We start from the raw sequence: 72,089 nt of genomic DNA on the forward strand, positions 1-72,089 counted from the left end.
GCTATTTCAAGCTTCTCAGATCCAGTTTCCTATTATAAATGTACTTAATTTCATGCTCAGATTAAAGCCAGAGGACCTCTCTCAAGTGCAGCACATAAACCCAGCATCGCCTTGCTATCTAGTTGAAATATGTTGCCTGCCCCGCGCATGAACGCCAGCCACAGATGAGAGCTCTGTGTTACTGCGCTTCCTCCCTCCACTGTTAATTGTCTTCATAGGTAGTTTCCATTCCAAGTTCTATGATACCCTGTGGTGCTTCTAATTTTTTCATACGAAATAGAGAATTCTTAGAACATTAGTTCCAACCCAATTCAGTTTTAAAAAAACAAATGTTCGGCATAAGAAGGTAAAGTTTGTGGATTTTTTTTTTTTCCAATTTAGGGGGTTGTAATTCCAAAAATGTCAAGAATTATAAAGTTGCTCATTAAGACAAATAGGAGAAATGATTTGTTCTTAACTGGAATTAGAGAACAGAAAAATGCAAGTAGTAAAGTGTCGACTTTGCTGCTGTGAATAGGGGGGAGATTCTGCTCTTGAAAATGCGAGGACTCTTACCCCTGATGGCCAGTGCAGGCCTTGTAGAATTTTTTTTTGTAGTGATACTGTGAGATGGCTTTGTTGGACTCTGGAGCCACTATAATGTCACCTTAACGGACCACCAGTCCCCGCTGTGCGATGTGGTTTCTAAGGCCTTGGCAGAGGCTGAAGCAAAAGAGCAGCTGGGTTCACTGCACACTTGACGAGGCAGCAGAAGAGGGGCTGATGGGCTGTTAGTGTCTCCTGTGGATTTGGTTCTAGCTGCACTCTCACGCTTTCTAGAAACGCAAGGATGCAGGCTGATTGTAGACTGTCTGGGTGGGGGACTTCCAGGGAAGCTGTCAGCTGAAGAAGGCAACAGGTGGCTTCTGAGAGCTCCCCGCTCAGGGCTGGCTACAGAATCTGTGGGGCCCAGGGTGAAGGGAAAAAAGGAGCTCCTTGTTGAAAAATTATTAAGAATTTCAAGAGCGGATGCCTGGGAGGCTCCAAGGGTTAAGCCTCTGCCTTTAACTTTGGTCTTGGTCTCAGGGTCCTGGGATTAAGCCTGCATCGGGCTCTCTGTTTGGCAGGGAGCCTGCTTCCCTCCCTCTCTCTGCCTGCCTCTCTGCATCCTTGTGATCTCTCTCTCTCTGAAATAAATAAATAAAATCTAAAAAAAATTAAAAAAAATAAAAAAAGAATTTCAAGAGCAGAGCACTAATCCAAGCATGGGTCCAAGTGTGGGGCCAGGTCTGACTGCATCTGTCACTCAGCCATAAAGCTGACCCTGTCCCCAGTGTTAGCCTCTCTCTCTCACTTTTGTACCAAATCTGTATAAGGTAGGAGACAGTCCTCTGCCTTAACCTACACCTTCATCCAACCAGAGTAAAATCAAGTGAAAAATGAACAAGACACATTGTTCCAGCTCTTTATATTTCAGAAGGAAGAAATTCCTTGTAGAGTTTCATGGGCTTGTGGGCTACATTTCATTTCAAAGTGAAATTAATATTAATACAAAATGCTGATTAATATTTTCAAGACACCTTTTACAAATTCACCACATCTTATTTTCTTTCACGTGATAAACCTAATTATCCAATTCGGCCTGCATACGTGGCATTGTGTTGACATTTCCCTTGTGTGGTTTAGGTTTTGTAGGTGTTAAGTTTCAAAACAGAATACTATGAAGCTCAGTTATCACTTCTGACTATTGTTTGAACTTGGTGTTTAACTTTCTTAGTTCAAGACATTTTTTTCCTTAGTTCCACTGCCTGGTACAGTGGATGACAGCCGTGATTGGACCTGGATCTTTCTCTCAAGGGGTCCTATTTAACAAGGTATAAAAGCACATAACTATAGTAGTGTTAAGCCATGTGGTGAGGGTGTCTGACATGTTAAGGCTGTGCAGGGAAAGGGTGGGGGGCTTCATTCAGCTGCAGGTGAATGAAGGGAAGGCCTTCCAGAGGACTCCCGGGGTGGAAATTCCCACGTACTGTCCCCTCTGCCCCACTTGGTAATCCACAGTGCACATTGCCATTCCCCAAGTATATGACCCCTTCTCACTGGTCAGTAGTAACATCTCAAGGGACCAAAATCCTGAAAACACTTTGGAAACTGTGGTAGAGGTCAGCAGGAAGTCAATGATGACTTTAAAGCAGGATGAGGCAGATGCGCATTTCCGAAGCTGGTCTGGGGCTTCATGGAGAATGGATGATCGTACCTGGGCAAACGACCATAAGAGATCCCAACCCATGGGGGTCTTGCACCTGTTCAGGTGTACAGATCATGAGACAAAAACCAACCGTGGGCGGAGGAAGGGCGGTGAGAGGATGAATTTGAGCTACGTTTGTGGATGTGAACAATGGAGGGAAGAGAAAAATCAAGAGCTAGTAAGGACCCACTATTTTCTTGAAGGTAGTTCAACAGCCATTCATTATTAGTTAGTTTTTTCTTTTTTTAAAGATTTATATTTACTTATCAGAGAGAGAAAGAGAGAGATCACCAGGCAGAGGGAGAAGCAGGCTCCCCGCTGAGCAGGGAACTCAATGCAGGACTCAATCCCAGGACCCTGGGATCATGACCTGAGCTGAAGGTAGATGCTTAACCGACTGAGTCACCCTGGCGTCCCAGGCATTTATTAGTAATACCCCATGCACAGCACCATGTAACCAGTAGTAATGGTGCTTGTGTTTTTATGTCTCTGTCTGCTTTGCTCTCTTTCCCACCTGACCGTGAATACTTTGGTCACTAGGAAATTCTTTTTGCTCTTGTCACTATGTGTGTTTCACAGGGCATAAACAGCGGGTGCTAAATACATACCATTTTCTGACTGATTAGGATTTCAAGAGAACATCAAAGCTGTTTAAAAGGCTGTGTGGATTTTCTCTGTTGATTTAAACACTTAGACTGGAAGGAGACAGAGCAATTTACAACCACTGCAGCGCACATCTGAGTTAGCACTGATTTCTGATTTCTCTGCGATTAGCAACTTCGCATCATACCCCTCGTGAAGGGTTTCACCACTTGCTAGCACCCTGTTCTAAACCATCAAAAGGGGTCTTTTCATTTTGTTTGGAGCACCCTAAAGGCAGAAATGCAGGTGTTAGTTATGACTGACATGGCAGACTAAATGACTTTTCAAAATACCAGAACACCACGAAACTCATGTGGCTGTAGTTCGTGGCCAAACTGTGACTCCCATCCTCTGTGAGGAAGCCCATGTCTGAGTCTGTCTCTTTTCAGAGCCAGGGATTGGTTAATCCACTGATGGATTGCCCGTGTGGTGCTATTATTCTCAGCATGCAACTTCTGAGGCCAGCAATTCTACAGCAGGAACGTGGGGCCGAGGGTCCTTGTGGCCACAGTTTGCTGAGCTTTAGTGAGACTGATCCTCTGGGAGCCAGTCGGTGACCCTGAAATATCCAGATTGTAATAGACAAAAGAAAGATTCTCAGGGATGCACAGACTGGGGAAAGGAAAGTAGAGCTGTGTTGCGGGGAAAGCAATCACAAGGAGCAAGGTTTATGTCAGTTCATCCCCAGAACTGGCTCTGGTGCCTCTGTAGAAGAAGGAAGAAACATTCTGAACTAGCATGGTCAGTCCTAAAAAGACAGGCTGTAACTCGAAAAATCGCCACTAGAGGGCTCATTTCATCTATAAAGAAGTCTACGTTGAAAAGCCAAGAACTTTTCAAAGAGCTTTTTTGAGCATGTCTCAAGGCTGGCGGGGCAGGCGGGAAGTGCCCCCGAGATAGAGTTGTAATTTTGGATAACTTTGGAAGGAGGTGTGTGCCTAAGTGTGAGCTCCCCACAGCTCAAGATGGCTGTATATTGCTGATTGCTGTGGCCTCAATACCTGCGGCACGTATTTGGAGGGGAAATGAAAACTTTATTCCCATTAACTCTTCTGGGATTGGGATGAATGCCCCATTGAGTTCCAAAGGGCCCACCCACCTAAAACAGGGCGGAGCCCAAAGTAAATATGGGAGTGTGTGGGGGTCAGGTCAGTGATGTTGGGGCACAGAGATAACAGGGCACTGAGTTAGTGTCGGGCCGTCTCAGCATCAGACAGGCCGAGACAGAGAGCTAAGGGATAAAAACAAGAATGAAGAAAGGCGATTTAAAAAAAGAACATTTGACAGACAGCATATAACTGCAATTCCTTTCACAGAAAGCAAAATATTCCCAGAAAGCAGAAAATTCCCAGCGATAGGGGGAGTCAGAACTCAAATAGGAGCTCCGATTTTAGGCATTCTCTGTTGGTAATCCTTCAATTTTTATAACATTTTCCAGATCTGCCACCGCATGAACTACATAACTGACAAATCTTCAATTCACATTATATTTAAGTGGTTTCCCCCATCACTTCTCACAGTTAAAAATACATTACATAAATTACTATCCTGCCTAGTGAAATACGCCACGATTCTGTTGTCTGCCTCTATTTCTAAAACATTTTGGCACTTTCTGGGGAAGGCGTCTCCTCAGTTATGCCAGGGGACTTTTTTTCCCTGAATTTTGCTTTGTTATTAAGTAACAGTATCACGGAGATCCACGGAGAATCAAACAGTGGTGGGGAGGGCCGGGTGCTGGGGCAGAACTCAGGACTACAAGCAGAGAGAAAGAGGATCTAGAATAGAACATAGGATGTCCTCCCTCTCACTTGCCAGTCCCTTGGCGGTCTTGGTGCTTAGGGACCTGGGAAACCAGAATCTGGGCATTAATCCTGGAAGAGCTGCGCTCTCATGTGGGACGCAGCCAGCTCTGCGGATAAGGACGCCTGGCGCCTGGCGAGGAGAGAACCAGCAGCCCATTGCTCCACGCAGTGCACAGCGCCCTCCGCAGCCCCATGGAGCTCTTCTGTGGAGAGACCCCAGCGCTGAGCCATTCTTTCTCCCCAGCAGGTGTCACTGTGGAATTATTAAAATAGGAAAAAGGAAAGGAACTGCGTTTTAATGAGCAGAGACCCAAGTAAAAGACCTTGAACCCAACCGACAGATGCTAACTACACATACCGTGGTGAGCCTTTCATAAGTTATATATAACTGTCGAATCACTATGGGGTACACCCGAAACTAACATTATATTATATATCCACTATACTTCTATTAAGAAAAAATAATACTTTAAAAATAAAAAAGACTTTGAGCAGAAATTGCACACAGGCCGCGGAGCAACGGCAGAGGGATTGAAAGCACTCCCTCCGTGGCAGCTCAGTGACTGTGCCCTGAGCTTTGTAGTTCACGTGGACTTTCAAGTTTTAAGAAGAGCAGTTATCCATGTGGATATTAAAAAGATAGAGATCTACATTTCACAGTGCCAATGACATGAATTTTTGCCCTAATTACTGGTTGTCTGGATAGATAATTTTGTTTGTTTCTTCATTGAGGGGAGGGCTAACTTGATGTCATGGAAAGAACCCAGGAACCCAAAAATCGGGGTCCAGATTCTCGCTTCTCCATCCCCCCGGTATGTTACTTCAAACAATTTACATAATTTAGAGCTTTGAGGCTCAGTTCCATGACAGGGTAATTGTGAAGGTTAAATAAAATAGTATTCATGAGAACACCTAGTACGGTTAGTTAAATAGGAATCCAGTTGCATCACTGAAATGCTGTTTAGATTTCATTATTATCTTAAAATTTTAATTTCATTTTGAATAGATTGCGTTCATACATTATTACCCATGTATGAGTTATAACCTCCAGGAAGATAACCCACTTATCTCATGTGGGCCCCAATGCCTCCCGACTGTGTCTGCTCTGATGTCCTCTAGGACATGAATGCAGAATCATTATCTATTTGGTCCAACGTCCCTATCTGCTTCTTAAATTCTGTTGGATGGTACTGTCCTTTTCCCTGAGTTTTGAATTGTTGGGTTCACCTCAACCTCTCCTTCATTACCATCTTCCAGATTCTGATAGACTCCTGAAGCCACAAAGCCCTTTTTGAATGCCGCCCCGTTTCCTCCGCCTGCTGCTTGTTTTCACAATGCTTGTGGGCAGGATTACTAGCCCTGTTTCTTCCCTCACCAGCTTCCAAGAATGCTCATGAACTTCCCCTTACCCCAAACACCATTTCCAGGGCCCCATCCTCGATCCATGCTGTGAGAATTACGGAGTGTGGGGCCCAGGATGACATGGCTTCGACATACCCTCTGGAGTGTGTTGGGAATCACTGTCCTACACATCTCAGACCTCAAGTCAGCTCTCCTTCTAAATCCAAAGTGAACATCCTTGATAGAATGTTCTTCTCAAAGCCGTATTTTTTTTTTAAGATTTTATTTATTCATTTGACAGAGATCACAAGTAGGCAGAGAGGTAGGCCGAGAGAGAGGAAAGGAAGCAGGCTCCCTGCTGAGCAGAGAGCCCGATGTGGGGCTCGATCCCAGGATCCTGAGATCATGACCTGAGCGGAAGGCAGAGGCTTTAATCCACTGAGCCACCCAGGCGCCCCCGTATTTGTATTTTGTTCCTTCTCTGCTGCGCATCTTCATGATTTCCCAGTTCATAGAAAATGCACTTTATTTCACAGTTAGGTGCTGTCCTTACATAGCAAAGTGCTTGGTACCTAGTACACACTTCCTGATAATCAACTCTTCTCGCTGGTTGCCGGAAGCACGACCTGACCCCTTCTTCAGGAACTGTCCTGATATTTAGAAGGGCCACTGGCACTGCCCCCTTGGTCACAGCTGTTGGCACAAGAATGTGGGCTTCTGACCCAACGTGTGCAGACACATCCCATTTCCAAGGAATCTGAAATCTGAAATGGAGAGACATTGAGTTCAGATGTATGGAAACTGGTCCCATCAAGGGTAAGTCTCGATGCGGAGGTTGCCAGGCAGCCTGGTTCTGCCGGTCCTGAGCCTTGGCTATGCATGTCTACCCCATTGTAAGGAAGCCTGACATTCCCCCAATAAATACTCTGGTTTTCCTTTTTATTCAGGTCACTCAGAATCAATCTCTCTTATTAGCAGATGACAGAGCGTAATCTGACATACTAGTGAAATACGGAAAATCGGAGCTCCTATTTGAGTTCTGACTCCCCCTATCGCTGGGAATTTTCTGCTTTCTGGGAATATTTTGCTTTCTGTGAAAGGAATTGCAGTTATATGCTGCCTGTCAAATGTTCAGTCCTTTTGTGGTATGGTTCCAACCTACCTAATTCACGTTACTTCTCACAATTCCCTGAGAAACTTCTCCTCTAAAACCAGGCGGCTCTCCTAATAAATTTCACTCCTTTCTACATGGAATTTCCTCTTCCCTCAGTCACTCAAGTCTTGCAAAGCCCTGATGTCCCAGCCCCTTCCCGAAACTCCTGTGGTCTTCAGGGACATCCCGTTCCTCCACGCTCTGGTGTAAACCAGTCACTGAACATTCATCACATGTGCGTTAGGATTGCCATTTATCTTTTCGCTTGCACGTAATGCATCTTCCCAGTTAGCTGCAAGCCACTTGGAAGAACGCAAGTCTTGAATTTGTTTTTTAATGTTTTTCTCTTAAATGCTTATGCTTCAATGTTTCTCTACTACTCTTACTCCTAAGTGCTTAAAGTTTAAATGTTTCTCCCCTACTGTACCATGTCTTATAAATATTTATTGAATGAATGGAGGAAATACATACCTGCTTATATTTATAATTAAAGGGAACGGGGGATTATAGTATTTGTTTTTCCAGAAATGCTTCCAATTATCCATTCCCTCATCAGCTCACTTGTAGCAGGGAAATGCGACATTCCCTTTGTAGAACGTCCGCTTTGTAATTGCTCCTGTCAGGGTGATTAATGGATAGTGGTCAGTGACCAGGAACCTCTATGGTGACCTGGTGGTCAGCAGAGGCCACCTTGTCTCAGATATTTCTATCCCTGCATGAGGTTTTTTTAAAAACAAAATTATGGCTTTGGAAAATAACTAAGGTTGCATTGTGGGTACATTTGCATGCAGATTCCAGGAGCGTGTTGATAGCTAATTGCATCCAGGCGGGAGGCCTGCTTTGCTTACCAGGCCCTCCTGACTGGGAGATGGGACAGTCACTCAACGCTGGAGCCAGGCCAGTGCCTTGGGCCAAATGTCTTTTCTTCCTCCTGGCTTCTTCTGCGTGAGCCTGCCTTGCCTTCTGCTGACTGACATCTCAGGCTGAGGATCTCTGCACTGGTCTTGCAGGGCAAAGGTTGGCCGTGGCAGGGGGGTGGGAGAAGGGGGGCAGTGCAGAGGCTGATGGGGAAGTGGGGGGTCCCTGCTCCCCTGACATTTACTTAAGGTCCAGTCGCTAGAAGGCTTTCCAGTCTAATAGTTACATCCTTCTTGCTGCTGCTGTGAGGGTCCTCGTTTCTCTTCTTCGGAAACCCCTCCAGTGTTTCTTGGCTACAAGGGGTCTGGTCACTTGATGGAATGCAGCCCCGCTTCCATGAGGAGGAAAGCAGCAATAGGCGGACCAGGGCGGGGAAAGTGCCAGTGTTCTGAGAACAGAAAAACTGCGGCTGTGAAAGGTGACATTCAAAGTCTGGGCGCGCTAGGAAAGCCAGAGGATTCTTCCTCTTCTTCCCTTGCAGTCCATATCCCAGTCCCTGAGCGACTGATGTGTGAATACTAGGGTTCAATACAGTATCAGTGCATGAGTGATGATGGTACAGAAGTGAGTGATGGCTGGTCAGGGTCACACGTACTCAGTGGATTTTCTCACTTAACCTTCACAGCAACCACACAAAGCGGGTAGTCTTGTTAATCCCATTTCTCAGCAGCAGAAACTGAGACACAGAGAAGTTAAGTAACTTACCCAAAGGTGCATAGCTCCTATTTTTAATAAGTATTCTTGAAGTATAAGAATTCTTAAAAGAGTACTCCTATAAGCATGCTCACTAATGAACTCTTTATATAAATCTGACAGTGATATTTTAGAAACCTGTTCAGCAGCATGTTAGGTAAGAGCCTTCTATTTGATCATTTAACAATTTTTTATCCAGGATCTATTAACATGTAGTCCTATTCTACAAGCTGAAGGAAAAACCCCTCAAAGTAGGTGCTTACATTATAGTTTGGGAGACATGAACTTTTTCTCCATGTGTCTCTTGTAATTTATTTCTCTAGAGGGAAGTGTAGATGGAGGCTGTTGTAGGTATTGGACGGACAGCCAGGCATCATGGTAAGGAGAGCTGTCCCAGATTTGCCACAAATGCCTCCACTGCCCACTAGCAATGTGACCTTGAACCTTCATTTAATTTCCCTGTATTTTAATGATCTCTTCTGGAAACTGGGAATAATTATTAATTCCTAATTTTTGGGGGTTGCTTTGGATTAGAAAAAGCAGCACAAGATGACCAGACACATCTTAAGCAATCAATACATTGCAGTCAGTATTGTCCTTATCTTTCTGCATCTCTATGAGTATCTACAACTGGTTGCTAATTTCACAGAAGTCACTTCTTCCTGGGAACTTCTTCTAACACCCCCCTCCCTCCCAGCATCTTTCCCATAGGATCATTGACTGCCCCTCCTGTAGGTTTCTGTAAAACTGGGTATGTTCTCCAGAGACTGCATATTCCCATTATATATGTTTTTCAGGTTCTACTATGTGCCAAGCACACTGGTGTGGCAGTGAAACCGGGCAGTTTCCTTCCCTGCTGAAACTTATAGTCAATCCCGCACGGTGTTTAGTTTTTAATCAATTACTCTCTTCTGCCAATACATATCAAAAATTCAAGAATTGTCAGATGTTGAAGGCGACTTCACCTTCTCAGGAGGGGTTAATTCCGGGTGGTAGTGGTAGTGGGGAAAAGGGGATGCTTCCCAGGGGTTATGGTGAAGCCAGGAAAAGGAACAGAGCGGGCAGAAATTTTCTAAGCAGAGGGCATAGAAGCTGCAGTGGGAATGGGGCAGGTTGAAGGCTCCTGGCAGGCAGACGGAGCCTCATGGTCACTGCTTTGTATGCTTGCACTCGGGGTGAGGGTGCTGGGGAGAGCAGGTTGTCTGAGCACTCTGCACTGTTATTTTCCTTGAGCACTTTAGCTGTATAGAGTCACCTGGACCTCACCACAGTGGTATGACTTATGTCCATTTTAGAGCAGCAGGAAATGGGAGACAAAAGAAATTTCCCTGCTCACCGAGTTAGTAGATGACCAAGCTGGGATTTGCACCCAGGCTGTGGTGCTGAGTTCCAGCCCTCAGGGTGGGGATAGACCAGCTTCACACTTCTACAAGAAGCAGAGAGAGGGGTTAGTAAGTCCCCCTGCATAAGTCTGTGATCTGAGAAGGAGACTTCCTGACAGCTGGGATGCAGGAAGAAGCCCTCTGTTGGTTTGAGGGAAATGGCAATTTGGGGAACACTGAAATATAACCAATGATTTTTTTTTTTATCACCTTTTAACTACTTGAAGTGTCTTCTTGGTTTAGAAAGAGAAAAGGCATTCTTAACTGGTCATATTCCCTGTGTTTACCTATGACCCACCCCTGTCCATGACCCACTGCCCATGGCCAACCAAAATAAAGCAGGGAGAGAATATTTTTTGCAGGTATTCTTTTTTTTTTTTTTTTTTAGTAGAATTTTTAAAAAAGTTAAGTGTAAAAAAAAAATCTCTATTACCTCCATCTATTTGGAAAATTCTCCTGTCCTTTATATTTACAACATTTTATAAATCAGTGATTGCACTATGGTTGTAGTTCTCATTCTTAGGAAATTCAAATCAGAATTAGTAGGCAGTCTGGTGAGAATGCTTTGGTTGGTTCATTTCCTGACATGTCAGTGAGGGTTTATTGTAAGGGTGTAACAAAAAAGTTGAATACAAAATAACATGTGAATTACAAAATGTTAATTTCACTTTCAGAGTTCAGATACTCTTATATTGTCATCAAAGACAGTTGCTTTCCCCAAGTCATCCAGGAGTATTTGAAGATGTGTTCAAGGAATGAGAATTTTAAAGAGAGAAATAGACCTCATTTGCTTGTTTTCTATCTTCTCATGTCACAGACATGAGTAAAGAGGGGAGACTTATGGAGTTGAAAAGTGTTTCATTGAGAAAAGCCTTTAGCCAGAGAAGACAAAATGGATTCCCAATACTGTTAGATTTTTAAGGTGGAATTGTGGACGCTTTGCTTAAGTTGTTGATTCGAAAGCTAAGTTTCTTTTGTAGGATTTGATGTATAGTATTTAACAACAGCACATGGGACATCGAGTAGCAACTAACATGGGAAATATGTGTATCTGTGTATGTGAAGACAGTGGTGTTAAGTTCAAGAAAATTTGGCACAGGATGGATTAAAAAATGTATATTTTTAGATAGCATTATACTTAATTTAGAATGACCAATAATTTTCTCTATAAATTAGAATGTTTTTGGAAAAAATTTTTATTAAAGATAATTTCAAAAGCACAAGTATAAAAAAATAATATAGCAACCCCCCATGTGTCTGTTCCCTGGATTCCATAGATAATCAACATTCCTCTAATCTCCTTTCATCTGTTCCCAGCCCCACTTTTTTTTTTGGAAATATTTAAAAATAATCCCAATACTACATTATTTCACCAATGGATACTATCTATTGGCTAATGCACCCCTTTAAAAAAATAAACCTCAACACTATTATCAGCAAAATTAACACTAATTCCTTAATATCATCTGACAGGCAGGCTATGTCCACTTATTTTCACTTGGCTTAAAACATGTACAGTTTGTTTGAATAAGGATCCAAATGAGATGCACACACTGAGTGTGTTTTATTGGTGCATCTCACAAGTATCTTTTGCAGTAGTTTCCCCTCTCCTCCTGCCTTCCCAGGACCTCCCTTTCCTTCTTTTTTCCTTCCCATTAATTTGTTGAAGAAAATGGGTTATTTGTCCTAAAGATTCATTCATTCTGGATATGGCCGATTGAATCCCCCAGTGCCATTTGACATGAAAACTGATGTTAGATCTGAGACTTGATTAGATTCTGATCATTAGCAAGAAAACCTCAGAGGAGGTTTTTGTTTTTCTTGTAATAAACCTCTCCCAGGAAAGACCACCTGGTGGCAGTGTTAGGCATCCCATTTCTTTCTCGGTGGAATCTCCACGTTTTCACTGACCTTGCCCCTCCTCTACCTTGAGTTCTTTGCATTTTCCTGATGCCAGCCAGCCACAGCAGCACCTGCACATGAAAATGAATAGCTTCCAGCCAGCTGGCTGCTCATCTTGTCCTCAGCCCCTGTCCCTGGGGTCTGCTCCATGCCTGCAGTCAGGATGGCCAACAAGATCTGACCAATCTGGTTTGCCTGCCACGTCATAGAAATCACCATCTCTCCTCCAAAGTTAGCTCAAAAGTCTAAGAAAGTTTTTTGGTTGGAGACTGAAGTTTGAATTAAAATAAAGAATGAAACATTCAGGGTGTTTCAGCTAATTTGATAGAAAATCATGGCAGCCCAGGATAGCCATAACCACTCCCCCGCCTATCCAGCTCCCCCTTTTGCTTTCCCCAGAAATGAAGACAATTAGCTTTGTTGGTTTCACCTTCAGTTACTAAGACAGTTTCAAGGCAACAAGAAGTGCCCATATTTTCACCCTAATAGCAGGTAACTCCCGGATCAATCAGCTGTATCTTTCCAGAGTTCTTTCATTGGAGTCCTGGAACAGAGACAGGCACAGTACAGGAAATAATAATGTTGACTTGGATGTGAGTTCAACATGAAGGCTTTGGCCCCAGATTGCTGAATCATATTTAACCTCAGTTTATTCATCCGGAGAAGGTGAACAACTATCCCTAAGTGACGCTGTGAGGATTAAATGAGTTAATTGGTGTACCTATCAAATAGTTGCAGTCAATTCATAGTAACATACAAGCAAGCAAACTCAGCTTCATTATACTGGGTCTTCAGAGTTGCGGCTTGGTGACGTTCAGGCCATTTTTAAATTTGAGTGATCACATTGAATAAGACACCTGACATTGGAATGAGAGTAGGGCAGTGTTTGAACTATTGCAAAATTGATAAATGAGGAGGAAGTAATTCACTAATACGTGAAAAGCTCTAAAGCAGCTATCTGCAATTTATTTGTTAGTTACAATTGAGTAAGAGCTATTTTACCTGGAGTATTTCCTTCCTTGTAATTTAAAATTAAACCTTCAGCCAAGGCAAGTAAGTTTAATTTGAAAGAATTTCAGACTCGATTCCTATGATTCTAATTTCTTTCTGTGTCTTTCTGGCTCTGTAATCATTGTACATTAGAACATCCTTGTTGGTGAGGTCAGCTCACTACAGCGATTTATTTTCTTAACAATTTTGCATATATTACATAGAGTATTTAAACTGCTTTTAGTGAAATTACCAACAAGCATATTTAAACCCAGACCCAGGTCACTGTAAAGAAGAGAAAGAAGAAGAAGAAAACGCCCTGTTCGACATCCAAAAACCATAATTATGGTCATAAATAATCATGTGCTCCTCTAATAAATTATTGGATGTTAAGCCAATATAACTTGTACAAAATCAGTTCAGACATTTCCTGAAGTTAAAAAAAAAAATCAATCATATGGTTCTTTCTGTCACATTTTGAGTTTGAACTAATTTATTTGCTGATATACCAATGATGAGAAGAAAACAGGAATATTTAAGGAATTAATGATATAGTGCCATGAGAACTCTGCCAACCACTTTAAAAAAGAAGCCAAAATATTAATGGTATAAAATATGTTTATATACATTCAGAATTTTAATGAGATGCCTTTGATATGTTATATGTTAAATGCCAAATTTATCTGTACTTAAGCAGATCATACAGGTATTAAAGAGAATTTGGGTAATATGTGCAGGTACAGATTTAAAAGTTCCTTTTTAGAGAATTTTAGTAAAAATGGTTGCCTCAGCTGAACAGGTAAAGTCCTTATAGATATTCAATTTGTGTCCAATGAAAAACAAAAGTTAAAAAATTTATGGTTAACTGAAAAAAGCTGTGGTGTTTTTTCCATAGATTTCTCCCCCCATTTAGACTGTTGCTAGATGATTCTCATTTCCACACTGTAATTTCCAGCTTATCCTAAATATAGACGCTGGATTTGAGCCATCCTAATTAAACTATGAAGTTCTTTTGTAGTGAGCGCTGATGCCTCTGAAATCAATTTCAAGGTTTACACAAGCAGTGTATGTCACCTTCCTGGTTTTCTTTCACTTTATGAATTTATCTAGAAATGATAAATTGCAAATAATATTTTAGTGGTGAATTTGTACTTTTTTTTTTTTTGCCCAGTCTGTTTTTTTGTTTTTGTTTTTTAAATATATTATTATAAGCTTCCTTCTGTGCTATAGGGATTTAGTCCTTTCTAAAGTTTCCCTCCCAAAAGTATCTACCCTCTTTCTGCACCAAGTTTGAGTCTTTATATTATAAATGAAGAAAGTGAGATGAAATGGTTTTGCCTAAGGCTACCTGGAAAAACAAGTATGGTATCCTTCTGTTGTTACGAAAAATTCATGTCTTTTCTTGACACACAGATGTTAGAGATAATGGGATTTTCACTAAGGGAATAGAAGGTGAGAATCAGACACAGACATTTCAGCACAAACCCACGGGCAGGAGAATGCTGAAGGCTGGGGTGCAGAATCTGGGGTGTTGGCTGAGGGGTGCCCATGTCTGCAGAACCTTCCCAGGAGCTAGCCCCCAGCCCTCTGAGACTGAACCTGGAGCTTTATGGCTCTGGCTCCATCTGGTTCAGAATGAGCATGTAGACCCCTCCCACAGGGCCATGTGTTTACCTTGGAGAGCACCAGGCTGGGGGGGCGGAGGGGGGGCCCTGGGTTGGGGAATAGGTTTCCTCTGACAATACCGTGGAGCAGGGCAGTAACAATAGATAAGTTTTTATTGTTGTTGTTTTTGTTGTTGTTGTTGTTGTTGTTGTTGTTTTAAGCAAAACCTTCTATCTGGGAGGTACAGTTCGAGAGTAATTTTAAATGGACTCTGATTTGTCCCTTGATGTCAACTTCCAGAATATAATTTTACTAGAACTCCTCCTGATAATTATGAGGTATGGGGGCTGTCCTCTTAAATGTCTTTGAAAGGCAGAAAGAAACACACACAATAGTGGGTTTGCCCCAGGGCTTATGGGGTCAAGAAGCAAAAAGCAAGTACACTGTGAGTTAGAAGAATTGGCCTCAAAGCTTTTTTCCAGCCCTGGCTACCTATTAGAATATCCCCTTGGGGCTTTTGAAAAAGACAACACCTAGGTCCCACCCCTCAACCGACTAGAACAGTTTCTTTGGTCTGGGATCAATGCACAAGTAAGTTTATAAGCTCCCCAGGTGATTCTAACATGTTTCCAGAACAGGGGTTCTCCCTGTTGTCAACAGCCCAGGGATCTCTGTGGATCTCCAGGAATGTTGCAAAAGTCTAAAAATTGGTTTTAATATGCTTTATTTAAAACAAAGTTGTTCTTATTGTAGATATTCTTATTGTCTCAGAGGGGAGAGCAGAAAGGAGTGATGCAATGGGAGGTTAAATAAATAAATTGCACAACTGAAGGGAGGTCCTGTTCTAAAAATGCTGGAGCATTGATCTACAGGGCTAAGTTTTCTTTGTGCTGGTCTAAGTTATGAAGAGACAACATAAAACGAGGTGGGGAATTTAAAAAAAAAATAGAAGTCATGACAGATTTGATAGGCAGAATTTCTTTTATTCCATTGGGCTGGTGTTATGACAGAGATATTACATTTTATTTGCTAGATTATATGCCATTATGATATTGTCAAATTAATATCGTGACTATCACCTAAGAAATGGTCTATCCTTGAGCTAAGCTTCTAGCATACTGTTACATTTGAAAAAGGAAGAAATTTTTCCGGCTTTAACTGCCCATTTAAAGCAATAGTTCTTAAACTCGCATGCAAGAGAATCATCTGGGAGGCTTGCTAAAACAGATCACTGGGCCCCATCCCCAATATCTCTGACTTATTCGTTCTGCAGTAGGACCCAAGAAGTTGGATTTCTAACAGTTTCACAAATGACACTGGTCTGAGGCCCACAATTCGAGAACCATCGGCATAAAGCATTAGAAAAGCATTTCTTGAGTTTAACATAGTGTGTATGTGTTGGCCCAGTTTCCGGAGAAACAGAGCCCGAGACGAAAACTTACATGCTGATACTTTATTGAGGTGTGCACTCCCTAGGAAGCTGGTGTGAGGGGAAAAATAAACACAAAGGAGGGACGGAGGGCAGACAGACGGGAGAATGTGTGCTATTTACTGATGAGCGGGCCCTCACTTTGTAACAAGATCAGCTTATTGCCTGGGGAGGTAAAGGCCAAGAAATTTATCTACCAGCTCTCTCCAGTCTCTCATCTTCAATTTATTACTGCTACCCCAGGGGATGTTCCCCCCACTTGAGGTCAAATCAGCTTCCTGTTCAGGCAGCTGCTGGAGAAACCAGCCTCCGTGGACATCAGGCTGCCCTGTGGCAGGTGGCTCCATGCACAGGCTCCTAGGGCTCTAGGCTTGTAGCCAGAGTGACCAGTCCAAGATTCAGCCACTGCTAGGGTGACTGCGGTCAGAGAGGAAGGCATGGGCACCGACCCAGAGCAGCACATAAACCGACACTAACAAATGATCAGTGCTTCTTGAATTATTTGCTGTGAGAGACACTTTTTAAAAATCTGCCGTGGTTCAGTTCCCCCTGTCCTACTGGGTTAGGCTAGTATGTGCGGTGGCACGTGTGACACCGTGCATGAGCTCAGTGTCTGCCAGAGGAGTGCAGTCCCTGCTCAAGTAGAGGGGGGGTCGGAGACAACTAGTAACCCAGGCTGTGTACAGATCCGTCTTTGAGTAGCAAAAGCAGAGATAATTCCTGACCAGAATCCACAATTATGGCTTTGTCTTTCTCTTTATTATGAACATCATACATCTTAAGAAGCAGAAGTCTGGAACTCTGCAACCCTGGCACAGTATATGATCTAGAGCTATGAAATAAGCAATTTTTAAGGTTGCAAACTCTAAGACGAGTGAGGAGTGTATGTTCTAGCAGAATGGATTTTGTTGCTTATTGTGCTCTTCGCAGCTAAAATATTAAAAATCTCTCTCCTTGCTAACACGAATGGAACCCTAATAAGAGGTCAGTTTAAAGAACATTCACAGTTTTGGCACCCATTTCCAGCATGAGTTTGCGGGTGGCTATTTCCACACCAATAAGCAATTCTCTGGACATCAGCTGGGTATCCTACAGCTCACCTCAATTCTAACACTGCCTGCCTGGAGATAGCATCAGATTCCATGGGCTAAGGGTTCAGTCCCACAAGACAGTCCCCCAGTTCTGATGCCAATGTCAAGTCCATGTTGTTACCCCTGTACTCTGACCAACTGGTTTTAAATTGGACCTTCTTCTTGGGTTTGATTAATTTGCTAGAGCAGCTCACAGAACTCAGCAAACAGACTTACTCACAACATTACTGGTTTATTACAAAGAATATTTTTTAAAAAGATTTTATTTATTTATTTGATGGAGAGAGAGATCACAAGTAGGCAGAGAGGCAGGCTGAGAGAGAGGGGGAAGCAGGCGCCCCACTAAGCAGAGAGCCCGATGTGGGGCTCAATCCCAGGACCCTGAGACCAGGGCCTGAGCCGAAGGCAGAAGCTTGACCCACTGAGCCACCCAGGTGCCCCTACAAACAATATTAAAAAATGCAAATCAACAGCTAGATGAGGAGATGCATAGGATGAGGTCCTAAACAAAGGAGCTTTTGTACTCATGGAGCCTGAGACCCAGCTTCATGACAAGTGGATATTTTCTGACTCCCTAACCTGGAAGTTCTCCAAGCCCCCTCTTTTGAGATTTTTTGGAGATTTCATTACATGGGTATGATTGATTAAATCATTTGCCACTGGTGATCGATTAAACTTTAGCCACTCTCTGTGCCCCTGAAATCAGGAGGTGGGACTGAAAGCTCCAACCTCTACTCATGGTTGGTTCCCCTGGTGACCAGCCCCCATCCTTCAGGCTATTGTAGCTTCAGGTGCTTACCAAGGCACCTTATTAACATAAACCCAGTTATGGTAGAAAGGGGCTGGTTATGACTAACAAGACACCCATTTCACCTTTTTTATTTTTTAAAGATTTTATTTATTTATTTGACACAGAGAGAGGGAGAGGGCAAGCACAAGCACAAGCAGAGAGAGCGGCAGGTAGGTGGGGAAGCACCATGTGGGGCTTGATCCCAAGACCATGGGATCATGACCTGGGCCAAAGGCAGCCACTTAACTGACTAAGCCACTCAGGTGCCCCCTCCCATTTCACCTTTATGGCTCGGAAACAATTTCAGGAACTGAGGACAAGAGACCAATTATTTTAACAAAAGATGCTATCAGGACTCTTACCTCCTATGAAATTCTAAGAGTTTTGGTTGCTGTGAGCCAGGAACCATGGACAAAGACCAAATATATATGAGATATATTTTGGTCATCTGAATGACCAAATACGTATTTCTTTTTCTAAATAAAGGATAAAATTTATCCATCTGAGAGAGAGAGAGCATGAGGAGGGTAAAGCGGGGAGGGCAGAGGGAAAGGGACAAGCAGACTCCCCACTGAGCAGGGAACCTGATGAGGGCCTTGATCCCAGGATCCTGGGACCATGACTTGAGCCAAAGGCAGATGCTTAATGGACTAAGCCACCCAGGCTTTCCAGACCAAATATATATTTCTTATAATTCACAATACCACAGCATAGTAGAAACTGGGTCTTTGAAGTCAAATAAACTTAGTATACAAATTTAGCTTCTGCCATTAATTGACTGTAATTCTAGACCAGTCATTAATCACTGAGTCTCAGCTTTTCATATGTAAAAATAGGGATAAAGAATTACCTTACAGATAACTTTTAAAAGAGATGAATAAATGAGATGTCATATAATAGACATGAGGCATCTAGTAGTTGCTCACAAATGTTAGTTCCTTTCCCCTTGTCTCTGTGATTCAAATGAGCTTCGTATTAGTTTTGGTAAAGATGTAATCATTTATATTGTGATTTGGGATTAAAGAGAGGAAAGAGGCCCAAAAAACTGATACTGGCTTTTGGCCATCTTTTTTCCAAAAGACAAAAACTCATAAGGGGGAGGCTGGAATCAGGAGAGACTGAGCATTGTTTTGACAACCTCTTGGGACGTGTTTGGTATCCAGAACCTGCTAGAAGAGGGAGCACTGTAGTGAACCACCCCAGCTTTGGGTTTGGACCCTCTATTACAACTGAGAGATATCTTTATGGGGATGGCATCCCAACCACTGAAACTTGAATGAATCCCAGGTATCTGGAGAAAGGAAACATTAACCCTCTATGAAAGCCTAGACTTCTTTTATATATGTAATTTGCCCCTACAATACCCAGAAAACAGTAAAAATTTCATTCATTTATCTGATTGGATCTTAGAGATATAAGACAGCCTGGACATGAAGCCAAATTAAAAAACAGACTCTCTAGGTGTCAGGAGTTGTCAGTGGCCAGTGGGCATTCTGGAATTAAAGAATAAAATAATAAAATAATGGAAATTTAAGACTTGGTGGATAGTTTTATGAAGGAACTAGACAATGGCTAAAGAGAGAAAGAATGAATTTGGTCATAATTTACAGAAAATCATGGATATTCAACCACAGAAAGACAAAAGTTCAGAAAAATTAGAGGGTTAGAGGCATAGAATTTACACTGTGAAATTTTAATAAATGTTGGATCTGGAATCCCATAGGAAAGGGAGGAGGAAATGGGTCAGAAGCTTAAAGGCATGGCTGAGAGTTTTTTTTTAATGGGTTCAAAAGCAAGTCAATAATTGCAATGTGTATATGTATCTGTGCTTTAAGCATGCATGTAACATTAATGAAAATTACTGTACTCTAGGTAATAAAACAATATTATCACTTAGCTTGAGTTAGAACTAGGTGTATTAGTTATCTACTCTTCTGTAACAAATTGCACTAAAACTTCAGGACTTAAAATAACAAATATTTATTACTATATGCTTTCTATGGGTTAAGAATCAGGGAATAGCTTAGCTGGGGGCCTCTGGCTCAAGTCTCTTACAAGATTGCAATGGTCAGAAATACCTTACTATAGGGGCCTCTCCATAGTGCCCATACATGGCACTATGTACATTTACATGTACATGCCTCATACATGGTAGCCCTTGTTCTCATAGCAAGCAACCAAGAGAATGAGAGAGCATGCTCAAGACAGAATCCATCATCTTTTCTGGAATGTACTTTCAGAAGTGACATCTCATCACATTCTGTGCAATAGAATCAAGTCACTAACTCCAGCCCAAGCTCAAGGGGAAGGGATTACACAAGGGCATGCTTACCAGGAAGTTTAGTCTTATAGGATGCCTAGTATATCTTCCCTCTCCCCACAATTATTCTTGACCCTCTCACCTATATAATACATCCCCACCATTCTCAAGCCCACAAAATCTCACCCTGTTTTAACCTCAGCTTAAAATTCAGAGTGTCATTATTTGAGTCAGGTCCAGAGGTGGGTGTGATGTCTCAGATTTAGTTCTTTAAATGCAATTTCTCAAGTTGAGAGCTCCTCTCTATTTGCAAATCTGTGAAACCATGCATGTAAGTTATCTGTCCTCCCATATAGTTAACATGTAGTAGTGAGACAGGCAGAGGATAATTGCTACAGATATTCTGGTTCAAAAGTGGGAAAAATTGGTGATTATAAAGAAGTCGTTGGTCCATAGCAGTTTTGAAATCTAGTTGGGAAAAATATGGGAAGCTTCTTCCTTAGGTTTCAAACCTGGAAAAAAGTTTTTCATGGCTCTTGCTTCCATCCTTGAAATCACTCTTCCTTGTCATGAACTGTAGGCCCTTGTTTGCATCTAAGTAGTCTCTCCGCCTGCTTCCTGCCATTAGAATTTGGGGGGTCTTGGGGAGCAATGTCTTTTTATTCTGTACCATTTCTGACTCTACTGTACAAGCCAAGCCAATAACATTTCTCTCTAACATACATCTCTCAAAAAGTTTGTGCGCCCTCTTAGAATCTCTTTGTGAGTCACTCCATTAAGCTAAAGCCATACCTCCAAATCCCTTTCAGATAAGACCTTAAGCTTTTTAGAGGTTCTTTTGTTCAGTTGAGAGGATCTATGAGCTGCCCCTTCAAACTTTTTAAAAGGCCCTTGTGTGACCAAATAGTACTCCGAGGAATCAAATTTGATCTTTCTGAGGTCTTACCAGAAGGTTTTATGATACCACACTCAGCTTCATCTCTAGACCATATTTTGCCAACAGTGCCCTGGATTTGAACTTTACTTGCAAGCCATTTCTTAACTGTAGCATCACTTGCCATCTTGAAGGTCTGAGAATTTTCAAATCCTGGCTCCTTTGTGATTAACAGTCCTTCCCACAATTTATCTCTCTCCGTTTGCATTTAAGCAGCAAAAAGAAGCCATTTGGTACCTTCAACAACTTGCTTGGAAATCTCCTTAGTTCATATGACATATGTTCTACTTTCCATGTTACTGCAGGTGATAATGTTGCAAACCTTTCCACCACTATATAATTAGGATCTCCCTTCCTCTAGTTTCTTAAAATATGTTTGTCATATTTCCTTGTAAGTCCTCACTCATGGTGTCCTCGAAATCTAGGGTGCTACCAACAGTCTGCTCAAGGGAATTTATGCTTTTCTAACATGTTCCTAAAAATCCTTCCAGCTTCCACCAACTGTCTGGTTCCAAAGCTACTCCCACATTTTAAGGTATATATATATATATATTTTTCTTATGGCAGCATCCCATTTCCAGATACCAAAATATGTATTATTTAGCTATTGCTATATAACAAATTACCCCAAAATTTGGTGTCTTAAGTCAATAAACATTTATTATTTCATATTTTCTGTGGGTCAGGGATCCAGGGAGAGCTAAGTAGGATGGTTCTGGCTTAAAGAATCTCAGGAGGCTGTAGTCAAGACATTTCCTGGAGCTGCAATCATCTCAAGTCTCAGCTGGGGCTAGAGAGAGAATCCACTTCCTAGCTCACTTGTGTGCCTACCTCATATCTGCTTCCAGACTCACTTATGGAGTTGCTGGCAGGCCTCAGCTCCTTGCCATGAGGATCTCTGCTTAGGCTGCCTGAGTGTCATCATTATTTGGCAGCTGCTAATGATAGAGAGTAAGAAGGAAAGAGATAATGACAGAAAGAGGCAGAGAGAGGACCAGAGGATAGGAGAAGGTAGCCAAGGTGGAAGCTACTGTCTCTTTGTAACTTAATCTCAGCAGTGACATTCCCCTACCTTTACTGCATTCTGTTCACAGAAAATAAGTCCTTAAATTATCAAGGTGAGGCTTTACCCAAGAGCATGCATTCCAGGAGGCAAGGTCATAGAAGGCTATCCTCACATGGCCTATCACTCTAAGATTATGCTATAGTCACAAATGGCCCCAAACTTCATTGAGAATGTCTCTGGCTCCTCTCATGTCTTCATTTTATGACTCAGGCTGGCACAGCTGCCTCCATCTATCTTTTGGCAGAGGAGAAAGAGATCTCAGAAGAATCTCTCATCGCTTCCACTTACATATGGTTGGACAGATCAGGTTATATGGTTTCAAACTGACGTCAGTTGGAGCAGGCGGATAATTCTACTCCAGAGAGGAGCATCACAGGAAGGAGCAGTACTCATTCTAAGCAACAATTCAGTTTCCACAGCAAGGCTCAGAGATTTCAAGGGATTGAAATTCATGCAGCCTATATTTTTGACCACACAACCATTAAGCTGGAAAGCAGTAATGACAAAATGCCCCACAAAGTTCTTATAAGTTGGAAGTAAAAAACCAAAATAACCTATGTATCAGAAAAAAGAAATCACAATTAAAATTAGTTAATCAGCGAGAGAATTACTGTATATATCAAACTTGTGGGATATAACTAAAGCCACACTGTGAAATTTATAGTCATAAGCATCTATGCTAGAGAAGAAGAAAGTTGAAAAATACACAAAATAAACTTTGAAGCCAAACATTTGAAAAAGAATAACAAATTAAACTCAAAGTGGGAGAATAAAACAAACTAAAAATATAAAGAGAGCAAAAATATGATAATTCATAATTAATTGAAGTAGTAATATATAATAATAGATAGTTAATTGAAAAGGATTTAGAACTTTAAAAACGCCCATGAAGCAGGTCTAGAAACAAAGTGGGAAGACACAATTAACAAACACAGGAATGCCAAAGGGTGCTCCAGTAAAAATATCAGAGCAGAATATCATAAAAAATTTATTTCAATAAATTTGAAAGTTTTTATGAAATAATTAAATTTGTAGGAAAGCACAAGTTACCAAAAAGACTTAAGCAGAAATATAAAACCTGAATAATTCTTTCACTTTTAAAGAATTTGAAGAGTAATTATAAACCTTCTCATAATTAAAACTCCAGGTCCAAATGGCTTAAGAGTGCATTTTACTGAGGCAACTGGGTGAGTCAGTTGGTTAGGCATCAGACTCTTGTCATCAGCTCAGGTCTTGATTTCAGGGATGTGAGTTCAAGTCTCATATTGGGCTCCACACTGGGTCGGTGTGGAGCCTACTTAAATAAAAAAAAATAAAAAAAAAATAAAAAAAGAAAAGAAAAAGAAAAAGAAAAGAAAAAAGAAAGAGTGCATTTTACCAAGCATTTGAGAAATAAATATTTGTCAAACGTTTTTATGTCACACGTCTTTACAGGGAATAGAGGGAAAAAAGAGAATTTACTCCAGGACTAATTTCAAGAAAGCAGTGTAACCTTGATATCAAATTTGGCAAGGACACTATGAAAAAGGAAAATTACAGGTTTTTCTTACTCAGAGATGTAAAACTTCTAAACAGAATAATATCAAATCTAATTCTGAAAATTATAAAAGAGATAATCCATTATGACAAATTGGGTATATTACAGGAATGTGAAGTTGATTTACCATTTTAAAAATCAATCAATGTAATTCATCATATTAACAGCATAAAGGAGAAAAATCATATGATCATCTGCAGAGATGTAGACATTTTAAAATAAAATTTGACATGCATTTATAATTTTAGGAAAACTCAGCAAACTGGCAATAGAATAAAACTTTCTTAACTTGAAAAGGATCTATAAAAAGCCTACAGCAAACACCATATTTAGGATGAAATGTGAAAGCTTTCTTTTTGAGATCAGAAAATGACAAGAATTTTGCTGTCACTATTTCCATTCAGTTTTTACTTGATGTACTCAAATAGTAGATTCTGGGTAAGAAAAATAAATAAGTCTAATAACTGGAAAGGAATCATTAAAAAAAAAGCAAAATGATATGATACAAGTATGATTACATATGTAGGGATTTTAGAAGAAACTGTAGATAAATTATACTTAATAAGTTCACAGAGAAGGCTGACCAGTGTATCTGAGTCAATCCAGGCTGCTCTAACAAAATACCACAGGGTGATATTAAACAACAGACATTTACTTCTCACAGTTCTGGAGGCTAGGATGTTCAAGATCAAAGTGCCAGCAGACTTGGTTTTTGGCAAAGGCTCTCTTCCTGACTTGTATACAGCCGCCTTCTGCCTGCGTGTTCACATGGCCTTTCTTTCTTTGGCTTGTGGGCTCAGAGAGACAGAAGGAGAGAGAGACAGAGAAATAGGGATAGACAGAGAGACACAGAGACATAGAAATAGAGACAGAGAGACAGAGAAGAGAAACAGAGATGGAGATAAAGAGACAAAGAGACAGAGACTGAGAGACAGAGAGAGAGGAGGGGAGAAAAAGATGAGGGAGGGAAGGAGGAAAAGAGAGAGAGAAATCTAATCTCGTCCTTTTAGTCCTCTTCTTGTAAGTGCACTAATTTTATCACGAAGGTCCCACCCTTGTGACTTCATCTAAATCTAATTATCCCCGGAAGTTTTCACCTCTAAATACCAACACATTGCAGGTTAGGGCTTCAACACATGAATTTGAAGGGAACATAGATAGTCTATAAAACATACAAATAGGAGTTCCTGGGTCGCTCAATCTATTAAGCATCTGCCTTCGACATGGGTCATGATCTCAGGGTCCTGGGATCTAGCCTCAGGTCAGGCTTCCTGCCCAGTGGGGAGCCCGCTTGTCCCTCTGTTCCTCTCTCCTTTCCCCCTCCTCCACTTGTGCTCCTTCTCTTTCTCTCTCATTTTCTCTCAAATAAATAAATAAAGTCTTAAAAAAATAAGACATACAAACATATGGAAAATACAGTGTATTTATATAATATACACAATATCCATAAATAAATTGTAATTTTATTTGCCAACAACACATCATAAGAAAATTAAAATATGATGATTATATCCAAGAATACATCTAATGAAAGATGTCCAAGGCCTCTACACACCCACAAAGAAACTCTAAAACCTTACGAAGAGCAATCAAAGAAGACCTGAATGAATGAAGGGTTAGGTCAAGCTTGTGGATTGCAAGGCCCAGTATCATAAATATGTCACTGTTTCCAAACCAATCTAGAATGCCAAGCAATTGTGATAAAAGTCAACTTCTTTTTTTGTGGAACTTCATTGTTTTATTTTACAATTGCTCTTCTTATATATGTATATACAAGAATGCTTTTAACAGCATTATGAATATTGAACATTATCTCAAGCAATAAAATAACTCACATTGCCACCATCACTAAAATGGATAAACAGTGTATATTTACACAGTGGCATAATATACATCATTTGAAATGAGAAAACTTGAAGCTGAAAACAAACCATGGATGAACTTCACAAACATAATGCTGAACAAAAGAAGTTCCAAAGCGGGTGGAACTAACTGAATATTTAGGAATATGCACGCTCATGCGGCACACGTAAAACGAAAAACAAAGTCGTGATTCCCATGCAAGCTGGGGTAGTGGTCTCCTTTGATGGGGGGATGAATGGGGCTTCTGAGGAAATGCAGTGTTTCTGTTTCTTTATGAGATGTATGACATTTATTTGAATTTATTAAATTTGTCATTTTTGTTCATTGAATCCCAAAGCAGGGAGATGACCTCAAATTTCCTTCATTTATTATTTTCATGCCCCATATTAGAGAAAAGAGTAATCCGGAAAAGAGGCGGGCACAATTATCAACATTAGAAGCTGGTTGCAATCCCACTGAGGTCCCAGCCCATTTTGAAAGTGACTTGGGCTTTTGTGCCTTCCTGTGGCTGGTGTCATCTTGGCAGCAACCTCGCCATGGTCATCGCCAGCGCTCGATGGAAGAGCGGATACTTTGCAGCATTTCATCCCTGATTCTGATCATATTTGGGACGTAAGAAGCTAAATATTATGCGTTCAACTGCCTGGTAATATCACGTGGCTGTAAACTAAATTCTTCAAACTCCAGATTGATAACGTCACATCCATTTTTATATTTTGAAGGCCTCATTTAAAATTTTTAATTTAGGGCCTGCATACATCTTTATAAATCATGAATGAGACTATTACCCTGTATTACAAAGACGTGTGCTTTGAAGAATATGACAAAATAATTTGTCCCCATTGAGTGATTCTTTGTTCACTGACTGGTCTCAGTTAAAAAAAAAAAAAAGAAAGATTGTACTAGATCATCAGTCAATAAGAATTATGATTTTGGTATGAAGAAAGCCTGATCCTGGCTGCTGTGATGAAGGAGTCCATACTCTTTCCAGGAGTCCATTGTCAAGGAAACATCAGAAATACAGATGCAGCTAGATGACATTTCTACAGCTCTATCTGAAGGTAACCAAAGTACTATCAATATTCACCCATTTGGCTGGAGAAGCTCAGCTAGTGTTCACGGACAAGGTGACTGGTGAAGTCAACACCAAAAAATGAGGATCTGGCAAGCCACCCAATCAGAGGACCGCCGTGGCATGGCCTCTAAGCTCTTCTCAATGCTTCAGTTGTTGATTCTGTAACTCTGTGACGGGACATTCTCTTTAATGATAGGCTGCATGTGACACCTTCATTTACATAGTACAAATAAATGAACCTACTCTACAGGGACAAGTTGCCACCACTAATGTCACACGAAACTGGTTCAATCCAATATTTCAAATGAGTATTTGCAGCCCTCTGACAGGTGCTGTCATGCTCTAACACCTCTTTTTTTGTTGTTGTTATGGCACTCTAATAGACAAAAATGGTATCACATTAATGTGATAGGAGATGACAGAGAGTTGAGGATGTAATACACTGGTCCCTCAGTCTGAGTGCTGAAAGAGCTGCCAAAAAAAGAGACATGAAGCCTCCCCAGTAGTGCCCACACGTGGTGTCGGGCATGAAAATGCCTTCAGCTATCTTCCCAGAATCCTACCGAGGGGCCAGGAATTCTGTCCCCTATCCACCTGCTGGAACTCATCTGGTGGGAAGGGACTAGGCCCACAGGGAAGCTACTGGGAGACAGAGAGAATGGTCCCCCAATGGGCATTTTTCCCCAGGGTGATTCAAACGGGATTGGTTATTTGTGCCCCAGTGATGGAAAGAGGCCTGGGCTGGAGTCAGCAGACTGGAATGCTAATATTTCTTTTTCTATAATCTCTGGTTACTTTGCTTTTCTTGGTTTCTGCTTCTTCACATGTAAAATAAAGGATTTGGATTAGAATAAATCAGTCATTGCAATTTCAAATATGTGAGAAGCCAGGCAGGTAATGAAATGTGTAAAGCAAGCCTGGTGTTAATGATGGGGGGTTTGAGCCTGAGGCAAGCTGGAGACACGTGAGCTCATAAGAGTGTTTAAACTCAAGTTAAAGCTATGTTGGTTTTAGCAAATGGACACATAGTTTGGAAACCCCTATGTTAAATAAACTGTAAAGTTTCTTTCCACTTTAAAGTATAAATTCTAGGCATTTGATAGTTATCTGACATCTCTCCATCACTCTAGCTAGGTAAATATGGTATATTAATTAGGATGACATTTGGCTGCAAGTAGCAGAAATACCACAAAGAGTAATGATTTCAATGAAATTTATTTCTCACACTCACCTAAGTCAGCGGATAGACTAGGCAGAGGTAGAAACTTCACTCCACAATGCCCTCAGGGACCCTCATTCTTTCCAGCCATTCCCAAGGTGTGACCCTTGTCTCCATAGTCTTTATTCTGGGTTTGAGATGAAGGAAGGATTAAAGGAGCTGGAACAAAGGGCTGTTTCTCAAATTGGTTCCCAGAAATTTTCTCATGATGCTTCCATCTTATTGATGAGAACTTAGAAACCTAGTTTCAAATGTAGTTGGGAAATGTAGTCTTCATACTAAACAGGCATGTATTGTTAGGGACTGAATTGTATCTCCCCTAAGCTCAAATTCATATGTTGAAGCCCTCACCCTAATGTGATGGTATGCAAAACCTTTAGGAAGGTAATTAAGGTTTAATGAGGTCATAACAGTGGGGCCTTAATCAGTAGGGCTGGTGTCTGTATAAGAAAAAGGAGACCACAGCTCTCTCCCTCCAAGTGCACACAGAGGAAAGGCCCCGTGAGGACACAGTGAGAAGAGGGCCATCTGTAGGCCAGAAGAGGCCCCTCAACATACTGAATTTGCTGGCACTTTGATCATAACTGCTAGCTTTAGAACAGTGAGAAAATGAATTATCTGTTGGTTAAGCTACTCAGTCTTTCGTATTTTGTTATGGTCACCTGAGCAGACTAATACATGTAGAAAAAATTAAAAAAAGATGACTAGTGGATTAGTTTGGGTTTGCTAGAGAAATAGGACCAATAGGAAATATAAGGATAGGGATAGACAGATAGATAATAGAGTAGATAGATAGATAGATTGATTGATTATAAGGAATTATGCAGTTTTAGAGGCTGAGACATTCCATGATCTGCCCTCTGTAAGCTGGACACCTATAAAAGTCTGTAGTGTAATTCTTGTCACCAGGCAGCTGATGATGTAAATCTCAGCCCAAGAACAGGAGAAGATAAATGTCTCCCCCTTTTACCCTAGATAAAAATGAAAATATAATTCCATGTAGCATTACACTTAAAAATGAGTGGTAGGGGGGAAAAAGTGTTATTTAAATTTAGAGAAGGAAAGTTCAGGGGACAAGAGTAATACAAGAAACATCAAATGTGTGATCTTAAATGACTGGTTGGATTAGTGATAGAGGAGACACTAGGCAACAGGTATCACTAAGTTTGACTCTGTTCCATCCCCTGAGAACTTTCCTCACTGACACACACTGAAGATCACCATAATGCTCTATTTCAATCCACTTTACCCAACCATGACTTTGTGTGATCTCACTGGCTTCATGTAAAACCACTCAGCATAATATTTTGATAAGTTTTGTGAATATCAGAGACAGCTATATTGAAAACTGAATTGTAATCTTATTAATAGGTCAAACGCCAATCTTCAAAGTGATATGAAATGGGTTTTATCCCATTATCCCCACCGTGATATTAAGGTCTTATCAAGAACTTGCATGTGCACATTTTCAAAAAAGTAGTACAAATATTAAAACAAAAATCTCACCAACTTCTCTTTGTCATCAACGTAATAGAATTACCTAGCATATTTTTTGTGGTGTAGGCATTCTTGAAATGTTTGTTGAATCAAATTGAAGGAAAGAAAAACTAGTGGGTATTAATAATTGTTGTACTCATGCAGATGCAGATAGAGAGTGGTAGATTAATAACTGGTATTATTGTTAATATAATACTTTGAAATGATGGGATTTAAGAGTTAGTTATCTTTATTTGTAAGATACCATATGTTTGCGTCATGATGATTCTTGTTTTTCTCATTAATAACACTATAAAAGCAAAAAAATACCTTGTTTTTATTAAAACACAATTTTTCTTTAGATTTAAGAAAATTTAAATGATAGTATTATCGAAAAAAGGACAGAATAAAAATTAAAAATAGATGTTGATGAGTTTATGATATAAAAACCATTTTAAAAAATTTTGGCCTGTGAAAACTTTTTACCTCTGAGAAATGTATATTAATATAGCAAAATGGAAGTCAATCTGTACATTTTTGGTTGAGAAGAAGGAATGCGTAGTAAGACTAACAATTTCATTTGAATAAGCTTATCTTCTTATGGTCTGGTGTGTGTCTCAGAAAAAAATGGAAAGATACTTAAGAGACAGTGGTCAGGGGTGCCTGGGTAGCTCAGTGGGTTAAGTGTCTCACTCTTGATTTTGGCTCTGGTCATGACCTCAGGGTCCTGGGATTGAGCCCCATGTTGGCTTCCGCATTCAGTGCGGAGTCCACTTGAGGATTCTCTCTTGTTCTCCCTCTGCTCCTCCCCCTGCTTTTTTTCTCTCTCTTTCTCTGAATTAAATAAAATAAATAAATAAATAAATAAATGTCCCCCTACTGAGCCTAGGAGAAGAGACTGTCTCCAGGAGACTGACTGGCTCATTGCCATGAGAAGGGGCAGACCCTGGACTTGGCAGCTACATGCCCAGATATTTCCTCCCCACCCTTGTCTCATTTACTTTTCTTTTAATAAGAGAGCTTAGGTCAAATATCCCTTACTTACAAACAAGCCCACATGCATATTTTACTTAATGCATATAAAAGCCTGTGAGGCCACTACTAACATAATTCTTATTTTAAAGATGAGAAAATTAAGGTTTAAGTGAGGCTAAGTAACTTGGCCTAAAGTTACAGAGCTTCTGCCAGGGTGGGGATTCCAAAAGGCTCTGTGCACTCCAAAAGCCCAGCACTTAGCCACTCCTCCACACTTCCTCCCACTGAGGTTAATTTCTAATGGGCAGCACCACAAGGAAGGAGACGGAGGGTCACAGTTATTTGGCCGAAGGCCATGATGGCCCCAAGGCCAAGGGTGGCTCAAGACTTAGTTTTGAGTGCTATGAACCCATTAACGACCTGGGTTAATTAGAAATTGGAGCAGTTCCCTCTGTGAGAATTTTCATTGGAATTTGGCAAGAAATGAAGCAAGTGTCAAAGCCCCAGACCCATGTGGAGAGCAGGTCAAGAAAAACCTAGTTGAGCCTCTGAAATTGGCATCCTATGCTGTTTGCACACTTCTTAGCTTTTTCATCCTGGTCTTTTCTCCAGGAACTGTTGTTCTAAGCCTACAACAAATCTTCTCTCTTTCCCCTGGGATTTACAACATTATCAGTCCACAAAATTACACACAGTTATAGGACACAGAATCTAATTTCTCTGGGTCTTGGTGGCTACCAGCAGCCTCAGTCCTAAGTGCTATTGATGGGTTCAAAGTGTCCTGAGTCCTGAGTCTGGTCCTATCTCAGTGTAACTTGAGACCATCCAAGTCCCTGGACCCCACCGGAACTCACTGCCTTTACCTCTGAAAAGACAGCGAATTAGGTCAATAGTAAGACTGCTTCCTAACCTAGAATTTTGTGGTTATTCTGTCACACACACAAAATTGTAAATTATAGTGAGTAAATGAAGATTTAATATATGATTTCTGGAAGGTTGCTGACCTCTAGTGTCAGCACAGATCTAGAAGGAAAATTCAATCCTCCATGTTAATTTCACATTCCTATCAAGACTTCCCCCACCCCCGCTTTCCTTTTTCCTTATGGAGGAGAAGAAAATGTAAAATACTTCAAATTAAAGTTCTATTAACTAAAGCTTCATTTACAGAATAAATATTTCTGCTGACATTTGACTGATTATATCAATTTTGAACTTCAAATTTTAATAAGGTATTACCAAGCCCAAGAATAAACAAGCTAATCAGGCCTTTTTCTATTTCCTCCTTTGTATTAAATGATAAGTGAATTTAAAGCTATGCTTTGTCTTATTAATATCTGCTAAATATGGATGAATTACTGAATATATATTTATTCTTAAACTCATTTGGAGGCAAATATTTACAGGGCTTTTCTGTTATAATCTGATTTTAATATCTCAACTGAAACTGATTTATAGCATGTGACTTCAAATGTGGTGTTAGTTAAAGAGGCCAGGAATTAATTAGCTGATTCTATCAGGGGTTTCTTGAAACTGATTTTGAAAGGGGGGAAAAAACTCCTATTTTTTTTTTAAGTCAAATTTTAATTGTAAAAGTTTTCATGACAAATATCAGAGTCCCATGTAAACAAATCTTTAATAATTTTGATGTGCATATATTTGGTTTTACTATATTGTTAACTGAGTTAGAAATTCACTTTAATATTCTGTGCCATCAAGAGAACATGTTTTCTAGCATGCAGGTGGGTTTCTTCATTATGTATTCCAGAATTAGTTACTAAGGAAGTTAGTAAAAATTTGTTTTCTGAAAAATCTTTAAAACTTGCTGGGTATGAAACATGGGTGGGGTGGTTGGTGAAAGCCAATCACACGTCTTCCCTTTTTTGGGTATTAGGTAAGGAATGTTGTCCATCTACCATTTCGCACTTAAACAGAGCTCCCATCGAGTTGGATGCATTGAAGGGTATAGACACCTCTTCACATCACTCTGGGGGTTCTGGTTCTATTGCAGAGATAAGAAAATAGTCTCGTTGTGGTGCAGGAGAATATATGATTAACTGGCAAACTTTAAGTCACCAAGGAAGTGCCTACTGTGTGCCAGGCAATAAACACATCTGGCATTCTTACAGCTTTCTCCTTCCAGAGTTCTGTACTGGGCAATGGTGAGTTTAATGCAACAGTGTGACTTATATCACACAAAATTAAATAAGCATTCATGTATACATTAAAACAATACATAGAAGGATTGTTTAAAGATCAGCACCCTTATTTTGGAAAAGAAGTACTTTTAAAAAAAAGATTTTATGTATTTATTCATGAGATACAGAGAGGCAGAGGCAGAGGGAGTGAGACGGGATCCCAGGACCCTGGGATCATGACCTGAGCAGAAGGCAGACACTTAACTAACTGAGCCACCCAGGCAACTGGAAGAGGTGTATTTTAGGTACTGGACCTATCTATGCCACAAACCCCTTCCTCACTGTTTTGGGGTCCTTTCGAGAAACAAAAGGAACTCATACAATTGTGGGGACTGGTAAGTCTGAGATGTGCAGGGCAGGCGGCCGACTGCAAATCCCAGACCAGTCTGTGCTGAGGTCTTGAGTTTAGGTCTGGTGGCAGAGTCCCCTTCCACAGGGGACCTCAGCCTTTTTCCTGAAGGCCTTCAACTGATTATGTAAGGAGGGCACTCCACCTTATCTAGGATGATCTGTCTTACTCAAAACCCACTGATCTAAGTTTCTATCACATCTAAGAATACCTTTGTGGCATTATCTAGATGGGTGTTTTATCAAACAGCTGGATGCTATCATGTAATTAAGTTAACACATAAAATTAACCAATGTTACACAATTATACATGGGTCAATTTAATATTTTATTTATGTATCTTTTGTTTCTCATCTAGTCATCCACATGGCCCAATTTGAGAAAAGTTGAAACGTTAAAATGATTTTTTATCTGCGAAGAGCTCATTTTTCCTGAATGATCCCACGACAATCTCCTTCTCTTCTTCAGGCCCAGGGACTTGGAGGAGTCATCTTATCTGTAGGCTTATTTAATCTCTTTTATCTTTTCTCCGAGAATGATGTTGTTGTCCTTTGCCCGGGTACTTAGTACCTGGGTCTCAAGCTGATCAGTCCATTTGCAGGTTGTGAGGGCTAATTTTATGTGTCAACTTGGCTAAGCCACCATGCTCAGATATTGGTCAAATATTCTGATTGTTTCTGTGATAGGGTTTTGTTTGTTTGTTTGTTTGTTTGTTTTAAAGGAGATTAACATTGAAACTGGTGCGCTTTTGGGGTGCCTGGATGGCTCAGCTGATTGAACGGGCAACTCTTGATTTCGGCTCAGGTCATGATTTCATGGCTGTGAGATCGAGTGCCCCATCAGGCTCTGTGCTCAGCAGGGAGTCTGGTTAGACTCTCTGCTTCTCCCTCTGCCTGTCCCCCTACCCTGCTCTCTCTCTCTCTCTAAAATAAATACATAAATCTTGAAAAATATAAATTGTTGGGCTTTGAATAAAACAGATTACTCTCCACAAAGTGAGTTTGTCCTAAATAGGACAAAGACTGACCTTCTTTTGCAAGAAAGAATTCTGACAGCTGACAGCCTTTGGACTGGAACTTTGGAATTTCAGGTCTCCCTAGGTCTTCAGTCTCATAGCCTAGCTGCAGATTTTGGACTTGAACCTCCACAATTCTGTGAGCTAATTCCTCAAAACATATATAATACATCTATATGGAGAGAAAGACAGAGAGAGAAAGAGAGAGAAACAGACACATTCGCACACACACTGTTGGGTCTGTTTCTCTGAATTCTGACTAATACGGAGATACAGAATTAGCTGGCACAACAAACAGAGGAAACCTGTGCTTCCTTATTTGGAGTTTCCATTGTCCTGAGCCTTTTAGAGGATAGTTTCTGCTCCACATAAAAAAACTTATTTTGGGGGCACCTGGGTAGCTCAGTGGGTTGAGCCTCTGCCTTTGGCTCAGGTCGTGATCTCGGGGTCCTGGGATTGAGCCCTGCATCAGGCTCTCTGGTTGGCGGGGAGCCTGCTTCCCCCTCTCTCTGTCTGCCTGCCTCTCTGCCTACTTGTGATCTCTCTCTCTCTGTCAGGGAAATAAATAGAATCTTAAAAAAATTATTTTTAAAAATGTCATAAAGCAGTAGTAAACTTTAGGCAAGCTCAACCAAGCCCCAAGGGAGTTTCACTATTTCAGAGAGAATCTGAATCCCACGGGATTTGGTGCTATTCACCTCACAGAGCTGATGTTAGCGTTCCTGCAGGCTAAGGAGAGAGTGCTATTTGCAGCATGGGCCTCTGGAAAGAGTGGCTCCCTGAGGCAGGTCTGCTCAAACTGGGCAGCAGGGGCAGACACCTAGTGCCCAAATCATGAGGGCCATGACTCCCGCCAATGACCACATATAGCAAAAATACTCCTTATCAGATGCAGGTCTTCTCTGATGACTGACTTTGGCTGGAGGACTCCCACTGACCTACCTGAACTTTCTTAGTCACACCAGTCTAAGCCCTCCCTCCCTGTCTTCCACTTTGCTCTCCTACATAAGGTCTGTAAGTGACCCCAGACTCTTCCTGCTCCCTCTGGATTTCTATCTCATGTACTTTCTCCCCAGCATATCTCTTGCAAGTCTAACGCCATCTTGGTGTCAGCTTTCAGAGAACTCAGTGTGCAGGAGGTGTTGGGGTCTCCTGTTTTATAGCTACAGGGAGTGAGGGGGAGACGCCCCAGTCCATGTTCATGATAGAGTCTCAAGTGTCAGGGCACTCTTAGAGGGTAGTTGGTTTTTAGGCATTGGTGAGGGCCAGCTCAGATGTCCCAGCAAACAGAGAACTAAGTTTAAGACTTCCCAATTAAAATTAGTGTGCTGATGGAGCTTCTTGGAGCCATGGGTTTGATGTGTTATTGCATGTTTTCTTCTTTTTTAATCAGCTAATAATCATTTATAGTTTCTATACAGCAGAAGCCTCTTTTCTTTCTTTCTTTCTTCTTTTTTTTTTAAGATTTTTTTATTTGAGAGAGAACATAAGTAGAGAGGGTGGGGCAGAGGGAGAACCAAACTCCCCACTGAGCGGGGAGCCCAATGCAGGACTCAATCCCAGGACCTGGGGATCACGACCTGAGTCTAAGGCAGATGTGTAACCGACTGAGCCACCCAGGCGCCCCAGAAGCCTCCTTTCTTATAGGTGTTGGGGGACCTTTGCTTGCATTTTTGCAAAAGCTTAAAAAATGTTTTTTGAGGAAGAGAATAATGATATAAACATCTTCTACATTTCAATGCAAATAGTAGCAACTACTGTGTGTAGAGTTTTATGTGTGTTTAGGAAGATGGGTAAATGCTGGTCTCTGACTTGATATAAGTGAGAAAATATGAAAATTAAAGCAGAAGTGGTGATTACTACAAAAAAAGACAGCACCTAGCTAGATAGCATGTGGCAAAAAAGGAGGCAAAACACAGCCTGCTTGGAAAATAAGGAAGTTCATGGAGAATAGGTCATTTGAACTGGACCTCACAGGATGAGAAGGTGTCATAGGAGGAACTAGGGAACCCAGCTTTTGGTGGAGACAAAACAATGTGAACTGAGCACAAAAGGTGGGGGACAAGGAGGAAGTGATAATAAATAGAAAGCCAAAAATAAAAAAAAAGTAATTGCCCATGGCAAATTGACCTCTAAAGGGCATATTTGACAAATTTCTGAAGACAAACATTTGGCAAATGTGCCTAAGAGGAATGTTCTCTATTTAAAACAAATAGAAGTTTAAGAAACAACCACTTCAGTCTTTATAAAACAGAGTGTTTTTCTCCTGAAGCAGAAGAAATCTGTAGTGGGTTCACAAATGAAGTTGTCAGCATAGACAGAGCCTTAGTGAACTTGTTCAGGATGAAAGTAAAAACCAAGAAGAGCAAATAAAATATAATTAAGGAAAAGTCTGGTGTTTAAAATAATAATTTCATAATTATGAATTATTTTACTAAGGTTAACATAATACATACTAATTCTATGCAAATTTCAGTTTAATTTACTTTCTTAAAGTAGCTATTTATTGAAGTATAATTGTTTTGAAATTATTTAAAACCACAGAAGAGTCAAAAGGGTAAGACAATGGACAAATTTCTGTCCCTCAGCTAGATTCTCCAACTCTTACCATCTTACCATCACTTTTTTCTCCCTTTTGCCAAACCATCCGAAAGATATCACCCCAATATATCAGAATTCCCATCCCTATACCGTGGCCACACCCAAGAAAATATTGACATAAAAACATGATCTAACATGAAGTCCACCCTCAAGATTCTCAATTGTCCTCAAATGTCTACAGATTTTATTTGTATTGGTTTTTGATTCAGAATCTACTTCAGATTCACCCATTAATATTTGACTGTTGGATTTTCTTTTACTCTTCCCCATCTATTTTTTTTTAAAGATTTTATTTACTTATTTGACAGAGAGAGATCACAAGTAGTCAGAGAGGCAGGCAGAGAGATAGAGGGAAGCAGGCTCCCTGCTGAGCAGAGAGCCCGATGTGGGGCTTGATCCCAGGACCCCAAGATCATGACCTGAGCCGAAGGCTTAACCCACTGAGCCACCCAGGCACTCCTACTCTTCCCCATCTAGAACATATACATACCCCCCACCCAGTGTTCTTCAATACACAGAAGGTTTTAATATGTCCTGTAGGGCATCCCACATTTTGGATCCATTTAACTCTTTCATCATTATTAGAGACCACCATACATGTGCTTTTGGGAAGCATTTACTGCCTCACATCTGTATGTAGATGTAGGATGCTCATGACCTCGTGACATCAGGCTGCCTCAGGACTGACAATGACCTCCAGGCTTGACCTCTTGCCCAGACTTCTCCATCTCTCCATTGTAAAAACACACTCCCCCCTTTTTAATTAATAGATAATTGGAGAGGTGATATTAATTCATATACTAATTCAGAGTTTTTAAAACTCTGAGTCGTACTTGGAGAGTGACATATAAGGGAGATTCTTCTAGTAAAAATTTTACCTAACTTTCCCAATTAGAGAAATGCCCTTTGCCACATGTGGTAAAGACACTAGGGAGTTAGGACTGAAAAAGACACAGGTGATGATCTGGTTCGATTCCATTTTTCTTTTCTTTCTTTCTTTCTTCTTCTTTTTTTTTTTAACAGAAGAGGAGCCAAGCTCATCTCAGTGCAATTTTAAGAACCATACTCCAGAGCCCCTGATTTCTGTCTAATTTTCTTTCTATTATTTCCAAAACATGTTTACTTAGTCCTTCAGGAACAAAAGCAAAATCCTAAACAATCAAAGGAAAATAGGAGAATGACATAGGAGAGGACAGATTGTACTATTCTCAGGGATGGGAATTGGAGATGATAATGCCAGGATGTGTGTCTGCTCTTCAATAAATAAATAAACAAACACAAAGTGAGCCATATATACGTGGCTTTACATTTTTCAGTAACAAGTTAAAGAAACAGAAAGAGTTGATATTAGTAATATATTTTGTTTAACCCATATCTCAAGATCATTTCAGTATTTAATCAATATTTTAAAAAATGATTTGAGATATTTTGCATTTTTTAATAATCTGTGAGTAGTCTATATTTTTAGAACATCTCAATTCAGATTAGCCACACTGCAAGGACTCCAAATAGCCTCTTTGGCTAATGGCTACCATGTTGAACAATAGTACTCTAAAACAGCAAGGAAATGTAAAATAGAATTTCCTACTGACTACTTTCCGTATTTCAAAAGGGTGTTTAGTCATATACAGTTATCCCAAGGTAGGCTATCAGACTAACTGCAATGACAATCATGTCAATAAATGAGTAAGGTTAATATTCAGTGAAGTCTGGCTACAGAGCTGAGAAGGGGTTTAATGCTCTGTGAACACTGCTTTGAATTTCTTAACATTTTGTCTTTGAGTTTGGATCTTGTAAGTGAAGTCTGTTGGGACTATGAGGTATGTTCCCGCTACTTGCCACCTGCCTTGCTAGCAGGTGCTAAGCTGCATTCCCGCTACACTCAGCCTAGGTACACCGGCCTCACCCAGAGTTGCCCATGCTCACCTGGAGAGAATAATCGTACCAGAGGCATCACAACATTAAATAACAATTAAAAAATACCATGACAGCTCCATAGAGACATGGTGGAAGAAAAGAGAAGCTTGTTTCCTGATTTTGAATCAGGGCCCCCTAATTTCACTTGGAACTGGGCCCTCCATATGACGTAGCTGTTAGTAGCTGTTTCTGTCCCTATTGCTTTTAACCATCTTGTAGCACTTTCAAATTGCTGCTGTTTTAAAAAACAAAATTGGGGGGAAATTCTTTCTTAGTAAAGGCAGTTTGGTAGACAAGCTCTAAGAAGAGATGTGATATAGGTGAGTAATGTATAGAGTCGGATATATTTTATTACATGGCTAATGTCATAGATGAGGTCTTCGATGTAGCCCTGATATTGACTCAGGGTGTGTTCTAAAACAGCTAAATCAGGCAATTCAACAAAAGACCAAGTCATTGTGCGGATATTAGGAAAGAAGGGTGACTGACTATCTTTTGATTTCTTTTACATGATGTAACCAGTTAATTTACTACCCTTTTCACTATGTTGGACATTGCAGCAACAGCTTATGATGAAAATAAAGTTCTATGTAATGAAGTTTGACATTTTTCTATATGCAGGGATTTAGTGACCAGAGCTATGGGAGAGTCTTGTAAATTGTGACATGTAGGAATGAAAATAAAACCAAAATGCTGAGATAATCTTAATAATTATAGTCGATTTCACCTAAGAGGGCTGGAGCGGCATTGCAAGGTCTTTGGATGAGAAATGAGGAAACCCTGAGTGCAGGTGGCCTTTGCCCTTCATGGGCACCAGCAGAGGAAGGTGGTTCTGGCTCTGCTTCTGAGCCACACACCTGGAGAAGTAGTTCCTTATGTGCAAGCCTCCACGGGTAAGCCCAGTGACCCTTACCATCTCTTTCACTTGAGAGATCCCACGATTCCTAATGACTACAAACAGAAATATCCTGAGACTTTGGATCATTTTCCCGTACACGAGGACCCATCTTTCCCCAACCAACATCATCCTTGCTGAGACTTGGAGAAAGAAATCCCCTTGGGAAACTACCTACCAGGGATTTCATGAAAGGGAATTCTGGGGTGCTCAGTTTTCTTTTCTATTCTATGTTGTGCTTTTCTTTCTTCCTCCTCCTCCTCCTTTTGCTCCTCCTCCTGCCGCTCCTCCTCCTTCTTTCTTAAGATAACCACCTAAACGCCTCTTTATTTCCAGGCATTCATTCCAGGCCTCAGAAATCTGAGCTCCCAATAGTGTCTTGTTTCCTCGCCTCCAGACCTGCTTTGCTTTGAGCTGCCTCTTCTTTGGCTCTATGGGGTATCTGTTCTCTCTGTCATAGTCTTCACCGCACACACTTTTTGGGAATTCATGCTGTTTAACCAAGCATACTGTACAAAGTTTGCTTCCCAAGAGAACGCCGATAACTCCAGAGATGGCTTTTTATAATCTCAAGCTTCTTTGTCACCAAGGGTCTTCTCAAATACACGGATCTGTTTGAAATATTATGAAAAGCCAGTTTAGAAATTAGAGGGCGCCTGGGTGGCTCAGTGGGTTAAAGCCTCTGCCTTCAGCTCACGTCATGATCTCAGGGTCCTGGGATTGAGCCCGCATCGGGCTCTCTGCTCAGCGGGGAGCCTGTTTCCTCCCTTCTCTATCTCTCTGCCTGCCTCTCTGCCTACTTGTGATTTGTCTGTCAAATAAACAAATAAAATCTTAAAAAAAAAAAAGAAAGAAATTAGAGATCAGCTCTTGTTTGGGGCCATTGGAAAGGACCAGGTAAATGACCGGCTGATCTCAGGGACCTGACTGAGACCATGCGTTCTGCTCTGAGTGCCCTGGCCATCAGGTGTTAGCAAGTGCCACCAGCAAGCACAGAGCAGAGCGCCCAGTGCTCCCGCAGCCGTGATAGACACAATCCATTCTTAATGCCTTGTGTCAGGCATCCCTGCTGCCCTCTCACCATTCTTAATAATAAGACAAAAGTGATATTTTAGGGTAACAGTTAATAAATAATGTGACTTATCCAATCACACCTTTCACTAAAATATTATTATCTTTTGGCAGATTCATTACTGTGGAGACACTGGGATCTGATGAAACATTCTCTAATTCTACCACTAGTACATTTTCCAGAGTTGTCTTTCTTTTAATTTAATTCACCCACTCTGGAAGCATACTGTCCACTGCAATTACTGAATGAGCATTTAATCTTGTGTAACTAAGGCATTTTAATCTTTCTTATGGAAAGACAATTAAAATATCCTGATATTGCTATGATATGGATACATTTCATCCCGACCTAGTGAATCGAAGTTTCCTTTGTTCTCATAACTATACGTTAAGACAGACGGAGTCTCCAGGCACTGCACTGTGATGGTTAAGCCACCTTATCACAAAGTGTGATAAATGTTTCAAAACACAGTCTGTTGAAGAGAAAGCTTTTCAGATCTTCCTTGTGCAAAGGTGAGCCTAGAAGGGGAGAATCGCGAGAGAAGTTTTTCTAGTTGTTATGGTAGCTTGATTTATGGTCTGTTATATTTGTCCCAAAGCAATAAATCTTGGCTCTTTTTAAATGTTATGTTGCTAAGGGAAATATTGGATCACTTTAAAACTGCAAGGGATGATTTTATTATACTACAGCATTTCTACACTGATAATTTCAATTTTTTAGTTATAATATTAGTACTACACCGGTATAAAATAAAATAAAATAAAGTTTATGGACTTTTTAAAAAAAATTTACTTATTTGAGAGAGAGATAGAGTGAGAGTGCGAGAGAGAGACAGCGCAAGTGGGAGGGGAGGGGCCGAGGGAGAGGGAGAAGCAGGCACCCCGCTGAGCAGGGAGCCCAGTATGGGTCTCCATCCCCGGACTCCAGGATCATGACCTGAGCTGAAGGCAGATGCTCAACTGACTGAGCCAACCAGGTGCCTTGAAAGTTGATGAACTTCTAAACTTTTTTCAAAATCAATACCTTTTCCTGGGGTGCTTGGGTGGCTCAGTTGGTTAAGCATCTGACTCTTGGTTGAAGTCTGCTTGGGATTCTTTCTCTCCCTTTCCCTCTGCCTATCCCTTACCTCTAAAATAAATAAATAAATTTTTAAAAATATCAATAACTTTTCCTTAGTTTGACTTTCACATCATTGTTATTTCCTGGGCACACAGCATGTCATGTTAAAAGAATTTTACATATACCCTGAATGTTTGCATTGTACCTTAGCTTATTATCAACTCCAATGAAAACACGTAAATATAAATCTGCAATGTGTTGTTTATCTAAGAAGGTAATTTCCCCACGACTATTTTGCCTGGTCTCTAACACTGACACTGGTGTATATATTTCGCTTGTACCGGTCACTGTTTTATCAGGAAAGAACTCATACAGCATTATGTATTTTCATAATACCTTGGGCTTAGTTGAGAATGTTATATCCTTTTTCTTCAACTTCTTTCTCTCAGCCACATCCATTCATAACCTAATTTGCCTTCAGATTGTAGTGATATATAAATGGGTCACAGGTTAACAAGTTTGCATTTTGGAAATAAGGCAACGCCATTTTGATTTTTATTATGCATTTATTCCTCAAGGATCATTTCATATTTATTGAAAGTTGGTAAAACCACAATTATTTCCAGACTGATAGTGATCTGATAATCAATGTGAAATATATCTGTAAAACAAATAGGGATTTACTCTTTTCCTTGTGAAAATATTCAGATGGCCAAAACAGCCATTCTAATGGTTATATTTGAACATTTAAAAAAATTTTTTTATTTACTTGGCAGAGATCACAAGTAGGCAGAGAGGCAGGCAGAGAGAGAGAGGGGGAAGCAGTCTCCCTGCTGAGCAGAGAGCCTGAAGCAGGGCTCGATCCCAGGACCCTGAGATCATGACCTGAGCAGAAGGCAGAGGCTTTAACCCACTGACCCACACAGGCGCCTCTATATTTGAACTTTTTAAAGATACCCTTTTAAAAGAGAATTTTTAAACTTTTATATCTGCTGCTTTTTTACATTTTCTTGTGAACATTTAAAAAATTGCATAAAAGTTTTATTAATGTAAATGTTTGGATTCTAAGTAAATGACATAATCTGGTATAAGAAATTACTCATGCATATTTTACTTATTTTGTGGAGGGAATGATGACTGAATCAGAAATCCACAGAAAGAATATCTAAGAACTTCTACCGATACATAAATTCATCAAGATATAGATGTACTTTGCATATTTTTTCTTTATTAACCAGGACCTACTTTGGTTATTGGGGTGAGGCATTGCCAACCCAAGGTGTACTCCCTGATTACACATGGAAAGGAATATACATTAAGTTGAATAGAAAGCTGATAGCAATGTAGACTAAGTGCATTTAATTAACTGCTTATTCAAATACCCTATTCATTATTTCTCCCCCTAAGAATGAGGCAGTCGTGTGTGCGTTTGTATGTTTGTATGGTGGAAGCAGGGAGGTGAAGATGTCAGTACAATTTTTTGGAAGGGCTCTGGGGGAGAGAAGAGATAGAGGCTTCATTTAGGAGGACGTAGATAGTTGAATGTGTGCAGGACCTAAAGATTTGGATATACTCGTTTCATGGCATTTCCAACACTGATCACGTGAATTTTCTAGTTAAAAATGCTAGTACCACACCAGCGTAAGCAGAAAGCCATCATAATACCATTGTGCCACTACAAAGCTCTAGTGGTTTAGAAGAGCTTTGGGTGAAAATAGGGGTAGCCACCTTCTTCCTTAATCATCCAGGATTCCTTTGAGGTGAAATGGAATTGGAATAGAAATAGTCATTTGAGGTTTTTGGTTGTGTCTTTTGAAATATAACTTCCTATTTCGTGAGACTCTTGGCAAAAGTAAAGCAAATGACAAGGCAATAAATAGTATAGTGTTATTGACTTATTTATTTATTTAAAAATATTTGTTTATTTTTAGTTTCAGGTGTACAACATAGCAATTTGATATCTATACACATTAGGAAATGGTTACCACAAGAAGTCTAGTTAACCATACAGAGTTGGTATAGTATTACTGACTATATTGCCTATGCTGTACATTACATCTCTGTGTGTTATTTTTTTTTAAATAATTGGAAGATTATATATCTTAATCCCCTTCACCTATTGTGTTCATCCCCTCGTCCCTGCTGGCAACCACCAAGCACCAGTTTATTCTCTATATTTCTGAGTCTGTTTCTATTTGTTTGTTCACTTGTTTTTTATTTTTTTAAGATTCTACATATAAGTGAAATCATATAGTACTTGTCTTTATCTGAGTTATTTCACTTAGCATACCCTTTAGTTCCCTCAATGTTGTTACAAATGGCAAGATCTCATCCTTTCTTATGGCTGAATAATGTTCATATATACCCCCCCACACACATCTTTATTCGTTCATCAAACGATGGACACTTGGGTTGCTTCTGTTTCTTGGCTGTTGTAAATAACATTGCGGTAAACATAGGGGTGTGTATGTCTTTTTGAATTGGTGTTTGCATTTTCTTCAGATAAATACTTAGAAGTGGAATTGCTGGATTTGTATGGTAGTTTTATTTTTTTAATTTTTTGAGGAAATTCCATACTGTTTTCTAAAGTGGCTGCACCAATTAACATTCCTACTAACAGCGCACAGGGTTCCCCTTTCTCCACATCCCTGCCAATGCCTGTTATTTTTTGTCTTTTTGATACTCTCCATTCTGACAGGTGTAAGGTGATAAAGTGTTTTTAAAGTCATCCTTCGACAGAGCATTATAGTTGGGAAGGAAATGCAAATCTCATTTTATCTGAGTCAATCCACCTCAAAAATACCATTCAGGTGCAAAATTACACAATAATTTAGATAAAGACACCTGGAGTTAAGACAGACCTGAATTCAAATCTCAGCTCTGTGTCTTAATAGTTCCATGACCCCTGCAAAGGTTTTGAAGTTTTCTGACTTCCAATATGTCAAATGAGAATGCTAATGAAATGTCTTCTTCATATGGTTATTGTAAACATTAAAGAAAAATAACATATGTAAGGTTTAATAGCATACCTGGCATATTATGATAATGCCAGACATGCAGCTTTAGGAAAAAAGGGAGTTAAAAAAAAAGAATGAAATATTTAAGAAAAGCAAATATTTTTGCCGTTTACGAGATCTTCAAACCAGTTGGTTGGTTTTTCCCTAGAGCTACATAGCTATTTTCCTCTCTCCCTCTGGGGGGGGGGGGGGGGGAAGGAAGAAGTGACCTGTTAAAAGTACAGAAAAGCCATGCCTGACCTTGAGGCAGAGTTTATGAATTCTGAAAGAGTGAAGGAAAACTAATAATTAACTATGTGCCCACTCTCCAAACAATTATTGTGGGACTCCCAGTGGAGCTGTTTCTAGCACACCTCTGCAGGTTTCAACAGGCTCTGCAGTACCATTAGCTCTGTAGCCTTCACAGAGAGGGTGACTGTGCCCAAGGCTAAGTAGCCACGGATGTTTTTTTCCCTCACACTTGGGGATCCAGAGTCTTTTTGAGGAAGGGAAGTGCAAATGAGTTGAATAACTTGCTTCTTTCTGAATGAGAAGTCTTAAAGTCTGGTGGTTCAAGAACGGCTCCTTCAACCCGCCTTTTCAGCTCTGGACATTGTTTGAAGCATTTTATGATTTCAGTCATGCTGATACCAAGTCACTGTGAAGACTGGACCCAACACAACTTTTATTTGAACTGAGTTGCTAAGTTGCTATGTATTTAAGTCAATATCCAACATATAGAAATAATGGAACTTGCTTTGTCCAATTCTATAATTTTGCTTGTGTAGAAATTGTCAAATCAGGAAATGCTTAATAGATATTTCCCCAGTCTCTACCCCATTTAAATAGGCCACTCCCCTCACTCCCTTCACATTAACCTTGTCACAATATACCTTAACCTCCTCATAAAAACAGGGGCCAGACTCTGTTCGGATCAGATGCTTATTCACTGCTTACTGACTTGCATTGGACTGATTTGAAGTAATGTTTCAGTAATCCATATTGGGAAGTGCAAGACTGTAAGGGATCTTCTGTATATGGATATAATGCAATTGACATGTATTTGAAGATGAAAATACTCAAAGAAAGAAAGAAGCAGTGGAGATTTTTCTGTGAAGTGACTTCAGAAGGTTTATTGGTGCTTTGGCGCAGCCTTGAAATTATTGGGGTTTTTCCAATTTGTAAACAAAAATGTGTGCTTTTTCTCTGTAGCCCGTCTTTTGTCTTTGATTTTATTTTTTTATTTAATTTTTTATTTTTTAAAGATTTTATTTATTTACTTGACACAGAGAAAGAGACAGCTAGAGAGGGAACACAAGCAGGGGGAGTGGGAGAGGGAGAAGCAGGCTTCCCGCTGAGCAAGGAGCCTGATGCAGGGCTTGATCCCAGGACCCTGGAATCACTGAGCCGAAGGCAGGTGCTTAATGACTGAGCCATCCATGTGCCTCTTGTCTTTGATTTTAAATGACTAGGAAGAGAATCTAACAGTTTTAAGTCAGAATATTGATACGCTTATTTTAAACAATACTATATTCAGAAGATCCTCTATTTTAATTTGACATTTTTTTTTTCTTAAGGGGTACAAGTAAATGGCAGAGAAATGATTTTGGAAAAAGGAATAGTAACATGTAGAATATAAAATGTCACTTTGACTTTAAAAGAAGATTCTTTCTCTCTTTCTCTTTTCTCCTTTCTCTGTCATGTGAATGCGCGCGCACACACACACACTCACACACACACTAATATGTTTAGTTAACATCAGACCACTATAATTAATTTGTGGTTTTAGAATAATCTCTGATATTTACATAACTTCTTACTATTAGAACCTGATCTGAAAGATAGTAAATGCTGAGGTGCAATATAAAATCTTTCCTAGGCGAAGAGGAACACAAATTCCAATTTCATTTAGGGCCCTAAATTGACAAAGTAGTCTCTCTCCTTCGAATTTTACAATATTAAAACTGCAGGCACAGGGACCTGGTTGAGTCAAGTCCTTCAGTTTTGCAGAAGTAGAGATCATTAGAGCTGCCTTCTGTTTGCTGAGGTGAGTCTGTCCCTAGGTGGCTGGGTGCCAGCTCTGGCTGTGTAGCTGTGGGAGGCAGGTGCCCGGGTGTCTAACTGAGGGTGCTCTGCCTGCTTCATGGTGTTGACCACCCCTTGCAATGGGCACACATTCCCACTGGGCCTTCCCCTTGCTCACCGGCAGCCCCACCTCTCTTGTACCCATTAAAGGGCAATTCCTAGGAATGAGGAAGACACGGAGGGACTGACATCCTCTGTCTCCTTGTATTCTCTTTCCCTCCCCTACTTTTCCTCAACTTCTCCATTCTCTTGCCCCCTTAGAAAAAGAGAGAAACCAAAATGCAGTGAAAGTGTTTTTATTTTTATTTTTTTTTTCCCCTTGAGCTACTGGCCTTTAAGGGGTCTTTATGGGAAAGCTGAAATTCAATCCACTTTCAAGAAAAAGAATATTTCTTTGTACAAACACGATCTGGCTGGCTATAGGTGTTCCAAGAGAGAACAAGTACTCAAAATACTAAAAAAAAAAATCATCTATAAAGGATTGAACAATAACCACTAGGGTTCAGGAGATTTCCTGGGGATTAATGAGTAGCTGGGAAGAATCCGTGGCCTTCAACTGTACTCTGGGCAATTAACCTCAGCTAGTCAGTACTTGCTAAGAAATGCCCTGCACTGTGGCGGTGATTGCCATTGTGAGGTATAAACATATAAGAACACTTTTAGTGTGATTTTATTTCAATGTGCCCTTTGCTTCTGAAAGACTGTGTAGCATCGTGTGGAGCATTTGGTGGCTAATAACATAGCACGCATTACCCGACCATACATGCCTCATCACATTAACCAAGCTGATTGGAATAATTTTTGAGAGAAGAAATTAATATTTTATTGTGGCAAAAAAAAAATTGTGGAGAAAACCTGCTAAAATACTAACCACTCAGCCAAGGTTGTTTGAGTTTAGAGCAAACTAGGTATGATTTTATCAGAATTAAAACATTTCTCTTTGGAGTAAGGGCTTTTTTCCCCTTTTTTTCATCAAGATAAAATCCCCTCAAAAAGTTCAAAAAAAAAAAAAGGTCATCTGTCACCTTCTGGCTAAACTTTATGCTAGCAAAATAGTTTCATTAGTTAAAAAATTCATAACCGAGGTTCTCTTTGGTTTTAATTTTTAAGGGGGAATATGGAAAAATTACTTTTAACCTGATGTACTAAGATAGTTAGATTTTTTTCATTTATCATTGTGATTCTCAGTTCATTTCATCTGTCAAACACTATCCCAACAAATGAAAAACTGGCTTTGTTATTTATGTTGCTTGTATCTGACATGAACCAATTTTGACATTAGAACTAATGTCATTTGAACATTCCAGAGGACCTAGGCTGCTCATGCCTGACCTTCGTCACGGTGGTGTTACCATTCAGGGAACTAGTGAACTAACTAAATCTTCATTCCAGTTCCTGAAACATTGATAGTACCCTTCAGGGGCTTTGTCTGAGGGAGTCTAGAACTCAGTGTTCAATAAATGGATTGGAGGCATGTTTTTTAGTTCTGCTTCTTAGTTGAACATAACTTTAAAATAACTGGTTAAAAATGTAAAGCAATACAGAAGCCAGTGAGGAAATATGTATTCCCAGATACAACCTTCCCCCACAAAGTCAAATACCAGGCAGAGACAGACTGGCACTACAGAAACTGGGGTACAGTTTGTAGGGTCAGACTGGTGTCCAAGGTCATAACAGGTGGAGGTGAGTGCTCCTGTGCCTGGCAGAGTGACTCAGAGTCTGGGGACCTGCACCTTGCTTGAATATTCTTTGGGACCATTCTGTGGATGGGCTTAGCTTCTAAATGGGGCAGGGATTAAATGTTACAGAAGAGACAGTACATTTCTTCTGCCTATCAAGGAAGAGTCTTTTCCAGTCTCATGGCTGATGGAAATGTAATGGCACTTTCCTGGAGTGAAGATATTATCTCATTTTCTAATTCTAATATGTGCAAACTCGCATGTTAAATGGGGGGTAGAACAGCTAGCTACAGCAATAACAAGTTTTGAAATATGTGAAGCCAAAGTGAGAAGTTCAAAGTCGTTCATTTGATACATAAACATGTAAGTAGGAAGAAAGTTAGAGGGCAAATATCACTACTACAAAAAATAGAAATGGCTTAAATTAAGGTGAGTTGAATTCCAGGCTCAAGTTTTTAAACTCATGTTAAAATTGATACCCTGATGTCCATTATCACCACTGCTATTCAACATAGTACTAGAAGTCCTAGCCTCAGCAATCAGACAACAAAAGGAAATTAAAAGCATCCAAATCGGCAAAGAAGAAGTCAGACTATCACTCTTCGCAGATGATATGATACTATATGTGGAAAACCCAAAAGACTCCACTCCAAAACTGCTAGAACTTTTACAGGAATTCAGTAAAGTGTCAGGATATAAAATCAATGCACAGAAATCAGTTGCATTTCTCTACACCAACAACAAGACAGAGAAAGAGAAATTAAGGAGTCAATCCCATTTACAATTTTGCACCCAAAACTATAAGATACCTAGGAAAAAACCTAACCAAAGAGGCTAAGAATCTATACCCAGAAAACTATAAAGTACTCATGAAAGAAATTGAGGAAGACACAAAGAAAGGGAAAAATGTGGGGCGCCTGTGTGGCTCAGTGGGTTAAAGCCTCTGCCTTTGGCTCAGGTCATAATCCCAGGGTCCTGGGATCGAGCCCTGCATCGGGCTCTCTCCTCGGCGGGGAGCCTGCTTCCCCCTCTCTCTCTACCTGCCTCTCTGCCTACTTGTAATCTCTGTCTGTCAAATAAATAAATAAAATCTTAAAAAAAAAAAAAAGAAATGGAAAAATGTTCCATGCTCCTGGATTGGAAGAATAAATATTGTGAAAATGTCTATGCTACCTAAAGTAATCTACACACTTAATGCAATTCCTATCAAAGTACCATCCATTTTTTTCAAAGAAATGGAACAAATAATCCTAAAATTTATATGGAACCAGAAAAGACCACGAATAGCCAAAGGAATATTGAAAAAGAAAGCCAAAGTTGGTGGCATCACAATTCCGGACTTCAAGCTCTATTACAAAGCTGTCATCATCAAGACAGCATGGTACTGGCACAAAAACAGACACATAGATCAATGGAACAGAATAGAGAGCCCAGAAATAGACCCTCAACTCTATGGTCAACTCTTCTTCGACAAAGCAGGAAAAAATGTCCAATGGAAAAAAGACAGCCTCTTCAATAAATGGTGTTGGGAAAATTGGACAGCCACATGCAGAAAAATGAAATTGGATCATTTCCTTATACCACACACGAAAATAGACTTAAAATGGATGAAGGACCTCAATGTGAGAAAGGAATCCATCAAAATCCTTGAGCAGAACACAGGCAGCAACCTCTTCGACCTCAGCCGCAGCAACATCTTCCTAGGAACATTGCCAAAGGCAAGGGAAGCAAGGGCAAAAATGAATTATTGGGATTTTATCAAAATCAAAAGCTTTTGCACAGCAAAGGAAACCGTTAACAAAACCAAACAACAACTGACAGAATGGGAGAAGATATTTGCAAACGACATATCAGATAAAGGGCTAGTGTCCAAAATCTATAAAGAACTTATCAAACTCAACACCTAAAGAACAAAGAATCCAATCAAGAAATGGGCAGAAGACATGAACAGACATTTCTGCAAAGAAGATATCCAGATGGCCAAAAGACAAATGAAAAAGTGCTCCATATCACTCGGCATCAGGGAAATACAAATCAAAACCACAATGAGATATCACCTCACACCAGTCAGAATGGCTAAAATTAACAAGTCAGGAAATGACAGATGCTGGCGAGGATGCGGAGAAAGGGGAACCCTCCTACACTCTTGGTGGGAATGCAAGCTGGTACAACCACTCTGGAAAACAGCATGGAGGTTCCTCAAAATGTTGAAAATAGAACTATCCTATGACCCAGCAATTGCACTACTGGGTATTTACCCTAAAGATACAAATGTAGTGATCCGAAGGGGCACGTGCACCCGAATGTTTATAGCAGCAATGTCTACAATAGCCAAGCTATGGAAAGAACCTACATGTCCATCAACAGATGAATGGATAAAGAAGATGTGGTACATATACACAGTGGAATACAATGCAGCCATCAAACGAAATGAAATGTTGCCATTTGCGACGATGTGGATGGAACTAGAGGGTATCATGCTTAGAGAAATAAGTCAATCGGAGAAAGACAACTATCATATGATCTCCCTGATATGGGGGAAAGGAGATGCAACATGGGGGGTTAAGGGGGTAGGAGAAGAGTAAATGAAACAAGATAGGATTGGGAGGGAGATAAACCATAAGAGACTCTTAATCTCACAAAACAAACTGAGGGTTGATGGGGGGAGGGTGGTTGGGAGGGGGGGTGGGGTTATGGACATTGGGGAGGGTATGTGCTATGGTGAGTGCTGTGAAGTGTGTAAACCTGGCGATTCACAGACCTGTACCCCTGGGGATAAAAATATATTATATTTTTATATAAAAAAAAAAAACCAAAAAACTGATGCCCTGTATGTCACTGATGGTTCCTTGATAGCTGAGGCTCACCAAAAGTGTTGGTTCTACACACAAACAAGGAAGGAACAGTGAGTTGTAGCTGTTAGGTGCAGGATCTCTGGAGTCAAAACTTTATCTGCTACCCATTCAGCCATGTGCTGAGTCATCTGCAACTCTGAGCACATCATTAACCTATTCATGTCTGAGTCCCCAGGCTGCCTCTAGGCCTCAGTGCCCTCCTCTTTAACAGAATCATTGCTTAATTATTTAAATACTTGGGAGAGTATGAATTTTGGTTTGCCCATTGGTTGTGTCAGTAGGATTTGGGTCTTGGTATTATATCTGAATGGGGTAGTAAAATGGGGATACAAATTCTCCGTGGGACTACTGTGAAGATTTAAAGATGATGACAGCCAGCAGTAAAAGAGATTATTGAATTCAATCTTCACTGCAGCAAGACAGGTATGATTGAAATCCCTGTTTTATAGATGTTGACACAGGTATAGAGATACTGATGTGATGTTTTTATCTCATAATAAGTATTCAATAAAGTTAGCCTTAGCAGTTTTAGTTAAAAGAATATTCTTTTATTGGAATTGCTAAAAAATCTTCAGTATATTAGTTTGTGGGGGCTGGCATAACAAACTACCGCAGACTAGATGGTTAAATAATAGGAATGGATTTTCTCATAGTCCTGGAGACTAGGGGTCTGAGTCAAGGTGTCAGGGGGTTGATTTCTTCTGAGACCTCTTTCCTTGGCTTATGGATGGCCATCTTTTTCTGTGTCTTCCCATGTTGATCCCTTCACGTCCATCTGTTTCTTAATCTTCTCTTCTCATAAGGACATCTGTTATCTTGGATTAGACCCCTCCATGACCTCATTTCAATTTAATTATGTGTTTAAAGATAATATTTCCATATAAAGTCACATTTTGCATTATGAAGTAAGGACTTTAATAAATAATTTTTGTGGAGGCTCAATTTAAGGCATTGAGAAGGGCAAGTAAAAACCTTCTAAGGGTAAAGGGTTCAGTCTAGGAGGTCTCAGAAATAAAGTCCTAAAACCAGGAAAATAGAGCTGTCTCCTGCCATGTCCTTAGGCTCAGAACCTTGGCACATATTGAAAAATGTCTGTAACTCTGACCTCCTCAAGTTATGCAGCTCAATCTAAAAATTGCTTTCCCTCAATCCAAGGACTTTGATCCCTTCAAACTCTAAAATGCAGCAGCCTGAACAGCATACACCTTCTATGGCCATCAATCTCTGTTTACATTTTAGTAACAAAGGGGTGCAAATTATCAAAGAATTCCTATAATAAGGTAGTCAAGTCATAGAGGATTATTTCTTCCCTCTACCATCAGTCCCTCAAGACCAAATTCAATTGCCATCCTCTCTGTCTTTTAGACGAGGAAGAGATGGCTTGAAAGTATTCCCCCACTTTGGTATTAGCACAAAGTGATGGGACTATATTGTCAGGAACACATGTTCCTGGCACCTAGAAGATATTTACCTGAGGGGGAAAGAATGGTTTGGAGCAACAGATGGATGGGAAGTCTTGAAAATTTGTGGCAAAACCCATGTGGTCAGAGTGGAGAAGTGTAGGTACTTTGTTCTCTTCTCCATGACTCTTACCTAGAAGTTCCTATTTTGGTTCTGCTTTTGCTAGTTTGACATTCATTGTTTATTTTTATTCCTTTTTTTGGACATTATTCTTTTTGTTTTTGATCCCACTGCCTGTATGTAAATAAATTTGTCTGCTTTTACTTTACTCTTTTGGGACATCACACATTGATAAAGAGGCTAGAAGAGAATAATTAACCATTCATACAAGAAATAGTGCTAAAAGAGGCTTCAAGAACACAGAGTTCCATTTTCCATTGAAAAACTATAAATAGGCAGAATGTTAGTAGTAATTTTTAAATGATTTTTTAAATGGTTGGTTTCAGAATTCTGAAGAAATATTTCTTAATTTTTATCTTTTAGGACAAGGATAAACATTAGCATTGTACTTATTTTTATGGCAATATTCCATTTTTCTGTAATATTATTCTCTAATTTTATATGATATTATAGGACATATGCAATAAAAACAGGTTATTTCATATTATTCCTTTTCTTTGTCCCTCCTTTTAATTCATAGCCATGAAATGTTGGATATATCACAAACTTGACTTGAAAAATCTCAAACTTGATTGAACCACTCTTTCTTGTTTTTTTTTTTTTTTTTTTTTTTTAAGTAAAAGCTTGACTGGAATTTGCTTATAGTGGAAAAGAGGCTGGGATATTGGAGGCAGGGGTTCACATTCTTGCTCTCCCATTCAGTGTTTTGTTGACTGAGGCAAGATTCCTTGCTTCCCTCTGGCTTAGTGTCTTCATCTGTAAGTGAAAAAATGAATAGGAGGACATCTAGAATGTACACACCAGACACTATTGGATATTATTCTGTTGCCTAAGAATGAATATCTCCTGGCTAAGGGTGAAGTGTGTCTCTTCTCCACACTTTCCACAATTGGCTTTCTCTCTGAAACACATTAGGGATAATTATTAGGAATAAATATCAATAAAATAGCAACAACAGTCAAAATACCACAATAATCATAATAAAAGCTAATATTTATTTACGATGTGCTAGGTGCCAGGCTAAGTGCTTTCCACGGGATTCCTTTTTTACTTATCATCACCATTTCACAGGGGAGCTGCTACTAGTCCCATATTACTGATAAGAGAGGCAAATGAGTTAAGCGAATTGATCAAGGTCACACCTGTGTGCTACTAAGTAGGAGTCAGGATTTGTTTAATAGGATGTCTCATATAGATACTAATGAAGACTCTTGGATACATAAAGGAATAAATTATAGTTCATTTCTATTTCAAATTGAAAGGAAATTGAAAGAAAGAAAATTCTAAATTACAGAACTAAATAAATAAAAATAATTTCCTGTCATCTCGGGCCAACTGATTGGAAACTTTCAAGTAAGGCATCAATTCAAATTGGACGTAAATGAAAGATTGTCTATATAGCTATCTGTCAATCTCTCATGAGCAAACTCTGTGAGTTCCATTCTTCTTGGTAGACACATAGCAACATTTCTAAAGTCATACATATTCTGTCCCCTGACCCCAGCCTGAAGGATAAGTAATAAAGTTATTTTAGAAGGGGAAAAAGACCAACAGAAATGTAATTATTCAAATTCTAATTGAATGGTTATTATATAGGCAATTATAATTATAATTTTAATTTATATAAGCAATTATAGTTACAATTTAAATTTCATAAACTTGATGGGTGCCTGGGTGGCTCAGTCTTTAAAGTGCCTGCCTTTGGCTCAGGTCATGATCCCAAAGTCTTGGGATTGAGTCCTGTGTTGGGCTCTCTGCTCACCAGGGAATCTGTTTGTCTCTCTCTCCCTCTGCCTGCTACTTCCCTTGCTTGTGCTCCTCTCTCTGTCAAATAAATAAGTAAAATCTTTCAAAAAATATCATAAACCTTAAATGATATTCTGTTATGGAGATATGATTACAGAGATACATTCTAGATCTATGGGTAAGCTAAATTCCTTTAAAAAACTTTATTTAGAAATGTATGCAATCTTTTTCAGTTTGTGGTTGGGTGTTTTAATAGCTCGGTGTTCTTGAATGTGTGCCTTTAGGATGTGGTGGGTTAGAGAGGATTAAAAGAATAATAGTCACCACTGTCTGAACAGTAGATTCTTACCTCAGGGATAATTATCCCTAAAAGGGGGTTACTATACTTAAAGAGGTTTGCATATACTTAAGTGAAAGTAACATAGCATCTTTATCTTGATAAAATTTAAAAATAATGCAAACAGGTTCTTTGAAATATTGTAGACAAAACACATGTTATTGTAACTGGTGCATATTCCCTTTCTTCTGTATCATTCCCATTTCAGAAAGACTCAAATGTATTGCAGGAAGACTGTGATGGTAGATGAATTTTGAATAGTTTCTGGCTGACTGGAAACATGACAAACTAAGCTAAGGGGACAAAGGATTCTCTTCCAGTATCTGTGCAATTAGCAAATAGCCCTTGGGACAAGGGACAAGTCATCTAATTCTGGGGAAAGTGGAAGGTCAATGACTTCTTTGCTGGTGGAATGCCTCAAATGAAAATCTCTCCCATTTAGCATCTAAAATTAAGGGAGGGAAAACAACTTTGCACAAAGAGCTAATTCCTAATGGGATACTATTAAACAACATAGGAGATTACTCACGAGGAAATATGGAGGATCAACACATTCATTGTGTCTTTAAGAGAAGTTGTTTTAGCATGTCTAAGTAACATTTTGGGGGGGGGGTTTCAATGTGTTCAGTCTATTTTAAGTAGGGATTTGAGAAACAAAGGAGGGAATTGATATCCAAACATAATCTAATCAGAAAATTTCCCCTAGCTTGGTCAAGTGTCCAAACGTAAAGACGTTTGATTCTGGGGCACCTGGGTGGTTCAGTTGGTTAATCTTCCAACTCTTGGTTTTAGCTGAGGGGATGATCTCATGGGTGCTGAGATGGAGGCTCTCGCCCTCCTACCCCGTGCATGCCCTCTCTCTCTCTCAAATAAATAAATCTTAAAAAAAAAAAAAAGTCTGATCCTGTCCACCCCTTCAATTTTTCCACAAGCTACTATAGCCTTTTGGATGGTGACTGTCTTTGCCACAACTCAGATGTTTGTTTGGTTCTCCATGTGACCACCTGATCAGTATTGCTCAAGACTCTGTGGAACTTTCCTTCTGAGATACTGGTTTTTTTTTTTTTTTTAATTTGTTTAACCTCTATTGCCGTTTCAGTGCTCCACACGGCATCATCATTCACTTATCTATGGGTCTGAGTAGTTTGTGCATTTGTGCAAGGCAACTGTCACACTGCATTGGATTGCGAGTTTACACATGTCTCTCCTAGTGAATCAAATATCTTCTCTGCCTATTTCTTCAGAAAAAATTAGGTATCTCTATGTCCTGAGGTAGAGTGTGTATCTCCTCAACCTTGTACTCCCAGCATTTAGATGCTCAATAAAAATCTATGGAATGAATTAGCTTTCAATTTGCCTGCATTGCAACTATAGCACTAAAAATATCTACATCTGATTCCAAGCAGAGAATTGTATATGTTAATAACTGTCATTTCTTGAGCACTCACCGTGTACTGTGCTCAAATCTTTATGGATGTTTTTATTTCATTTACCACTAATGGCATTCCTGTAAGCTCAGCATTAATGTCTCTATTTTACTGATTAAAAAATAAAGTTGAGGATGAGAGAGATTAGGTACTACTTAGAGAATTCATAGTTCTACAGATATTGCTGCCTTTCTTAGTATCTTTGAAAAGATAAATAAAAATAAACTCAGTGGTGGTGACCCATGAATGCATAAGTTAGAGCTCCTATCTCAAATACATCCCAACATTTCTGAATACTGAATGTCTTCCAACCAATATTTTTCAAGAGTTCCATCTTGGAGTCAAGAAAAGACTCTGATATATAAGCATACAAGGCAGTGTAGGGAAGTATGCCAGAATTTCTTTCTTAGAATTATTCAAGTGTTGTGGTACCTCATTTTCCAGAGGACTGTCCCATAAACTAAACATACTATATGCCAATTAAATTTCAAATACAGGATTGAATATATTTATATGAATTTTCATGTTTCATAAAGGAAATAAAATGTAACTGGTTTATCAAATGGAGAGGACTTGGTGAGCAAGCTGGAAACAACTTCATGATTTCTCACCACTACTTCAAATAACTTGTGGTGGATTCCCTTCCCTGACCCAGGATAAGGAATCAGAGAGAGTTCATAACTTCTCTGTTCATATCTCCTTAGTGGATTGGGTGATGCCCACCCAATGGGGAGAACACTTCAGTCTACTGATTTAAATTCTAATATCTTCCAGAAACACCCTCACAAACATACCGACATAAATCTTTAATCTGTGCATTCCAGGAGCCAGTCAAGGGGATATACATAAATTAACCATCACACTATTGTCAACCAACTTGGCCACTATGTTTTCTTTCTTATGTCCTAATGACAACCCATCTTGCCCTCTGGCTTATAGCCTCTTTCTGCTGAGGAGCATCTCTTGATAGGTTTTGGAAAACCATCTGTGATTTGCCCAATATGAGGAGAGCAAGCTCTCCCACTGCAACCTGTCCTCATGGCTCTGTGGTCATTTGTAGCCCCTTGCCTTCAGATATTTCCAGAGGTATGGTCTCTGGCTTCCTCAAACTCTCAGGTTAATTTTTCCCAGAGATTCTTATCATTCCTCAGGACACAAAGCCCCTTCACTTGACTTGAGATGAGTGTCAGCATCCTTGTATCTCATCCCTTGAGACAGTAAAATGGTTCTCTCCCTAGAGACACATGCCAGCATGTGTGTCTTCAGATGAACTTCTCTCTCTCCACATCCCCACTTCCCCAATAAGTTTCTAGTCTTTCCATCTATAGGTTGGTGGATGGTGATTGGTAAAGAGTCCACAAAGTTGGGGTTTGGCTACCCTTTAGCTTAGTGAGACATAGATAATGTTATGGACTAAATGTTTGTGTCTCCCCCAAATTCACATGTTGAAATCTAATCCCTAATAGACTAGTATCTGGAGGTGTGGCCTTGGAGAGGTAATTAGTTCATGAGGATAGAGCCCTCATGGATGGTATTAATACCTTATAAAAAAGAGGCCAGACAGCTAGCTAGCTTTCTTTCCACCAGGTGAGGATACAAGGTAAAGTCAGCCATTTGCACCCTGGAAGATGGCTTTCACCAGATCCCAACTATACCAACACCCTGATTTTAGCCTCCAGAACTGAGTTAAACAAGTTTCTGTTGTTTGTAAGCCACTTGGTTTATGGTGCTTTGTTGTACCAGCCCAAACAAAGACAGATGGTGTGGTACCAATAGGATGGCCCAGCAAAGAGGTCCATGGACCACTTTCTGGAAGCTGTGAATATGTATGGTAGATTTCTAAAAAGACTTTGCAGATATAATTAAGGTTATGTCCCTTAAGAAAAGGACATAATCCTGGATTGTTCCCGTGTGTTCAATCAAGTCACACGCACTGTTAAAGGGAAAGAATCTTTTCTGACAAGAGGCAGGAGAGATGAAGTAGAAAATGAGGTCAACAGAGACTCAAAGTATAAGAAGGATTCAACCCATTGCTGCTGGTTTTGAAGACCAAGGGAGCCTGAAGACAGGGAATGAAGGTGGTCTCTAGAAGTGAGAATGATCCCTACCTGGCAGCCAGCAAAGAAATGGGGACCTCTGTTCAACAAGTGCATACCTACCTCCTCAATGACCAGAGAGCAAACTCTCCCCCAGAGCCTCCAGATAAAAACCCAGTTCTGCCGATACCTTCATTTTACCGTGTGAGACCCTAAGCAGAGAACCCATCAAGCTTTCCTGGACTTATGAATGAAAAAGCAAGGAGATATTAATTTGTGTTGTTTTAAACTGCTAAATTTGTCATGATCTATTATATCAAGAATAAAATACTAATACAGATGGTTTGTCTGCTCTTGAGAATAAAGGAGGCAATTCTTTCCATACTGTCCCTTTCTTTGGGGTCTCAGCCAGGATCACAAGAAAAGTCCCATTTAATTTCATGTTGCACATTTCCTTTTCTCAAGTCAATGCTCAGCCACCTGCTGCTTCTCCAGAGTCTGATAGAGGCCAGCAGGCTCATCACAAGCAACACCCAGGGAAATTCTCAGCCAGAAGCAGAAAAGGGGCAGGCAGTAGATTAATATTTTGCGCATTTCCGTTACAAGAGAGCTAAATGTGAGCTCTAAGACACAATTTCTATTTTATTGAGCTATATATAAACAGTGAAAATGAAGGCTTACATTTATGTTCAGGAATTATGTTCCTAAAACCCATGGATTTTAAAGCCAACCTGCTTAGCTTCACGGAAAGTCTCAGCTGCCTACATTTTTCTTCTGCTAGCATTTTCCCATTTCTCTGCCATAAGATATCAGAAGGGGAGGAGGCAGCATGCAAGATTAACTCTATTATAATTATTTGGTTGCCGTGTGATGTAGAAAGAAATGCTTAAATGTGAATTGCCACAATATTGATGTTATATGGGCAGAGGAATGAGGTGGGATTCGGGAGCACATAGCTGGTGAATTAATGCAAGACATCAAATGAGGTTTCTGAATCAGGACTTTGGGGGCCGCAGAGTCTGTTTGCCATCTCCCACCCTGAACAACCTCTACAGTGGAGGAATAGAGCTGGTGCTGAACTCATCAGAAGACAGGAAGGTTTTTAAGTGTTGGCTCTTGGACTTGCAGGGTGTGTGGCACTTCTGAGCTGTATTCCTCAGGATGGGCTAGGGTGAGCCATCATAACAAATAACCCTCCCATTCTTGTGTCTTAACCCATCTGAGGATTCTGTCTTACTTAGCTTACATTGCCAACCTTGGGCCAGCAAAGGGAAAATGCTCACTGTGGTCAGTTGTAGAATCAGGTGCCATATCTACAGTCACTTCCAGGACCATTGAAGCAGAAGGCTGGGAAGGTGGTCAATCATACCAGGTTCTTCAAGCTTCTACCTGGAAGTAGCATTTCTGTTTCCATTTCATTGGCCAGAGTCAGTGACATGGCTGTAGTTTACTTCCAAGTAGGGGGGGAAGTGAAATCCTACCATGTTCCAGAAGGCGGAGAGCTGGACATTATTTGGTTAATGGCACTAATTGCTACAACAGCCTCAGAGGCTCCTAAAACTCTACTTGGGATAGGAGTGGATTGGGACTGAAAGAATTGGTATGTTTACAGATACATAAAGTAGCTCTTTCTCGTCTTTCTTTTTGCACTAATATCTTGTGGTGAATTGTATTTTATCAATTGAAAACAGTATCAAGAATATGAATTTTAATAAGAATATGGTCAAGATATGAAGTTTATTTTTTGTCTCACTTTATGAGAAGATATTATTGGGATTATAAATTAAATATTTTCCTATTTTGAACCTCATAAGAAATATTAAGTGTTACTATATATGAGAATGTTAGCAGTTCACCATCAGTGATACAAAATAAACACATTCTGGGCCTGACTGGTTGAATATAGCCTAGTGGACCCTCAAATATGTGCTTGGTAAATAAGTCCCCAGATGAATCTGAATCGTGCTCTTTTTGAATCTGCTTTATTAGGTTAAAATAAGTATCAGAGCCTAAAACCTTTAATAAATTTATTTTTTAAAGCCTCTATCAATAATGAAAGGGATAAGGTAAAGTAAATTGCATCTTGTATTTTATTTTATTTTATTTTAATTAAAAAGCTTGGTTGTGTCCATGGTCTTAAGGTGTCTCAAAGGCAAAAAAGCCAGTTATTTCTGTGGCATCCCAGATCTTCTGCACTCTCTTGGGAAGCGCCTGGGAGATGCCAAGGTCTTAGTGGTAACTGGTATTTTTACCTCCTGCTGGTGTTGTCTGGTGTTTTCCTCATGAAGGTCTGGATGATGTTCCTCAGTACCCCATTGATACAATCTTTATCTTAAACAAACCTGTGCACCTCAAAATACTTTCAAGTTCTCTGTAGACCTTGAGCTCTTGGGACTCCACAGACTCAAATACTTAAAAAGAATGATTTCTGAACTTTGGAAGTAGCAACACTACTTTTGGCAGGGATTGTGCAAGAAGCTGGTTGCTGGGAAGTTTGATTTCCAGAGCTCCCTTGGAAGGCCCCAGCCTGCCTGCCAAAGTACCTTACCTCCCTTCTCGAGTTATAAGCCATTCTCTTTAAGCAGGCAGAGGACTTCTAGGAGAGCTATGTGGAAAGTATCTCCTGTCTGTAATAGGTTTGGCAATATTCATCTAGGAAAGAAGAATTGATGTGTCAGATTGCTCCTTTTCTTTATTGTCGGTCTTCCCCACTAGACGGAGCTCTGTGAACACAGGGACTTTTATCAGTTTCATCCACGGCTGGGCCAGGTGTCTAACAGTGAAGAGGCATTCAATAAACATTGGTTAAATGAATTAAGATTGCATTCATCCATGGGAAGATCCTGAGACAGCAGGACATTTCAATGTGTGGGCTTTAGGGGAAAACTATGTTTGAATACCAATCTTCTCCCTTGGTATTTCTGTGCCCTTAGACATTTATTTAGCCTCTAAACTTTAATTTTCCCTTATAAAAGGTATACAGTAGTAACCCTCTCACTTTTGGTAGGGTTATAAGAGATAATGCCTATAAAATATCCAACTTGGTACCTAATGCATGGCAGGTGATGTGTCAATGTTATTACTATTACTATCAAAGAGAGAGAAAAGGGGGGCTCTCATTTTAGGGCTGAGGGTGGGAGAGGTTGGGATAAACCATAATTAATGAGGGAGCACTATATTAGAAGAGGGGGGAAGTTAGGGATACCACAAAACTTCCCCACCAGGTGGCTCTCCAAATTTGATTTTTAAAAGAATTGATGTTGTTGACCTCTGTAAATGTCTTTAAAAATAGACATACATGGGCATATTTGTAAAATCAATATTTACAGTTATACTAACATATATGTAGATATATGTGAAATGTGAATTGAAACCATTTGCATTTGAAGACATTTTAAGAATTTTAAGCAAGTTCTTGAGGTCTTAGAGGAGGGTGGGGCGGTAGAGTGGGGGAGAATCCCAGAATGTCACAAAACCAGAAATAGGAACCTCAGTGCTCTAAACACTTGGCATGTCTTGCAATTGCAGAATATCTAATTATCTTCATTTGCATGCCACAAAAGGAATGAAGTATGATCTCTCCTGCTAAATTAACTGTTTATTGGCTTCATGGCTAGCTAACATATCTGCGACACTGAGTGGGAAAATGCACATGGGATTGGTCACAGAGACAGAGTTCTGTGAAGATGTTTGGCTGCTCTAGCCACATGTCGTGATCTGTGGGAAAGGAGTACTGACTGTATTTTGAGACTTCAAAGACGTAAGCCATCGGATCATTCTTGTTTTCTAAATATGTGAAGACAAGCTGCCTTACGGAAGCAAGCTGAGTGAGGTGACTGGTTATCTTATTTCTTCTAGTGTTTCAGTCTCCCTCCAGGATAAATGAAAATAATACCTTTGGTGCTAAGGTGTCAGTATTTTTGTGACAATGGAATGAGATGACAGGTACAGAAATACATGACCCAAGAAAGTTGGAAGCACTACAGAACTGTTTGTTTTTTTCCCTCTTACTTCATGTTCTTTCTTCTTGCCCTTTTCCTCATCTTCTTGTCTTCTTGTCCTCTTCCTCCCCTCCATCTTCTCCCTCTTGCTTTCTCTGTTGGGACCTTATCCCCTGTGGAGGAGAAGTTGGGGGATGTCACAGTCAGAAAGCAGGGACCTATGGACAGATTGACTTTACTCTTTTTACTGTCCAAATGGACAGGAGGGAAGGTAGACTTGCAACTTGGGACCTTTTAGTCACATTGCTACGTATCTAGAGAGACTGTTTTTTTTTTTTTTTCTTTTTAATCTTAAACAAATCTTATGTAAAATCTGGATATATGAAATAGTTTTGAAGAAAGAAGTGCTTTACTTCAAATGGAATAAAAGGTTGGGAAGTGGACTTAAAGCAACCCCACAAAGCCCTTCCCCAGAACCATCCAGTTCCACAGAGAACGGTGTGAAAACAGGGACTTCTCTGATCTCCTCATTTGATGGACATACAAGACCTGAGAGGAAAAAAAGTTGAAGCTAAAGAAAGAATGCACTGTGAGCATGCCTACTTTGAGGACTGCAGTGACATAGCAATTCAGTGTCTCATGCTTTGGTTAAAGGAATAGTATCCCATACATAATGTAAAGGAATGCATAAGATTGTGAACTCCCATGATGTGGTGGAATCTTCTTCATTCATTAACTTGTTTTGCCAAGAGAACCTCAAGCTTTCTCTGGGCCTCAGTTGATTCCCCATTTTCAAATAAAGGGCTTGATGAAATGAGGTCCAAGATCCTATAATTCAAAAATTCAATTTTTCTTCTTCCTTATTTTAAATGAAGAAATGCTTAAGTAGAAGCAAAATAGAGTGTGGTTAAAGACATTGCTGATGATTATAGCAGGTTTAGTCACCTGCAAATATATTCTTGAGTGACTATGATGTGCCAGCCATATTTGGGGTATTTAGGATGAATCAGTGAACAAAATAAAAACAAATGCACTGGTGTCATGGAGTTGACATTCTATCAAAAGACAGGGTGTGTGTGTGTGTGTGTGTGTGCCACTTTATGCCAATGAGATCCTTTGGGTAGGCGGATGACATCTGGGCTACTGACAGTGATTAACCCCACTAAAAATAATGGCGACTCTTTATGAAATGTCTACTTATACTGGGGATTTTATACATTTTACTTAATCCTCATGACAACTGTACAAGGTGGGTGTTATTATCCCATTTTACGGATAAGAACACTGAAGCACAGGGCATTTGCACATGCTGCCTAAGTCTACCTTTAAAAATATGGAGAAGCTGGGATTTGCCCCAAACCTCTGACACTTCCCCCACGTCCTCATTCTTTGTCCTCAGTGACAGACTCCCTCTGCCAGTGGCAAGGCCAGAGATAATACTTCCACAGAGCAAATAGGCCATTATAAAGAATCACGTTCAAGGAAAATGCATTTAGTAACTCATTTAAGCTAATTCAGGAAGTACTATTTTAGGAAGTCTAGAAAATAGACTGTGGTACATATACTTATTTGCTTTTGGAGCTGGGATGAATAAATGTTATTCTTGGGGTGAAAGGAGCCCGAAGATGTGACATCCCATGGCCTTCCCAAAGTGGCAAAAGCTGACACCAAGTTGATCTGCAGTGATTATTAATGCCAGAGTAATTTTTGGTGTCCCAAGCCAGGACTGCCTTCCAAGTGCCTGACTCTCCTGCCTCATTGTCTCTGAGTTGAGTGTGTCAGTTTGCTCTTGCAGTCCTCTGTGTTTATTGATCAGACCCTGTCATCTCCAGGACGATCCTCCCATGCAATTGAACCTTCCACCCTCCAGACCCTCCTCCCCGCCTCTCCACAACCTCCGGACACCCTTTCACCTGGGCTGTCAGAATAATGAAGGCTTGATTTCAATACTTTCCCTCATTTCTCTGTTCACTGCTCTGCGGGTTAATGCAGATTCCAAACTTCAACAAGCAGCTGTTAAACATGTCATTAACACTGCTTGGGCTGCAAATGAGACTCTGCTACTGGGATTATTCCGTGAGCTATAGTTTTGTGATGAGCTTTGTCAATCACAGCTGACCTGCTGTGTACCGAATGGAACTCAGATTATCTTCTTTCTTCCTCTGACTCTTGTCATTTTTTTCACAAAGAATTACTATTCTACTCCCTGAAAGATTGATTACTTGCACAAATAAGAGAGTCTGAGACATTAATACAAAATTCACAGGCTTTTCTTTATCTCAAACCTGCAACTCCCTCTACATTTCCTCCTAGTAATTATATTAGAATTGTGTACACTAGGAATTGCCATCTGATTATTATGAAACTAGTTTTGTCATGACAAAAATGAGCTTAAGTCTTGTTTTTTTGGAAAATGATCAGTACAGTGCACTGGATGAGAGAGAAGGAGATTAAATCCAACTTGCTTTCATCCATGAATGCTTTCATCTCTTTTTCAAACACAGGAAATGATTACCACTGCTATAAGCTGCAGTTCATATGAGTGAAAAAGGATAAGGAAATATTGAAAATTCTGTAACCAACAGTAGGACATAATATAGGTCCCTGGCACCCACTGAGCGACATGTACTTTATTTTTCCATACCGCCAATGTCAAGAGTTTCATATTTTCAAGGGAGTCTTACCTTGAGGTGTGACATTACAGAGTAAGGAATAAACAAACTGACTTTTTTTTTCCCCATTTGGACCATTTTTTTCATAGGAAATTAGACAGAAGCTAGGTTCACAACGTCTAATAATGATTAGCTACAGCACATCGTCAGTTCATGTTTATAACTTACAAAAGAGAGAAGGCAGAACATTCATTTCACCATTGTATTTTCCAGCATGTCATCAGGTCCATAGACAGAAGGTTCTTCAAGATCAGTGACCATAACCTAGTCACCTTTATGTCCCTGATGTCTAGCATGCTAGAACTACTTGATAATTATTGTTAGTCAATGAATGAATGAATAAATGAATAAGTAGGCAAGCCACCAAGTGTCATCCTCCTGATGATTAAAAGAAATAAGCATGGTCTGTAATCATCTGGGCAGAGATGCATCGATCATGCCCTTTTTCTCTATTTCACACACACACACACACACACACACACACACACAGACATGCCCTCACAATGCTGAGATGTCAGTTCACCTCCCAAATCAGTCTCTGTAATGGGTCTTATTTTTAGTGAGAAGAGACAGTGAAACTCTGCTGCATCCATTACCTACTGCCATTATAAGACTGTGTAACAAAGCCATAGAACCTTCAGTGGCACACAAGAAAAACGCATTTATTGCTTATTTGTCTGGGGTCAGGTAAGAGTAGGCTGAGTGGCTCTGATGCTCTCTGCTGGGTTTGAGCACATGCCGGGAATTGGCTATCATGTGATCTAAGATGGCTTCCACTTGGTCATGGAGGTCAATTCGGCTCTCCTCCATGTGCCTTGCATTCTCCAGCAGGCTAGCCTGGGTGGGTCCCCCACTGATGGCTAGAGTGTGGGAAGGTGGAAGCCTACAGGCTCCTAAGGTCTTGACTTGGAACTGACACTTCCACTCTATTTTATTAACCCGGTGAAAAAAGAAGGGTTAGAGATATAGACTCTGATGTTAGAGAAGGAACTTCAAAAATCACATGATAAAGGGCACGATTAGAGGGAAGGATGAGGAAGGCGGCCAGTTTTGCAACTTGTACAGTTGTTAAATAAATCTCTTGAAAATAAAGGAGTATCAGTTACATTGAATTGACTGCCCCTGTGGTTCGGCTTGCTTCTATATGACTTTGAAACACACATGCATAAAATGAAACTCTTGTGCCTAAATGAGGTCAAAGGAAGGAAGAAGTGTACATATCTTTTCATGTTTGGAATCAAGAGACGTGTTCAGCTCCATGCCGCTTGGAAATACACACTTTCTCTGCCACTCACTGACATTCTTTCTGCTGTGTAGGTAGGAATAAAAGAGCAACAGAGACAGTGAAAAAATGCCAAGAGAGACAGAAGGTGGATAGAAGGGGGGTGAGTGGGGGTACAAGGAAATAACACAGGAAATCCTGCTCCAGAACTGGAGGCTGTCCCACCTCCCAGTTTTCTCAGAGTTAGCAGAAGCGAGGAAAAGAAGAAAGATGGTTTTCAATGGATCAATAGGGTGATCACGAAACAAAGCCCAAGACCCAAGGTTATTTGGGGATTTCATATTTTCACTCATTTACATTTTGTGTGCCCCAAATAGTGCTTCTCAGCATTCAATTTTTTTCTCCATTGATTTTAATTAAGCTCACGATAGGCTAGCAGCCCTGATGAACAGGCGGAGTGCTTTCTCTCAAAAAGCTATCTCACTTCTGAGGCAAAATTCTGGGGCTTGTCCACATCTTATTCAAAATGTTTTTGCTTCCATCCTGTAGCAGGATTCTTAGAATGTGAAATAAAGACACATTCAGCTGTTACACCATAAATATTTTCCACTCTGTAACTGTGAAAATTACCATCTTATTCCCGATTCAGGCACGTCATAAGGAATCTGGGATCAGTGATAAGTGCCGTATATACAGTAGCTCGTGTATAGGAAGTAGCTGCTTGGTGCGGTTCGTGATGGGACATGCTTGCACACCTCCATTTAGGTGTCTAATCATGTGGCTCCTCTCTCGTTTTCCATCATTTCCTCTTCCTCTTTAAGATTCCAATTTTTTGGTGTCTCTGACTAGAACAAGGAACAGATACATTTATTTAGTGTTTGGGGGTTAACCTAATCCCTTAATTGTGTTACTTGTGAAGAAATTGCTGCTCTGTCTTTAGGATGAGGAATCCCAAGGCCAATATCACAGTGCAAGATGCTTGTACGTATTCACTACGAAGATGGTTTCCAGAAGTGAGTTGGGCGTATCATTAGAGCAACACCATTTTGTGGAGTACGGGGTCATTTCTTTACATAGTCCATCTACCTATAAAGTATAAACTGTGCAGGTTTTAACAACAGCTTACAGTGGGAAATGACAGATGTGGGCCCAGTTGAAACCTGAACAAGAGGATAGGGAGTTGGGGCGTGGTGTTAGCGAATGCCCTGAGATTAGGCTCCCAGCAATCTGAGTGATCCTACTTAGCCATACTAGTCTGGAAGAGAAAAGGGGAACAAAAGGAAGGAGACAAAGGAAAGGGAACTTAACTGTCTTTCTGTTATAGAGTTATTATGTTTTTTTAAATGTATTCTTTCTGTTTCTTTCTTTTTTTTTTTTTTGGTCTATTTTTTAGTGGGAAAGCTACATTTTTTGGGTCATCTATTGCTATGTAACAAATTGATCCTACATTTAGTGGCTTAAAACATTTACTATTCAACTGTTTCAGGGGGTCTGGGTACAGCCAAGCTGAGTGTGCCGCCTCCAGCTTTCTCATGAGATTGCAGTCAAGATGACAGCCAGGACTGTGGTCTTATCTGAAGGCTCTAATGGGGATGGGGAGGGAACAGCAGTGCAGACTTGTTTCTACATGCACTCAAGGCAGGCTGGTCCTTCACCACATGAGCCTCTCCTATGGCTGCCTTATAATACAGCAGCTCGCTTCCCCAGGACAAGTGCCCCAAGAAAGAGCAAGAGCACTCAAGATGGAAGCAGTGCCTTTTTTTTTTTTTTTATACCTCATCTTGAGAGTGACATTCCATCACATCGGCTATATTCTGTTTGTTAGAAGCAGGTTAGTAAGTCTCACTCACCTTTCAAGGGAGCGCATTACACAGCAGCCCAACAGCTGGGTATGCGACTCATTGGCAGCAATGGTAGGAGGTGCCTACCATATACATAAAAGAATGGAGGAAAAGAGCTTTAAAAATCATCTGTGATCTTATCACCCAAAGATAGTTGTTCAGTTTTAGGCAAATATACATACAGAATATTTCTAAACATTAAGATACAGTTGTATGATTTTTTTTCCTTATAGAACCAGCTCATACTACATGTAAATTTCTGAAACCCTTCACTTTGTAATAGAATATTTAGGGAAAGGGATAGCTTTTTATTATTCAACTAATGTATATTTATTTTGGAAACAAAATAGAAACAAAAGTCCAAAATGATCTATGATCTCACAATTCTGACATACTCTTATTGGTCTTTTTGGAATACTTCCATCTTTTGTTTCTTATTTATTTATCTGAAAAATACACACACACAAGCATTAATGGTATCTACTATCATTTGGTAACCCAAGTCCTTATGCTGCATCATATTTTCAGTGTAAAGAGATCCAGTCTCTGCAAATAAGAATTTCTATTTATTGTTGATATTATAGTTGTGACACAGTGAAAAACCTGATTCGACCACCATTTTACATTTTGTCAGCACTATATTTTAAGGTGTACTACTAAATATATGTGCTCATTAAAGCTAAGGATTACATTTAAATTACAAATTTATTGTTCAACAGGAGAATAACAACATCTGAACAAAAGTAATTTAGATGATGTTCCACCCTACTCAAAATAAAAAGAACAAAAAGGACAAGTTAAAAATAAAAACAGAAATACAACTTTCTCCTATTAAATGCAGAACTGGCACTTTTTTTTTTCTTCAAGGTAATAGCATATATCACACTAAATTAATTTTGTTAAATATTATATTATCGGTTTGTTGTTTAGTTTGTGTTTGATTTGAGTTTTATAGAGGTATAGGTAGTTATGAGCCCAAAGAATTTAGATCTATTTAAATATTTCTATTATTTAAAAGACTTTGTGATACAGATATTTAATAATAGTTTCCTATCTACATGAATTTTTCTGCTTAAGGACGGGGAAATTCATTATCAATATACTGATATTACTAATATTAGCAGGCCCATATTTTGGGCAGTTTTTCTTGCTGCATACAAGGTCTCTCTCTGTTACCATTGCCAGGAAGATCTTAATCCCTAGTTATTTTCTTCTCTCTTTTCATCTTGAAAAATCTGTCTGCTTTGTTAGGGTTGCATTGGCTAATGATAATATTTACCTCCCCCATTCCCAGCCAAGTGCTATTATATATAGTGTCAATTTAATAGCAACAAAAAATTTTAAGTATATATTAAAATGAAACATGCATTCCAGAGGGGAAATAGACGTGTGTGTGTGTGTGTGTGTGTTTGTGTTTTGAGACAGAGAGAGAGACCAAGCAACACGGGGGACAAGGGACAGAGGGAGAGGGAGAGAGAAAATCTTGAGCCGGCTCCACATCCAGTGCAGAGCCCTATGCAGGGTTCAATCTCATGACCTTGACATCATGACCTGAGCTGAAATCGAGTCACGTTAACTGAATGAGCCACCCAGAAGCCCCCTTGTGTGTGTATTTTAAATACTACCAATGTATATTAAAATGTTAGGTAGTGATAAGTTCTGTGATGAAAAATAAAGCAAGAGATCCTCATGGCTAATCCAATGAGCTTTGGCTTTTCATTACTAGAGCCAAAAGCCTACCATAGAAATAAGTGGGTCACACTATGCCAGCCAGGAGCCAGGGAGAATAATGCTCAGCATTCCACCAGCTCAAACCTAGCTGTACATCAGCATCATCTGGAGAACTTTAAAAATGCTGTGCCTGCACTTGTAACAAAATAACTAGAAGCTTAATTCCTTTGATAGTTAGAAACCCACCTTGTCAACATCTCACCTCGGGGTGATAGGGCATGTCCATCAATAAAATCCACAGAGGAGGCTCTGGGTTTGGTTGGAGGCAGTTCTCTGTGTTTCATCTCCAGCTTGGTGTTTCATGGTTCCTGAGCTGAGGTGAATGGAGGTTGGGGGAGTGAGAGTCCCTCCCGACTGTGGGACCATGGCGCTCAGGCAGATGATTTGCTCATGACCTGTTTAACTAACAACAGTTCCTTACTGGGATTTGCTTGCTCGACCCAACCAACCATATGACATTTTAGAGGCAAAATTGTGCACTGACATGGCCCCCCGGAGACAAGATAGCCTCTGGAAAGGCCAGAGGCATCCACCTGGGCCCTGTGGTCATGATGTGTGGTGTGGTCCCACAGCTGTGGACCTGGCTCACTTCAACAGTAGCAGTTTCCTTTTTTTCTGTTTGCATCTTTGGTGTATGTAGCTATGTTAGCTAGTTTTTACCGTGTATGTAAATTATATGTTTTTAATTTGTAAAATTCTGTTTTTCTCAAACTTTTGGAATTTGTAAGTATGCATTGTAACCGTAACATGTCAGAATAAAATGTCTTTATCTGTCTCCATTAAAACAGATAAAAAAATGCTGTGCCTGGATCCTACCCCTAGAGGTTCTTTGGTGATTGGTCTGAGGTATTCTGGCCCGGGTATTGGGATTTTTAACAGGTCCCCAGCGAATCCCAAGAAGCCGGTCTCAGACTCACAGTATTAAACTCTTCAGAAGACAGCATTTAGAAACTGGTTTCAGCCTAGTGTGGGCGGTGCCAAGTTCCTGCTGAAGTGTCTTCAGTGGCTCACCACAGCCACAGTGATGTTTCCCAAACCCACCTGTAGAATCCTCAGTAGTATTTGTCAAATATCCAGGTCCTTGGGATCCTGTGCTTATCAATTGAACCAAAATCTCCAGGAGTGGGACTAGAGGAGCATTTCAGCTCTTCCTATTGAGCAATGCACTCTTCTAATCTCCTGGGAAGAAACTCCTGCCAAATCTATTTAGACAGACTAGTATTAACATTTTATAACCAGTGGCAGAGGGTGTTTTTTGTTTGTTGGTTGGTTTGTTTAGTAAAGGGTGAGAAATTATTTTGGTATACAAACTGGGTCCTTGAGGGGTAATTCCCAAGGAGAAGCATAGACAAATTGGTGGTAGGTTTGTTCATAATGCTGTATAACCTTCTGCGCATGTTCCTTTTTAATCTTCAGAAAGCTTTCCCACAACTCTGTTCCCATATAGAGAAAGGGAGCTTTCTCTTACCAGTTTTTAAAGATTTTATTTATTTATTTGAGAGAGAGAGTGTTGGGGGGGAGGGCCAGAGGGAGAGGGAGAAGCAGACTCCCTGCTGAACAGAGAGCCAATTCGGGGCTTGATCCCAGGACCTTGGAATCATGACCTGAACTAACAGCAGATGCTTAACCAACCAAGCCACCTAGGCTCCCTCTGTTACCATCTTTTGATGATCTAAGGAACATCATTTGGAGGGAGGGACCATATCATTTAGATCATTTTTGAAAAGTATTTTTTTTTAAACATGGCAGTTCATTTGATTTTCTCATTGCCCAAGTGGTTTGGAAGACCAGGGCCCATCTACCTATGATGGAGAATCTGAAGCAAAAAAAAAAAAAAGGGGAATTTAGCAGGATTTTACATGACAGCACAGCTGGTCAGCAGCTGAGCAGTACCTAGATTTCTGTGTATTCATATTCTTGGGTTTTTCCAACTTGGTAAACAAGGACTTTCCCCCTTGTTTTCAATTACAAATTATCCCCACCATTTCCTGATAGTCTTTAGCTTATAGCTTATAGCTCATCAATGTTATTTTCCTTTTGCAACTTAAAATAGGCTTCTAAGGTTAGGAAGAAATGGGGTTCTTTTTAGTAATGAATTAGTTTGGGTATTTTTAATTTAGCCCACTCAACTAGAAATTATGAGATTGTTTTTGAAAGCTGTGGATTATGAAGCAATGTAAAAAAGCTTTTGTTTTTGTTTTGCTTTCTTTCCTTTTTTTTTTTTTTTTTTTTAGACAAGTACTTCATGTGGGTTTGAGTGTTAGATGGGACCTATAATTCAACTTGCTATGGGAGATGGTGAAAAATTTTCATTTTGAGAAAAGACCATCTCTGCCTCACGACTGTAGGAGAAGGAAAGGCATATTTTGGTAATGTCAAGAGAAAGCCATAGCTTTCAGGAGATAAACTTTTTTCCACCAATTTTCTTTTATTACTTTATAATCCCATTTTCCTTTTTTCACTTATCT

The sequence above is a fragment of the Lontra canadensis genome, unplaced genomic scaffold (assembly GCF_010015895.1).
Source record: "Lontra canadensis isolate GAN:19392208 unplaced genomic scaffold, GSC_riverotter_1.0 scaffold112, whole genome shotgun sequence".
Lineage (NCBI taxonomy): Eukaryota > Metazoa > Chordata > Mammalia > Carnivora > Mustelidae > Lontra > Lontra canadensis.